Genomic DNA, 71,642 nt, shown 5'->3' with positions numbered 1-71,642 from the left:
AAAGTAATTTTGATAAACTAAAATTTGCTAGGGATGCCTACACGGTTGGTAGACACCCCTCAATTAAGGATGGACTTGGCTTCAAGAGGGAAGTCAAGAACTTAACAAGCCATAAGGCTCCCATTCCCACTAAGGAGAAAGGGAAGGCTCCTATGGCTACTAGTGCTAAAAGGAACCATGCCTTTTTATATCATGATAGGAGATATTCTAGAAATGCTTTTAGAGGTCATGATGTTTTTGGTTCACATGCTTATGACTCTTATGCTATGACTGCTTCTAGTTCTCATGTTATGCCTGGTAGAAATGTGCTTAGAAGAAATGTTGTCCATCAAATGCCTAGGAGAAATGTTATTCATAATGCTCCTAGGAAAGTAGTGAATGAACCTTCTACAATTTACTGTGCTTTAAATGCTTCCTTTGCTATTTGTAGAAAGGATAAGAAAATTGTTGCTAGGAAGTTAGGGGCAAAATGCAAGGGAGACAAAACTTGCATTTGGGTCCCTAAGGATATTTGCACTAACCTTGTAGGACCCAACATGAGTTGGGTACCTAAGTCCCAAGCCTAAATTTGCCTTGCAGGTTTATGCATCCGGGGGTTCAAGCTGGATTATCGACAGCGGATGCACAAACCATATGACGGGGGAGAAGAAGATGTTCACCTCCTATGTCAAGAATAAGGATTCCCAAGATTCAATCATATTCGGTGATGGGAATCAAGGCAAGGTAAAAGGGTTAGGTAAAAATTGCAATCTCTAATGAGCACTCAATTTCTAATGTGTTTTTAGTTGAGTCTTTGGGATATAATTTATTATCTGTAAGTCAATTATGCAACATGGGGTATAACTGTCTATTTACGAATGTAGATGTGTCTGTCTTTAGAAGAAGTGATGGTTCACTAGCTTTTAAGGGTGTATTAGACGGCAAACTTTATTTAGTTGATTTTGCAAAAGAAGAGGCCGGTCTAGATGCATGCTTAATAGCTAAGACTAGCATGGGCTGGCTGTGGCATCGCCGCTTAGCACATGTGGGGATGAAGAACCTTCACAAGCTTCTAAAGGGAGAACACGTGATAGGTCTAACTAATGTTCAATTCGAAAAAGATAGACCTTGTGCAGCTTGTCAAACAGGGAAACAAGTGGGAGGCTCTCATCACACCAAAAATGTGATGACGACATCAAGACCCTTGGAGATGCTGCATATGGACCTCTTCGGACCCGTCGCCTATCTGAGCATAGGAGGAAGTAAGTATGGTTTAGTTATTGTTGATGACTTTTCCCGCTTCACTTGGGTGTTCTTTTTACAGGAAAAGTCCGAAACCCAAGGGACCCTCAAACGCTTCCTCAGGAGAGCTCAAAACGAGTTTGAGCTCAAAGTGAAGAAGATAAGGAGCGACAACGGATCCGAGTTCAAGAACCTTCAAGCGGAGGAGTTCCTTGAAGAGGAAGGGATCAAGCACGAGTTCTCCGCTCCCTACACACCACAGCAAAATGGTGTGGTAGAGAGGAAGAACAGGACGCTCATCGACATGGCGAGGACGATGCTAGGAGAGTTCAAAACCCCCGAGTACTTTTGGACGGAAGCCATGAATACGGCTTGCCACGCCATCAACAGGGTCTTCCTTCATCGCCTCCTCAAGAAGACGTCGTATGAGCTACTAACCGGTAACAAACCCAATGTATCTTACTTTCGTGTATTTGGGAGCAAGTGCTACATTCTAGTGAAGAAAGGTAGAAATTCTAAGTTTGCTCCCAAAGCTGTAGAAGGGTTTTTGTTAGGTTATGACTCAAATACAAAGGCGTATAGAGTCTTCAACAAATCATCGGGTTTGGTTGAAGTCTCTAGCGACGTTGTATTTGATGAGACTAATGGCTCTCCAAGAGAGCAAGTTATTGATTGTGATGATGTAGATGAAGAAGATGTTCCGACGACCGCTATACGAACCATGGCGATTGGAGCCGTTCGGCCACAGGAACAATATGAACGAGATCAACCTACTTCCTCAACTGAGCTGCATCCCCCGACTCAAGACGATGAACAGGTTCATCAACAGGAGGCGTGTGATCAAGGGGGAGCACAAGTTGATCATGTGATGGAGGAAGAAGCGCAACCGGCACCTCCAACCCAAGTTCGAGCGATGATTCAAAGGGATCATCCCGTCGACCAAATTCTGGGTGACATTAGCAAGGGAGTAACTACTCGGTCTCGATTAGTTAATTTTTGTGAGCATTACTCCTTTGTCTCTTCTATTGAGCCTTTCAGGGTAGAGGAGGCCTTGCTAGATCCGGACTGGGTGTTGGCCATGCAGGAGGAACTCAATAACTTCAAGCGCAATGAAGTTTGGACACTGGTGCCTCGTCCGAAGCAAAATGTTGTGGGAACCAAGTGGGTGTTCCGCAACAAACAGGACGAGCACGGGGTGGTGACAAGAAACAAGGCTCGACTTGTGGCAAAAGGTTATGCCCAAGTCGCAGGTTTGGATTTTGAGGAGACTTTTGCTCCTGTGGCTAGGCTAGAGTCAATTCGAATCTTGCTAGCATATGCCGCTCACCATTCTTTCAGGTTGTTCCAAATGGATGTGAAGAGCGCTTTCCTCAACGGGCCAATCAAGGAGGAGGTGTACGTGGAGCAACCCCCTGGCTTCGAGGATGAACGGTACCCCGACCACGTGTGTAAGCTCTCTAAGGCGCTCTATGGACTTAAGCAAGCCCCAAGAGCATGGTATGAATGCCTTAGAGACTTTCTAATTGTTAATGCTTTCAAGGTTGGGAAAGCCGATCCAACTCTTTTTACAAAGACATGTGATGGTGATTTGTTTGTGTGCCAAATTTATGTCGATGACATAATATTTGGTTCTACTAACCAAAAGTCTTGTGAAGAGTTTAGCAGGGTAATGACGCAGAAATTCGAGATGTCGATGATGGGCGAGTTGAACTACTTCCTTGGATTCCAAGTGAAGCAACTCAAGGATGGCACCTTCATCTCCCAAACGAAGTACACGCAAGATCTGCTAAAGCGGTTTGGGATGAAGGACGCCAAGCCCGCAAAGACTCCGATGGGGACCGACGGACACACCGACCTCAACAAAGGAGGTAAGTCCGTTGATCAAAAAGCATACCGGTCAATGATAGGTTCTTTGCTTTACTTATGTGCTAGTAGACCGGATATTATGCTTAGCGTATGCATGTGTGCTAGATTTCAATCCGATCCTAAGGAGTGTCACTTAGTGGCGGTGAAGCGGATTCTTAGATATTTGGTTGCTACGCCTTGCTTCGGGCTCTGGTATCCAAAAGGGTCTACCTTTGACTTGGTTGGATACTCAGACTCCGACTATGCTGGATGTAAGGTCGATAGGAAGAGTACATCGGGGACGTGCCAATTCTTAGGAAGGTCCCTGGTGTCATGGAACTCTAAGAAACAAACATCCGTTGCCCTATCCACCGCTGAGGCCGAGTACGTTGCCGCAGGACAGTGTTGCGCGCAACTACTTTGGATGAGACAAACCCTCAGGGACTTTGGCTACAATCTGAGCAAAGTCCCACTCCTATGTGATAATGAGAGTGCTATCCGCATGGCGGAGAATCCTGTTGAGCACAGCCGCACAAAGCACATAGACATCCGGCATCACTTTTTGAGAGACCACCAGCAAAAGGGAGATATCGAAGTGTTTCATGTTAGCACCGAGAACCAGCTAGCCGATATCTTTACCAAGCCTCTAGATGAGAAGACCTTTTGCAGGCTGCGTAGTGAGCTAAATGTCTTAGATTCGCGGAACTTGGATTGAATTGTAGCATACATGTATTTATGCTTTTGATCATGTTCATTTTGCATTTTGTTGCTTATTGTGGTGCTCAAGTTGTACAAACACTCCCTGGACCTCACAAGTCCGTTGCAAAGTGATGCACATGTTTAGGGGGAGATGTGTTACAACTTGACCCTTTGAGACTAACCATTTGCTTGAGTCTGCTTGATTTAGTCTCGAAGGTGGATTGAAAGGAAAAAGGTGGACTTGGACCATGAAAGACTTCCACTGCACTCCGATGAGAGGGTAACTAATTCCAAGTTCATCTCATGACCTCTTATTGCCATTTGCTCTTAATTGAAGATTTTGGTGAGGCAATGGGGTTAAAGGGCCACAATTGATTCCGTTTTGGTGTTTGATGCCAAAGGGGGAGAAAATAAAGGCCAAAGTGATAAATGGATCAGCTACCACTTGAGAGATTTTGAAAATAGTAGAATAGAGTTTTTGTTCTGTCAAAAGCTTTCATCTCTTATTGTCTCTTTTGTGAAAAGCTGGCTTCTTGTGGGGAGAAGTATTAATTATGGGATTTAGGGGGAGTTTTTGAAATCTTTGATCAATCTCTTTTTTTGGAATGACTCTCTTTATGCCTCAACATGTGTGTTTGACATAGAAATAGAGATTTGAGTTTGATTTGCAAAAACAAACCAAGTGGTGGCAAAGGATGATCCATATATGCCAAAATTGAGTCAAAATCAATTTGAATTTTATTTGAAGTGATTTCGCACTTGTTCTAGTTGCTTTATGTTGTGTTGGCATAAATCACCAAAAAGGGGGAGATTGAAAGGGAAATGTGCCCTTGGGCCATTTCTAAGTATTTTGGTGATTGAGTGCCAACTCAAGTGCTTAAAATGTGAATTTATGCAATGGATGAACAAAGGGCAAATCAAGAGCAAAGGTATGTTTCTAAGTCTTAGTACATTGGTTTTGTGTACTAATATATTTGTCTAAGTGTTAGAAACAGAAAGAAGAAGAGAAGAGAAGACTTGGCTGTGTACAGCCAAGGGGCTGTTTCGGTCTCGGGCACCGGACTGTCCGGTGGTGCACCGGACAGTGTCCGGTGGTGCACCGGACAGTGTCCGGTGCGCCAGGCTGCCTCGGCCGAAGAGGCCGCTCTCGGGTTTTTCTCCGGCGACTTCGGCTAAAATTCACCGGACTGTCCGGTGTGCACCGGACTGTCCGGTGAGCCAACGGTCGGCCGGGCCAACGGTCGGCCGCGCGATCGGCGCGCGACACGTGGCCGAGCCAACGGTCGGAAGGAAGCACCGGACTGTCCGGTGTGCACCGGACTGTCCGGTGCGCCAGATCTGCAACGGTCTGCAACGGTCGGCTGCGCCTATTAAGGAAAGGAATCGGGCACCGGACACTGTCCGGTGTGCACCGGACTGTCCGGTGCGCCCGACGACAGAAGGCAAAGATGGCCTTCCAGATTTGTTCTCAACGGCTCCTAGCTGCCTTGGGGCTATAAAAGGGACCCCTAGGCACATGGAGGAATACACCAAGCATTCCTACAACTCTTCTAAGCACCAAGACATCAATCTGACGCATTCGTTTCATTGTGATAGCATATAGAGCTCTTGTGGAGTTGTGAACTCTTTGTGTTGCATTGCGAGCTCTTGTTGCGACCTGTGTGCGTGTTGTTGCTCTGATTTTCGAGTCTTGTGTGCGTTGCTCATTCCCACCTTACTCCGTATTTCTTTGTGAACTCAATTGTAAGGGCGAGAGACTCCAAGTTGTGGAGATTCCTCGCAAACGGGAAAAGATCAAAGGAAAGAAAAACACCGTGGTATTCAAGTTGATCATTGGATCACTTGAGAGGAGTTGAGTGCAACTCTCGTCCGTTGGGACGCCACAACGTGGAAGTAGGCAAGTTTTGTACTTGGCCGAACCACGGGATAAATCTCTGTGTCTTCTCTGTGATTGTCATTTTGTGCAAGATCTCCTCCTTAGCCACTTGGCAACTATTGTGCTAACCACTAACAAGTTTTTGTGGCTATAAGTTAAGATTTTACAGGATCACCTATTCACCCCCCCCTCTAGGTGCTCTCAATAGCTCCTACAACTAAGAGAGGAAGGAGAGCTTCTTGCTGGAAGTATTTTAAGGAGATCGAGATTGCTTCATCAAAGGAGAGAGGGGTTATGGTGACAAAGGCCAAGTGTAGGTTTTGCCATACTACTTATGCTTATACTCCAGGAGGCCCAACTTCACAGCTGAACCGCCACATAGGAAAGTGCACACCATTGCTAAACAAATTGGCAAAGCTTAAAGCTCAAGGTACACTAAACTTTGCTCCCGACAAGGTTGGTTCTCTTGTTGTCAACCCCAATGAATACAATCATGACCACACTCGTCTATTAATTGCAAAGATGATCATTGCCCATGAGTATCCATTTAGAATGGTAGAGCATACTTGGTTCAATGTCTTGATGAATTGGTTGAATCCCCATTATCAGTACATTGGTAGGAAGGGTATAAGAAAAGAATGCATGAAGGTATATGAATCTGAAAAAGAAATCTTGAAGAAGGCACTTAAAGATGTTGACTCAATAAGTTTAACTTGCGATTTGTGGACTTCAAATCAAAACATTGGTTACATGTGTCTGGTCGCACATTACATAGATCCTAATTGGGTGATGCAATGTCGTGTACTAAATTTTGTTGATTTGGATCCTCCACATACCGGGCTTGTCATAGCTCAAGCTATCTTTGACTGTTTGGTTGAGTGGAAAATAGAAGACAAGATCATGACAATAACCCTTGACAATGCTAATAACAATGATACTGCTGTTAATTCATTGGTGGCCAAGTTTGTTGCTAGGAAGAATTCACGGTTCAATCCAACATACTTTCATGTCTGTTGCTCTTCCCATATAGTGAATTTGGTTGTTCAAGATGGATTGCATGAAGTGGACTCTTTAATAGACAAGCTTAGAAATACTGTGAAATACTTCAAAAAATCTCCATCTCGTTTGCACAAGTTCATGGCAGTTTGTAATGAATATGATATCACAATTGGAAAAGGGTTATGCCTTGATTGCAAAACAAGATGGAATTCTACCTACAAAATGTTGGATTCATGCATTGCATATAGGCATGCATTCAGTTACTATGCTGATAAGGACACTAAGTATGCATGGCAACCTTCACCATCTGAGTGGATCATGTATGAAAAATTGCAGCCAATATTGAAGGCATTTGCAGAAATTACCACTGCATTTTCAGGATCCACCTACCCCACTACTAATATGTTCTATCCCTATATCGTGAATGTTAAGCTTTCACTAGTAGTAGCACAAAAATCACAAGACAGACAATTGAAGTGTATGGCTGATGCAATGATGCTAAAGTTCAGCAAGTATTGGGAGAAGAAGAACAACCTTATGGTCATTGCTACCATCCTTGACCCTAGATTCAAGATGAGGTATATTAAATGGTGTTTTGGGCAGATGTATGACTCCTTAAGGGCTGCTCGAGAGATGGAAGAGATCACTGAAGAGATGGAAGGGTTGTACAAAGTGTTTGAAAGTGACTATCGCCAAAAGAAGATGAACAATGCTGATTCATCATCATCTTCAAAAGTCACAACAAGCAGCTCGGTAGCCTCTTTTGTACCTAGTGGATTTCAAGATTATTTAGAAGAAAGTTCCACAGAATGTTCCAAATCAGAATTACTCATCTACCTAGATGAAGCTAATGTGAAATGCAATGACAAGGAGTTCAATTTAGTTAATTTCTGGAAGGTAAATTCACATAGGTTTCCGGTAGTGTCTAAGATGGCAAAGAACTTCTTGGCAGTCCCTGCTAGTAGTGTATCTTCAGAATGTACCTTCAGTACTGGAGGAAGAATTCTAGATGATTATCGTAGTTCTCTGAATCCAGAAATGGTTCAGGCACTTGTGTGTTCTTCAAGCTGGATACGAGGTGCTGCAAATGAAATGAATCCTCCTATTCATACGGTACAACTACTCAAATTTTCCCTTTGTTGTAATTGCATATGTGATATGTCTAAGTGAATAACCTTCAATTTGCATTGTATTTTCAGGAAGAAGAGAATGATGATAGTGTTGAGTTTGGGTTCATCGAATTTCCAAAATGTATTGTAGCAAGCAACTAATTCTAAGTATGTGCTTCTGCCCTACTTCTTTTATCATGGCGATGTGATGTCTGATGCCTAACACCATTTTTGTCTTACAAATATTTTTCTAAAATTACTTATCCATTGCAGGACTTCTCACTCTTTGAACAAGCTGCATGCAAGGGCCTTTGTTCACTTTTGAAACCTGAATGCTCACATCCAAGTTATGTAATATAAAAAATGCTTGTAATCTAAATTTTATTCTAGGGACATGTAATATATTATATATCTATCAATGCTTTGTGGAGTTTGATTGGACAAATTAAGCTCTGTTGCAGCTAGCTGTGAGTTGTCTAATGTTAGTTCTAGACTTCTAGTTCAGTTCTTATTTGTGGACTTGTGTTGAACTCATGACTCTGAGCCTGAGGCATTTGTATTGTGAATTTGTGATGCTGGCATGTAGTGCAGTCATCTAAAATTCGTGAATTATGAATCTGTGACTAAATATTTCATTTATAACTGTATTTTGAATGTATGGCTCATGAGCCTTACGAGCTAGCTCGAGCTCTTAACGAGCCGAGCCGAGCTGGCTTTTTTGCTCGTTTTACTAACGATCCGAGTCGAGCTAGCTCGTTAGCGAAACGAGCCAAACCGAGTCGAGCCGAGCCGAGCTGGCTCGAGATCCAGCCCTAGCTGCACTTGTGTACATGTTGGAGACACCTAGGGGTCCCTTTTATAGTCCCAAGGGGCCTAGGAGCCGTTGGAATTCCATTTGTAAAGCTGAGAGCACCTAGAGGGGGGGTGAATAGGTGATCCTGTGAAACTTGAAACTTAAGCCACAAAACTTGGTTAAGTGTTAGCACAATAATTGCCAAGTGGCTAGAGAGGAGTCTTGACAAAACACAATAACCACAAAGATATCGATCACAGAGATGGCACGGTGGTTATCCCGTGGTTCGGCCAAGACCAACGCTTGCCTAGTCCACGTTGTGGCGTCCCAACGGACGAGGGTTGCAATAAACCCCTCTCAAGCGGTCCAAAGACCCACTTGAATACCACGGTGTTTTGCTTGCTTTTCTTAATCCCGTTTGCGAGGAATCTCCGCAACTTGGAGCCTCTCGCCCTTACACTTGAAGTTCACAAAGAAACACGGAGCAAGGAAGGGATTAGCAACTCACACAAGACACAAAGATCACAGCGAACACGCACACACAAGACCCAGACTTAAGCTCAAAAGACTAGCACACTAGAACGGAGCTCAAATCACTAGAATGTCGAACAAGTGCGCAAGAATGAAGTGTGAGTGATCAAGATTGCTCAAGGAATGCTTGGGTTTTCTCCTCCATGCGCCTAGGGGTCCCTTTTATGGCCCCAAGGCAGCTAGGAGTCGTTGAGAGCAATCCTGGAAGGCAGATCTTGCCTTCTGTCGACTGGCGCACCGGACAGTCCGGTGCACCACCGGACACTGTCCGGTGCAGATCTCCTTCCTTATTTGGCGAAGCCGACCATTGGAGTTAGAGAGCCGTTTGCGCACCGGACACTGTCCGGTGCACACCGGACAGTCCGGTGCACCAATGTGACCGTTGGCTCGGCCACGCGTCACGCGCGGAATCCTCGGCCGACCGTTGCCCCGGCTGACCGTTGACTCACCGGACAGTCCGGTGCACCACCGGACAGACCGGTGAATTTTAGTCGTACGCCGTTAATCATTTCCCGAGAGCGATGAGTTCGCCTGTGAACGGCTCACCGGACAGTCCGGTGCGCCACCGGACCGACCGGTGAATTTTAGTCGTACACCGCCGTCGAAGTCCCGAGAGCAGCCTGTTCGCTAGAGCCAGCCTGGCGCACCGGACACTGTCCGGTGCACCACCGGACAGTCCGGTGCACCCAGACCGAGCAGACTTTGGCTGAACAAAGTCATCTCATTTCCAATTCAATCTTTCCTGTTTCCAGTACTTAGACACAATACATTAGTCCATAAAAACAATGTACTAAGTCTAGAAACATACCTTTTGACAAGATTTTCACTTTGTCCACCACTTTGCATAGATTAGCATAAAAGCACTTGTGTTGGCACTCAATCACCAAAATACTTAGAAATGGCCCAAGGGCACATTTCCCTTTCAATCTCCCCCTTTTTGGTGATTTATGCCAACACAACATACAGCAACTAGAACAAGTGCAATAACAATGCAAATGAACACTCAAAATTGTTTTGATTCAATTTTGACATATATGGATCACTCTTTGTCACCACTTGGTTTGTTTTTGCAAATCAAACTCAAATTCCTATCTCTAAGTCAAATCCACTTGTAGAGACATAAAGAGGGGTAATCCAAAGAAATTGATCAAGAATCTCAAAAACTCCCCCTTTTTCCCATAGTCAACACTTCTCCCCACAAGAGGCCAACTTTTGACAAAAGAGACAATAAAAGAGTTTTGACAAACCAAAAGCTCTAATCTACTATTTTCAAAAATTTCTCAAGTGGTAGTTGATCCATCTATTGCTTTGGCCTTTATTTTCTCCCCCTTTGGCATCAAGCACCAAAACGGGATCAATCTTGGCCCTTTAACCCCATTGCCTCACCAAAATCTTCAAATAAGAATACAAAGGCAATAAGAGTAGATGAACTTGGAATAACTTACCCTCTCATCAGAGTGCAGTGGAAGTCTTTCATGGTCCAAGTCCACCTTTTCTCTTTCAAATCTCCTTTGAGACTAAAACAAGCAAACTCAAGCACACGGTTAGTCTCAAAGGGTCAAGTTGTAGCACAGCTCCCCCTAAATATGTGCATCACTTGCAAAAGGACTTGTGAGGTCTAGGGAGTGTTTGTACAACTTGAGCACCATACATAAGCAACAGATGCAGAAGGAACATGATCAAAGGCATAAACACATGTATGCTATAAATCCATCCAAGTTCCGCGAATCCAGGACATTTAGCTCACTACGCAGCCTGCAAAAGGTCTTTTCATCTAAAGGCTTAGTGAAGATATCGGCTAGCTGGTTCTCGGTGCTAACATGAAAAACTTCGATATCTCCCTTTTGTTGGTGGTCTCTCAAAAAGTGATGTCGGATGTCAATGTGCTTTGTGCGGCTGTGCTCAACAGGATTTTCCGCTATTCGGATAGCACTCTCATTGTCACATAGGAGTGGGACTTTGCTCAGATTGTAGCCAAAGTCCCGGAGGGTTTGCCTCATCCAAAGTAGTTGCGCACAACACTGTCCTGCGGCAACGTACTCGGCCTCAGCGGTGGATAGGGCAACGGAAGTTTGTTTCTTAGAGTTCCACGACACCAGGGACCTTCCTAAGAATTGGCACGTCCTTGATGTACTCTTCCTATCGACCTTACATCCAGCATAGTCGGAATCTGAGTATCCAATCAAGTCAAAGTTAGACCCCTTTGGATACCAGATCCCGAAGCAAGGCATAGCGACTAAATATCGAAGAATTCGCTTCACAACCACTAAGTGACACTCCTTAGGATCAGATTGAAATCTAGCACACATGCATACACTAAGCATAATATCCGGTCTACTAGCACACAAATAAAGTAAAGACCCTATCATAGACCGGTATGCCTTTTGATCAACGGACTTACCTCCTTTGTTGAGGTCGGTGTGTCCGTCGGTTCCCATCGGAGTCTTTGCGGGCTTGGCGTCCTTCATCCCAAACCGCTTTAGCAAGTCTTGCGTGTACTTTGTTTGGGAGATGAAAGTGTCGTCCTTGAGTTGCTTCACTTGGAACCCAAGGAAGTAGTTCAACTCGCCCATCATCGACATCTCGAATTTCTGCGTCATCACCCTGCTAAACTCTTCACAAGACTTTTGGTTAGTAGAACCAAATATTATGTCATCAACATAAATTTGGCATACAAAAAGATCACCATCGCAAGTCTTAGTGAAAAGAGTTGGATCGGCTTTCCCAACCTTGAAAGCATTAGCAATTAAAAAGTCTCTAAGGCATTCATACCATGCTCTTGGGGCTTGCTTAAGTCCATAGAGCGCCTTAGAGAGCTTACACACATGGTCGGGGTACCGTTCATCCTCGAAGCCAGGGGGTTGCTCCACGTACACCTCCTCTTTGATCGGCCCGTTGAGGAAAGCGCTCTTCACATCCATTTGGTACAACCTGAAAGAATGGTGAGCGACATATGCTAGCAAAATACGAATTGATTCTAGCCTAGCCACAGGAGCGAACGTCTCCTCAAAGTCCAAACCTGCGACTTGGGCATAACCTTTTGCCATAAGTCGAGCCTTGTTCCTCGTCACCACCCCGTGCTCGTCCTGTTTGTTGCGAAACACCCATTTGGTTCCCACAACATTTTGCTTGGGACGAGGCACCAGTGTCCAAACTTCATTGCGCTTGAAGTTGTTGAGTTCCTCAAAAATTAACTAATCTTGAACGAGTAGTTACTCCCTTGCTAATATCACCCAATATTTGGTCGACGGGATGATCCCTTTGAATCGTTGCTCGAACTTGGGTTGGAGGTGCCTGAGGTGCTTCTTCTTCTTCAACTTGAACATCCTGTGCTACCCCTTGATCACGCGCCTCCTCATGATGAACCTGTTCATCGTCTTGAGTTGGGGAATGCACCGTAGTTGAGGAAGATGGTTGATCTTGCTCCAATTGTTCCTGTGGTCGCACATCGCCAATAGCCACTCATTTTGAGCTCTCCTGAGGAAGCGTTTGAGGGTCCCTTGGGTTTCAGATTTATCCTGCAAAAAGAATACCCAAGTGAAGCGGGAAAAATCATCAACTATAACAAGACCATACTTACTTCCTCCTATGCTTAGATAGGCGACGGGTCCGAAGAGGTCCATATGAAGCATCTCCAAGGGTCTTGATGTGGTCATCACATTTTTGGTGTGATGAGAGCCTCCCACCTATTTCCCTGCTTGACAAGCTGCACAAGGTCTATCTTTTTCGAAATGTACATTGGTTAGACCTATCACGTGTTCTCCCTTTAGAAGCTTGTGGATGTTCTTCATCCCCACATGTGCTAAGCGGCGATGCCACAACCAGCCCATGCAAGTCTTAGCCATTAAGCATGCATCTAGACCGGCCTCTTCTTTTGCAAAATCAACCAAATAAAGTTTGTCGTCTAGTACACCCTTAAAAGCTAGTGACCCATCACATCTTCTAAAGACAGACACATCTACATTTGTGAATAGACAATTATATCCCATATTGCAGAATTGACTAACAGATAACAAATTATATCCAAGCGACTCAACTAAAAACACATTAGAAATAGAGTGCTCGGATGAAATAGCAATTTTACCTAACCCTTTTACCTTGCCTTGGTTCCCATCACCGAATATTATTGAATCTTGGGGATCCTTATTCTTGACGTAGGAAGAGAACATCCTCTTTTCCCCCGTCATGTGGTTTGTGCATCCGCTGTCGATAATCCAGCTTGAACCCCCGGATGCATAAACCTGCAAGACAAATTTAGGCTTGGGTCTTAGGTACCCAACTCTTGTTGGGTCCTAAAAGGTTAGTTACAATTGTCTTAGGGACCCAAATGCAAGTTTTATCTCCCTTACATTTGGCCCCTAGCTTCCTAGCAATCACCTTCTTATTCTTTCTATAAATGGCAAAAGAAGCATTACAAGCATGATATATTGTAGAAGGTTCATTAACTTTCCTAGGAACATTGACAACATTTCTCCTAGGCATATTATGAACAACATTTCTCCTACCAACATTTCTATCATGCACATAGGAAGAGCTAGAAGCAAACATGGCATGAGAATCAAAAGCATCATATGCATTATAACTCCTATAGGCATTTCTAGATCGTCTCCTGTCATGATACATAAAAGCATGGTTCTTTTTAGCACTACCAGCCATAGGGGCTTTCCCTTTCTCCTTGGTGGAGATGGGAGCCTTATGGCTTGTTAAGTCCTTGGCTTCCCTCTTGAAGCCAAGTCCATCCTTAATTGAGGGGTGTCTACCAATCGTGTAGGCATCCCTTGCAAATTTTAGCTTATCGAAATCACTTTTGCTAGTCTTAAGTTGGGCATTAAGACTAGCCAATTCATCATTTAATTTAGAAATTGAAACTAGGTGTTCACTACAAGCATCAATATCAAAATCTTTACACCTAGTGCAAATCATAACATGTTCTACACGAGAATTAGGTTTATTTGCTACTTCTAATTTAGCATTTAAATCATTGTTAACACCTTTTAAAGTAGAAATGGTTTCATGACAAGTAGATAGTTCATAAGAAAGCATTTCATTTCTTTTAACTTCTAAAGCATAGGATTTTTGTGCCTCTACAAATTTATCATGTTCTTCATACAACAAATCCTCTTGCTTTTCTAAAAGTCTATCCTTTTCATTCAAGGCATCAATCAATTCATTGATTTTATCAATTTTGTTTCTATCCAATCCCTTGAACAAGCTAGAGTAATCTATTTCCTCATCGCTAGACTCATCATCACTAGAAGAATCATAAGTATTACTGTCTCGAGTACATACCTTCTTCTTCGCCATGAGGCATGTGTGATGCTCGTTGGGGAAGAGGGATGACTTGTTGAAGGCAGTGGCGGTGAGTCCTTCATTGTCTGAGTCGGAGGAGGAGCAATCCGAATCCCACTCTTTTCCGATGTGTGCCTCGCCCTTGGCCTTCTTGTAATTCTTCTTCTTCTCCCTCTTGTTCCCTTTTTCCTGGTCACTATCATTATCGGGACAGTTAGCAATAAAATGACCAAGCTTACCACATTTGAAGCATGAGCGCTTCCCCTTTGTCTTGGTCTTGCTTGGCTGTCCCTTGCGACCCTTAAGCGCCGACTTGAAGCGCTTGATGATGAAGGCCATCTCGTCATCATTTAGCCCTGCCGCCTCAACTTGCGCCGCTTTGCTAGGTAACACCTCCTTGCTTCTTGTTGCCTTAAGAGCAACGGGTTGAGGCTCATTGATTGGACCATTCAGTGCGTCGTCCACGTACCTCACCTCCTTGATCATCATTCGCCCGCTTACGAATTTTCCAAGGACTTCTTCGGGCGACATTTTGGTGTACCTAGGATTCTCACGAATATTATTCACCAAATGTGGATCAAGAACGGTAAAGGACCTTAGCATTAGGCGGACAACGTCGTGGTCCGTCCATCGCGTGCTTCCGTAGCTCCTTATTTTGTTGATAAGGGTCTTGAGCCGGTTGTATGTTTGAGTTGGCTCCTCGCCCCTTATCATTGCAAATCTTCCGAGCTCGCCTTCTACCAACTCCATCTTAGTGAGCAAGGTGACGTCATTCCCCTCATGAGAGATCTTGAGGGTGTCCCAGATTTGCTTGGCATTGTCCAAGCCGCTCACCTTATGGTACTCGTCCCTGCACAAGGAGGCTAACAACACAGTAGTAGCTTGTGCATTTCTATGAATCTGTTCATTAATAAAAATAGGACTATCCGAGCTATCAAACTTCATTCCACTTTCCACAATCTCCCATATGCTCGGATGGAGAGAGAATAGGTGACTATGCATTTTGTGGCTCCAAAATCCGTAGTCCTCTCCATCAAAGTGAGGAGGTTTGCCAAGTGGAATGGAGAGCAAATGAGTATTTGTACTTTGCGGAATACGAGAGTAGTCAAAAGAAAAGTTCGAATTAACCGATTTCCTTCTCTCGTAGTCGTTGTGGTCGTCGTCCTTTTGGGAAGAAGTAGACTCATCGCTGTTGTCGTAGTAGACGATCTCCTTGATGCGTCTCGTTTTCTTCTTCTTCCCATCTTTGCGTCTGTGACCCGAGCCCGGGTCGGTAGGCTTGTCATCCTTCGGCTTGTTGACGAAGGACTCCTTCTCTGTATCGTTGATCACGATTCCCTTCCCCTTAGGATCCATCTCTTCGGGCGATTAGTCCCTTTGCGAAGAGAACAACTCTGATACCAATTGAGAGCACCTAGAGGGGGGGTGAATAGGTGATCCTGTGAAACTTGAAACTTAAGCCACAAAACTTGGTTAAGTGTTAGCACAATAATTGCCAAGTGGCTAGAGAGGAGTCTTGACAAAACACAATAACCACAAAGATATCGATCACAGAGATGGCACAGTGGTTATCCCGTGGTTCGGCCAAGACCAACGCTTGCCTAGTCCACGTTGTGGCGTCCCAACGGACGAGGGTTGCAATCAACCCCTCTCAAGCGGTCCAAAGACCCACTTGAATACCACGGTGTTTTGCTTGCTTTTCTTAATCCCGTTTGCGAGGAATCTCCGCAACTTGGAGCCTCTCGCCCTTACACTTGAAGTTCACAAAGAAACACGGAGCAAGGGAGGGATTAACAACTCACACAAGACACAAAGATCACAACGAACACGCACACACAAGACCCAGACTTAAGCTCAAAAGACTAGCACACTAGAACGGAGCTCAAATCACTAGAATGTCGAACAAGTGCGCCAGAATGAAGTGTGAGTGATCAAGATTGCTCAAGGAATGCTTGGGTTTTCTCCTCCATGCGCCTAGGGGTCCCTTTTATAGCCCCAAGGCAGCTAGGAGCCGTTGAGAGCAATCCTGGAAGGCAGATCTTGCCTTCTGTCGACTGGCGCACCGGACACTGTCCGGTGCAGATCTCCCTCCTTATTTGGTGAAGCCGACCGTTGGAGTTAGAGAGCCGTTCGCGCACCGGACACTGTCCGGTGCACACCGGACAGTCCGGTGCACCAATGTGACCGTTGGCTCGGCCACGCGTCACGCGCGGAATCCTCGGCCGACCGTTGCCCCGGCTGACCGTTGACTCACCGGACAGTCCGGTGCACCACCGGACAGACCGGTGAATTTTAGCCGTACGCCGTTAATCATTTCCCGAGAGCGACGAGTTCGCCTGTGAACGGCTCACCGGACAGTCCGGTGCGCCACCGGACCGACCAGTGAATTTTAGCCGTACACCGCCGTCGAAGTCCCGAGAGCAGCCTCTTCGCCAGAGCCAGCCTGGCGCACCGGACACTGTCCGGTGCACCACCGGACAGTCCGGTGCACCCAGACCGAGCAGACTTTGGCTGAACAAAGCCATCTCATTTCCAATTCAATCTTTCCTGTTTCCAGTACTTAGACACAATACATTAGTCCATAAAAACAATGTACTAAGTCTAGAAACATACCTTTTGACAAGATTTTCATTTTGTCCACCACTCTGCATAGATTAGCATAAAAGCACTTGTGTTGGCACTCAATCACCAAAATACTTAGAAATGGCCCAAGGGCACATTTCCCTTTCAAAAGCTATCCTTGCATTCTGTCGGGTGGCGCATCGAACAGTCCGGTGCACCACCGGACATGAACAGTAGCTTGTCCGGTGCCCGATCTCCTTTCTTTTCTGGCGAAGTCGACCGTTGTGCCCTCGGTCCTTTTGGCGCACCAAACACTGTCCAGTGCACACCGGACAGTCCGGTGCGCCAACTGACCGTTGGCTCAGGCCACGCGTTGCCCGCTGATTGCGCTGTCGACCGTTTGCGTGGGCGTTGTTGGTTCACTGGACAGTCCGGTGCACACTGGACAGTCCGGTGAATTTTAGCCACAGCGCCCCATCGATTCACGAGAGCGGCTAATTCGCTAGTCGAGCAGTTGGGGCACCGGACACTGTCCAGTGCACACCGGACACTGTCCAGTGCACACCGGACAGTTTGGTGCACCCGCAGCAGGTACCCCACTGGTCTTTCAGCTGGGCTTCCTTTGGTCTTTTGGATTTGACTCAAATTGGTCCCTGGCACTTAAAGAAATATGTCAGCTCCAAAAACAATTCACTAGAGCTAGAGACATACCTTGATTCTTTGACTTGCATGTCTTAACCACTTAGCACATATTACAATGACATGTGTTGGACATCTAAACTATCAAGTTAACTTGACTTGATCTAGATTGACATATCTGAGCTCCAACACCCTGCAAAGGTCACATAGAATATATCCAAACATAGTAACAACCCAAACTAAATATCAAGGTGAACTTAGCTCTTTTGGGCTGCTTCCAGTTCTGGTTTTGACACTGCTTCTCCTTCTAGTGACCTTGTTCACTTCTTGAGCTTGATCTTGAGCCTTATGACTTACACCACATAACTGTAGATGTTACCTCATTGGTTGTAAGTCATGTCCTTATGTAATGATCCTTGATGCGCCATAACTTTTCTTAACTCGATCAACCTTGGCTTTGCAAGTCTTCTTCTTCACCCCTGGCTTTGGGTTCCTCAGCCTCTTTGACCTTCTCCCGTGCACTCGGTACCTCAAAGCTTTTCTTGCCTCCATACTTGGCTTGATCGGTTGTCTCTGAGTTACGCACACCGAGTCTCACTTAAGCAACGTCCATCTTACTTGTGATGTCCATTATCTATAGATAATGCAGTCTTTGGACCATCACACTTGTTCACTTGTGTTGAACCCTGTTAGCTTTGCATTAAGCACCTGTTCAACACTTAGCACACTTGTTAGTCTTTTAATTGGGTTGTCATCCAAACCACCAAAACCCACAAGAGAGCTTTCACCAACGCCCGTGTAACGCTCTCTTAGCTATTGCTATGTGGACCCTTAGCCACCACACCGCGCAAAAAATATTGAAGACCGAACACTCGAGCCCACGCCCCCTGCTTTTGAAATTTGGGGATAACCACAAGACCACACATATACCTTAGTATTTAGAAATAAACAATAATTATATTTGAATAAATATCTCAATAACCACCAGATCACACATACCGTAGCAAAACACAAACAACTGGCTAGTTATATTAATAAAGACTAAACGACATAAAAAACTTATTGATTAGTTTATGATTCGCTCATGTGATGGTACAATAAACATTTGCTAATCATAGATTAAATGAGCTTAAAAAATTTGTCTCATTATTTAGACTTTAGTTGCATAATTAATTTTATAGTGAGACTATATTTAATACTCGTGATAAGCTGTAAACATATCTGGTTTAAACTTCACTCCCTAGAACGAGTCAATTTCTAAATTGAAAATCCTATTTAAAAATATTATAATTTTATAGAGGTAAAGTTAGTTTGATATGCTTAAATAAACGATATTTATAAATAGGATATTGAAAATTTCCGTTATTCTCTAATTCACAAATGATTTTTTTTCTGATAAAATCTATTCCAAATCCCCAATTCCCCATTCGGCTATTCGGGTTCGAGGCATCCCTATCGCTGAACACTGGGACCAACGACCTCTGAAACCCTAACCAAATAAACCCACCGTTCGAAATCCCCAAAGGCCAAAACCCTCCTCCGAACCCTTCCCGCCGCCGCCACCCCCACCCCGACCGGCACCACCACCTCCTAGCTCCACCACCGTCCGCCGTCGCCGCGATGGAAGACGACCCGTCGCGCCAGGTGCGCGTGCGCTTCGTCACAAAGCTGCCACCTCCGCTGCGGACGCCGCCCGCTGCCATCGCCGTCCCCGCGGACCTCACTCGCATGGGCCTCTCCGAGATCGTCAACAGCCTCCTCGCAGCCGGTGAGCTCCCCACGACCCATCCGCAGCCTCCTTGGGGAGGAACGATCCACGGATTTCTAAACCTGTATTCGCTCTCGTTTTGCAGCCGAGCCGGACCACCAGTCGCAGCCCTTCGACTTCATCGTGCAGGGCGAGCTCGTGCGGCTGCCACTCCAAGAGTTTCTCCTAGCCAAGGGCATCTCCGCGGTACATTTTTTTCGGAGGCCTTTTTTCGGAGGTGTTGCTGCGTAGGATGTGGTTGTGATTTGCGCGAGGATTCGGTGTGGATGTGTTGCAGGAGAGGGTGCTTGAGCTCGAGTATGTGAGAGCAGTGGCGCCAAGGAAGCAGGAGGAACCTTGCCCCCATGATGACTGGGTTAGTGCTGTGGATGGATCAAACCCAGGGTATGGTTTAGCTCTTGTTTCTTATGCGCAAACCTGTTAGCTGTGGAAGTAATTAATCTAGTTTGGGACTTTTATCTTCTGTTATGTTATCTGTAGCATGTGTATTGGACCTGGGTTCGAATTTTGCGTTTGTTCGGTATGTCTTATTTTGGTAGGAGATTAGTTGATGCGCAAATTCGTTTTTTGTCTAAGGTATAGATTCCAGTGTATTGCTGGTTTGAGGATCGAATCACATGACATGAATACCTGCTTCCATGCGTACCACACTGGATACTTTAGTTGACAGTTGTTACCAAATATACCCATGTTGATAATGTTGGCATTGGTGTACTTCAACTAAGTTTTGCAGTTTTGCACACTGCATTCTGTCCCTGTTGTGTGCTTATCTGCTGCTACTTCTTCCACCTTCTTGGCTTAGGTAGTGTTGATCCCCAATACTCCACAGCACTAGTTATGAATAAAAATCGCAGGATGACGACATACCCTATTAAACATTTCTCGCTACATTAAACTAATTGCCTCCTAATTTGGCAAACTGCCTGTCTTTAATCATAGTGATCAATCACTGATCAACATAGACATTAGTTTGTAAAATGTAGAATACACCAGATAACCTAGTGACACTTTAGAAAGATGTACTCATGTGTTCTTTGGAACAATGCATGAATGCAACAAATAAAATGAGGATGACCACATACCCTATTAAACATGTCTCCTCGCTACATTGAAGTATTGAACTAATTGCCTCCTAAACTGGCAAACTGCCTGTCTTTAATCATAGTGATCAATCACTGATCAACATGGACATTAGTTTGTAAAATGTAGAATACACCAGATAACCTAGTGACACTTTAGAAAGATGTACTCATGTGTCCTTTGGAACAATGCATGAATGCAACAAATAAAATGGAACAAGTCACCTCTATATATCACATAATGCAGTGACGAATTTATCAGTTCTGTTGTTATATATGCATAAGTCGTGCATTGACATAACGATGAATATTTGATATCTTGAACCCTTATTGAAGTTTTAGTTTCATTTTGTTTGTATTGCTGCTAAACTGCTTGTCATTTGACAGTTTTATATTATCTGGATGCTATGATGGTCTTGCAAGGTGTGTATAGTTCAAAACTATATATTTTTTATCACTCTGGTACATCTGTTGCTGGTATGGACCTGTTGTATGCCTTTTACCCTTTCATTTTTCTATTAGATTATGGAAAGATGCAGCAGTATGCACACAAATTTTGGAGGGACACAATGATGCAATTACTTCTACCAGATTCATCAATAAGGGTAAGCACACTTGAAATAATAACTGTTGTATGAAGGAATCTGTTCCAAAACTGTTTCTGCTTTGTTGTCGCATTTTGATATTATTATTATTTTGTAAGTGATTGACATGAATGATGTTGTCACAGGATCTGAAACCGAGGGCAGTCTGCATGTAGTGACTGGCTCAAAGGATAGGTCACTGCGGCTATACAAGGTAGTGGTCACTTTTTACTTTTTCTCATTCCATCGTAATATTTTTCTTATATCCTATATTATGCATTGGACTCCCTGAAGTGTGATACATCAGTCATTATGGACTACCCAAAGCGGGTTGGGGCTTACAAAATTCTCCGCGGCCACACGGCATCGGTTAAAAGTATCTCCGCAGACCCTTCTGGCGATATGGTAATGATCAGTCTGTCTTCCTTTCTGCATTAATGATATTGCTATTTTTACTTATCATATCCACATTTCCTTCTGACATTTTCTTTTGGCACTTAGCTATGTTCTGGATCCTGGGATGGTACCATCAAGTTGTGGGCAGTTGAAGGATCTGATGACGATGATGCTGTTTCATTGAAGAAGAGAAGGATGAATTCTGATTCATCTGGACCTGAAGAGTCTCAGTTAGAGGTACCAGCTATGTTCTAATCCTAAATCCTGAGTCTTGTATGCAGAGCACCAAGTTAAGAGCATGTCCATCCTTTGATTGACCTATGGTGATGAAGTCTATGTGTACTCAGTTGCAAATCAATGGTTTCTATTTGTGTTCTAGCCAACTCTTGATGTTCCCCTAGTGTTGTACCTGGATTAGATGACTTAGTTCCAGTTATTTAGTTTTGTTGTTATCCTTGTATATTTTTTTTGACAGAGGGGATAACCCCCTATTTCATTACGAAATAGAAAGAGACTTAAGTTCATACAAGACCATAGAACCATCCAGAACTTAAAAGCCGACAAGATACACAACTATCAGCTACGAAGAAACATTACCTGAGCGAACCAGCCTACTAGGAGCAGCACATAGCACAGAACTGACCAAAAACATAGATCACAAAGATCAACCTAGAGCAACAAGCAACTAAACAGCTTAAGTAACGATCTAGCCCAAGGTTTTCAGCAGCCTGGAGCTACCGAGGGGGGAATTACAGCAAACATATTGTTGAAGAACCAAAATAGCCGGATCACAACAGAAGCTTCATTGAATCCGTCTGTCGACTGGCTTCCAACCACGAGTCCTGCTGTAGATCTCACACGCCATCCTTCTGATTTTGAGGCTTCCTTGTTCCACCAATTTTCTTTCCTTCTTTTTCTGACGGATAGCCGAAGTATCAAGCCAGTAGCAACAAGAGAAAATCACATTAGTCGGATCATCAATTCTGTCATTTCCAAAACAACAATCATTGCGACAACGCCAGATCGCCCAAATGACAGCACCACAACCAAAAAGGACCAGATTCTTTTCAGTTTTGTTAAAACTGTTAATCCAAGAACCAAATAGATCATTCACATTGTTGGGAATAGAAATTAAGCCAAGAGCAGAGTAGACTATTCTCCAAGTAAATCTAGCAACCGAGCACTGAAAGAACAAATGGTCTATGGATTCTAAAAATCCATTTTTTCTTGAACAAATTATCCTTGGTCAAAATCTTTTTATGCATAACAAGCCACAGAAAAGCTTTGATTTTATGTGGGAGTCTAGTCTTCCACAAGAAGCTAGAAGGAAAAGGAATCTGAGCACATTTGATTTCTTTATAAAAAGAATTAACAGAAAAACCTTTATTACCCAGAAGCCAAACTGACTTATCATCCTCCTCAGAAATAGTAGTATTCATGGTTATTAAAACGGTAAAACGTTAAAACGTTATGAACCAACTTTTTAACTTTTAAACGTTTAAACGAATGTTGAAACGTCTTTTCAGACTTGACATAGAAATTCAAATATAGAATAAGTTCACACATAAGCCTTCGTGACTGATCTTTGAGTTGGTCTTGCGAAGTGGCCGCAGAGGTGAGGCGTAGCGCAGAGGCCGACGGTCTACAACGCAGTGGGAAGTGGCTGGGACCCCTCACTCCTAGTCCGAGCCGCAGAGGTGATTCACTGTGAGGGGCAGCGAGGGCAGCGGTTGGATCTGGGCCGTCGAGGGCAGCGACAGCAAGTGGATGTGGCGACGCACTGAGCTTGGCCGGGCAACTGGATGCAGCGGCAGCAAGTGGGCACTGGAGCAGTGGAACTTGGCCGGGCAAGTGGATGCATTGGCAGCAAGTGGGTATTGGGTAGTGGCATGGCGACGCACTAGCTTGTGGGTGGACTGGTGGAGGGAAGAGGGAGGAGGGAGGAGGGAGGCGGGGGGCCAGTGGCGTACCTGGGGGCAGGAGGGCGGTCGCACTGTCGTAGGCGCGACTGGGCGGCCGACCGGGAGATCTCCAGCGCTGGCTGAGGAGTGAGGAGGCGCAATCTGCAGTCGCAAGCGCGGCTGGGCGGCCTCCAGCGCTGGTTCGAAGCGAAAGCGAGTAGCCGAGTACCTAAAGCCCAGGAAGACCCACTAGTAACTAGAACGTCCTCAGAACGTCTAAAACGACATAAAACGTGTTTCGGACGTTTAAACGACGATTAAACGTCTAAAACGGACGTTCTACGCAGATTTGTTAGAACGTTCGGACGTTTTAGTTTCTAATCACGTTTTACCGCTTAAACGACGCTTAAACGTTGTTTAAGCGACGTTTTAATAACCATGGTAGTATTATTACATTGTGTAATAAGGTTATTATAATCGTCTTCCAAAGCACCATAAATCCTTCTTCTGAAATTCACAGCTCTAAAATCAGAAGAAAAGGCTTTTTCCACTGTGATATCTTTATCATAAGCAATATCAAACAGACTAGGATATTTAGAAGACAGAGGTTCTGAATCACACCAAATATTGTGCCAGAAGCTGGTGCTATTGCCATTACCTACCTTTTTTTTACAATATTTGTAAAAATTGTCCCTAACATCCAGAATACCCTTCCAAAAGTGAGAATCACTTTGTCTTTTTTTCAATGAAATAATAGGCCTTCCTTTAACATATTTATGTCTGATAATGGTCTGCCAAAGACCATTCGTATTTTCCAACTTCCAAATCCATTTAGCAAGAAACGCCTCATTCATCTTGTGTAAATCCAAGACCCCAAGGCCACCATGACCTCTCGGAGAGCAAACCATATTCCAGTCAGCCAGATGATATTTTTTTTAATATGGCCACCTTGCCACAAAAGCCTTTTTCTGAAGAGATCCATTTTCTTCACAATATTCTTGGGAGCCTTATACATCGAGAGCATGTATAAAGGGACATTGGTAAGACTACTATTAATCAAGACTAATCGACCACCCAAACTAAGGAATTTTCCTTGCCAAGAACCCATTTTTTTTCAACTTTCTCTACTGTGGGTAACCACAGGGACTTGCAAAGTTTTTTATCATCAATCGGAACCCCCAAATATTTCATAGGAAGACAATTATGAGGACAAGTAAAAATGTCAGTATACCACATTTCCTTATCACCAGCTTCACCTAAACAGAAAATTTCACTTTTATGAAAGTTAATTTTGAGACCAGACATCTGTTCAAATAAGCAAAGAATAAACTTAAGATTTCTGGCTCCTTCCATATCATCTTGGAGTAAAAAATGGTATCATCAGCATATTGCAAAAGGCAACAACCATCAGGGATAATATGGGGAATGAGCCCTCTAATAATACCTTCATCTTTGGCTTTTTGAATCATACAAGCAAGCCCATCTGCAGCAATATTAAAAAGCACTTTGTGTGTGGTAAAATAGGGACCAACCCTGTCATTTGTTTTGATGGCCACTTTACCATCTTTAACAGTTTTCATAACCCAGTCACACCATTTGCCACTGAAGCCTTTTTTAATCATCATATGATGAAGAAAGTTCCAATTGACTTTGTCATATGCTTTCTCAAAATCCACCTTAAAAATCACCCCACTCTGCTTCTTCCTTTTTACCTCATGAATAATCTCATGAAGAGACACCACTCCATCCATGATGTATTTACCTTTGATAAAACCATACTGGAAATCACTAATCACATTATTGATACAACTGGCCAGTCTGTTGGTCAGAACTTTGGTGATAATCTTATATCACACATTGAGCAAGCAAATAGGTCTGAAAGCTTTAATGTCAGTAGCATTAGGAACTTTGGGAATAAGAGTCACCACACCAAAATTAAGTCTCTCAATGTTGAGAGCACCAACATAAAAATCTTGAAAAAGGTTAAACAGATCATTTTTAATCGTGTCCCAAAACTCCTGAAAGAATTCAGCTGGGATGCTATCAGGCCCAGGAGCTCTATTATGTTTCATAGAGAACACTTCTCTAATTTCTTCCATGTCAAACGGTCTGGTCAGGTAATCTCTGTCATTATCATCCAACATTTTCATATTCAAATGATTCAAAGAAATACTAGAATCTTGAAAGGGACCAAACAGATTTTGGTAAAAAGAAGTCGCCAAATGGTTAATTTCATCATCCTTCTGAGCAACTTTGTCATCATGAGTAAGAGTCATAATTTTAAGCTTCCTTCTCTTACATTTGGCTAACAGATGAAAATACCTTGAATCTTCATCTCCATCCAGGATGAATTTATCACGAGCTTTCTGTTTGAGCTTAGTTCCCTCCTCATCAACTAATTTTTTGAGAGTCAACTCCAGGTCAAGTTTCTCCATTCTGTCATTTTCCGAAAGACCAACCACTTCACTGATATTGTCAAAGATGTCAATTTTTGCCAACAATTCTTTTTTCATTTTTTATAATGTCCTTCAACATTGATATTCCAGCCTTTAAGCATTTGTTTCAAACGTTTAATTTTTGTTTTCCAAATGTCAATGCTACCTTTAGCCTTCACAGGGATAGACCAATTGTCTATCACTTTTTTGTGAAAATCTGGCCTATCCTTCCAACATAACTCATATTTGAAAACTCTGCTACCAATAGGGATAACATCCGTTTGGATACATAAAGGAACATGATCAGAGAAGGATCTATTCAGACCACGGACATTGATGTTGTTATAAGCAAGATCCCACTCCCGACTAGCCAGAAATCTATCCAACTTTTCAAAAGTAGGGTCAATCCGGTTATTAGACCAAGTGAACAACCTATTGTTCAAGTCAAACTCCACAAGCCCATTTTGCTCAATAATACTGTTAAAGAGGAAGCTCCACTTATTAACACCCCCAGGTTTGTTTTTCTTTTCCGCTTTTCTTATAATATTAAAATCACCACCAACGAGTAAAGGATCACGACTTCTCGAGCAAAAGGACGAAAGCTCACATAATAATCTGCCTTTATTCTCCTTTTGAGCAGCACCATACACATTGACAAAGTTCCAGATGAGATTTTGTTCTCTATGCAGAATCAAGGTGCGAATCATGAATTCACCAATTTCGTTTTCTCTCACATCAAACACATCAGTATTAAAACCCACTAATAAACCGCCAGATCTGCCATTAGGCGGGGCAGAAAACCAAGCAAAAGGTTTACTACCAGCCAGCGAAGCTAACCAAGAATAACTGAAATGACTCCTTTGGGTTTCTTGCAGACCAATAAAGTCAATTTTCTCATCTCTGATGAGTTCTTTTAGAAACTGAACTTTAGAACTATTCCCTAAACCCTGACAATTCCAAATGAGGCCTATCATCAGAAAGGGTCTGGGGGGGGGAGACAAAGAATCTCTGCTTCCCTCTTTTTATTAGGTGTACACCTAAATTTAGGGGAAGCTTTTTTTTGCTGTTTCTTTCGATGTTTAATTTTTCTCCCTTTTCTTAGGACTATAACATCCAAAAGATCATAATCGATTTCATCCTCAGAATCAGCATGGATACTACTATCCACTTCATTTAAATCATCAACAATGGGTTTCTCATTTTTCTTATTTCCACATGATTGAATAGCCAGAATCTTTCTGGACATTTCTAAATCTTTTATCAGGTCAAGATTAGCCACAGCAGAGGATTTAGAAGGACCCAAACAAACTCCAAGCTTATTGGAAATATTAAACAAATCTTCATTACTAGCATTAAGTAAAGAGAAGGAATTATTGTTCATACCTTTGTTGAGGAAGGCGTCCTTAGCTTCAGCTCTAGAAATAGCCTTGTCCGCCACCTTAATGTCTTCATTCTTCTCCAGTCTTGAGCTCTTTCTTATGCCTTCAGAGGTAGACGTCAGGATCTCACTTGACTTTTTGCCCACCGGATCCTTCTTTTCATCTTTGGCCGAGGGAATCGAAATCACTTTGCCCACTTTAGCTTGGAAGTCAGTTTGCATTTCTTCCATATCCTTTGCAAATTCCTCTAATTCTTGAGAACTCAACAGGTCATCTTCGTTGGGGTCAAAATCAACTTTCTCATCACTAAGATCTTCCAATCTCAGCCCTTCACCTGATTTATCTTTAGAACTATCCATGAAAACTTCAGATTTTTTAAAGGATTCTTTGCCTTGAGAGGAGGTCTCTCCCATCCTAAAATTAGGTATTGGGTCTTCATCTCCGATTTCATCATCATTTCTGGGCTTTTTCCCAGATTTGTCAAACATCAGATCATTTATCCCATGGATATCCACAGAAGCTCTCTTACCCAGATTGATTGTCTCATCATTCCATCCTTCATCACTAATGGATTCAATTCTAAAGTAGATGTCATATAAAAAAGGTTTCACAGCCACTTCAACAACTGGCGGGATCATAGTTACACTCTTAATGTGGACTTTAAATCCCACAATATCCTCGGAATCCAAAGACATAAGATCAACTTCTTCAACAACACCAATCATGGAACCAATTTCACAGATTGATTGGTAATTTTGTAATTCTTCAGGGACATTCTCAGCAACTATCCATGCAGTATGCAACCTAGATTTAGGTTTGGCACGAGAGCTCCACGGGACAACTGCAATTTTAGCACCAGACATCTTCATCTTAAGTTCAGGAAAGCTCATCATCTCATCAAGGCGTTCTTGAGAGGGGAATTGCATTAAAAAACCAGAGTGGCACTTTGTAGCTTTCCATGTTTTACCCCAAGGAAAATGGAAACCAAAGTCTTTCGCCAGATCTTCAGCAGATACTAAACCCTCAATCACTTTAACCAATCCAATGAAAACCCTCTTTGGTTTTTTGGATATAGGTTTAGTGAAGTGAGATAGATAGAACCCTAGACCATCAGCTGCCATACCTACTATGGGCATATTAGGTTTGCTCTGCTTTGGTAGCACACATCTTGCTGTAACATGAGTATCCTTGCGGCATATATCGCACCATAAAGCATTGAAGCAATTTCTAGCATGATGACCTTCAACCCCACATTTTTGGCAAAAAGCGGGACGAGCAAGTTCAATTTCTTTCTTCAAAGAAGTAGGGGACAAGATGGGATTACCTGATTGAGTACCATCTCCCGAAGAAGAAGACATCAATCCATCTTGGGGGTCAGCTTTTCCAGTCTGCGGTTTCAATCTCCAGCTAAGATTGCGGTTCCGATTCCAAGATTGGGAGCCTTGGGCAGAATCTTTCTGTCCCCAGCGATCCCAAGGGGGATTGGGGATGTTCTTGTTCTTCGGATCCATTCCGCCAAGATTCTTGCTATTGCGGACAACACCCGACCCCAACCGAGGCCACTCTTCTTCAGGCACGGGGGGACACAAGGATGTTACGCACCAACCGCCATGAAAACCAGATCGAGAGGAGACAGGGAGCGACCAAAGACGCGAGAGGAAAGCGGCGCAGTGGGGGAAAGAGTGCGAACCCACAAAGTCGGGAGGAAACCCTAACCTGTATTTGGAGACCGCAGCGTCAGGGGTCGCGGCAGGGAGAAGAACCCGCAGCGAATGGGCTAGGGTTGGAGCGAGCGGCAAAATCCCCTGGCTCCATCCAGACCAAGTATCCGGAGAAGCGAAATGAACAGGCGCGCGATTACCTTGGCCCGCACAGCCTACTGTAGACGACAGCCCACCGAGTCCAGCCCGCGTACCAACAGGAAGCGAACCATGCACGATAGGAGCGGGGGCACGCGGGGAAGAAGGAGCTCCGGCCCAAGGAGCTTTTTGCCTTTTCTTTTTCGCCATCGTCCGGCCGCCAAATTTAGCTTGGATCTGGATCGAGGAGCGCTCGGCCTTGCGTCGCCCCTGCAGCCCTGTGTGTCGTCATGACACCGTTATCCTTGTATATGATTGATTTAATGTGTATTGTCTACCATGATTCTGGGAGAGAAATATGTCAGTTTCTGTTAGTACATTTTTCAGCCATGAATTCATGAACTGCAACTCATCTCACAGTTTGAATTATTGTTGTAATCCAGGGTTCAGCCACTTCAACACTTCTGGGACATACACAAGGTGTAACTGCTGTTACCTGGCCTGAACGGAAAACGATATATTCAGCATCTTGGGATCATTCTGTAAGGCAGTGGGATGTTCAAACAGTGAAAGAAACATGGAATATGGTATGGACTTTATCTTTATATTTCAAATTCTGTCAATACCATATAGTCGGATTCAGTAAACGAGTCTTGACTCAGTTAATAGATTATCTTTGTATTGCAAAGGGGTTCTATGGACAATGATTTGTTTTTGGGTGAAGTATATTTTTCAAACTCCAGCTTGCACGACACAGCTCTATTTTCAACCAACTGTGAAACTGGACAAAACACAACCCTGAACTGGTGCAAAGTGGTTTCCAATGTGTTTTTTTAAAAAAATAATAAACATGTGGTTTGATCTCTCAGAAATCAAATTTTATTTAAATCAGAAAAGTATGAAACTAGTACACATTTTTTCTACATATCTTATCGATTGGTGATCAATTTAAAGTTGTTTTGAACTTATTTATTTCTGTTCCTATCATTTTATTGCAAACAGTTCTGCTCATTATTTATTTAAATTATTGTTTGCACTGTATGAGACCTGAGATCAACCAAGAAATTTTGACAGACTATGAGTACATAGAAACATGACACAGATCTCATAGATGCCATGCTGTAACACATTTATATACTCTATTTAGGCATTGCATGGATATCGATTTACTTTATATTGATTGCCTTATTAGGTAATTGGTTTGAAACAATGCATTCATAAAAAATTATGCAATCAACTAGAACTAGCTATGCAATGACCATAATGTACAGGACAAAGCAACTATTTAAATAAATGACAGGCGTTACTTCAAGCCATAAAACACTAGGAACACAAACAAATAAGATCTAAATAAGTCCATATAGAGAACCGACAGATACACTATATATATATATATATATATATATATATATATATATATATATATATATATATATATATATATATATATCAAAAAAAATGTTTCTAGTTTCATATTATTCTGACTTAAAATAAACTAGCTATGAATTTCTAGCGATTAAATTAGTTTTTATAGAAATGGAAAATCACCTTGAAAATTCCTTTGCACTGGTTTAGGTTTGTGTCTTGTCTGGTTTTGACAGTTGTAGGGTGTTCAATATCCGTTTATAGATCATGGTTGAAAATCGGACTATTGATAATTGGAGGTTTATAACAGGAAGAATGAAATAGACTTTTGTATGCTAATTCACTGGGTTATCTCATATTAGGAAACCAACTTTTCTATGCTAATTCACCTGGACATCTCAGATTAGGAAAACATTTATACGCTAATTCACTTGCTCAGATTTTCTCGTGAGTTTGCCTAAGGAGACTGCATAAAATGGAAATAGCTACTTTAGTTCTTGTCTGTTAAATGCAGCAGATTCGTAATTTAATCTGTCTTATTTCACTTTTACATGCAAACCTTTTCACAGTTTTGTGGGAAGGCCTTGAATTGCTTGGACTGTGGAGGTGAGGGTTCTTCATTGATTGCTGCTGGTGGTTCTGATCCCGTGTTGAGGGTATGGGACCCTCGCAAACCTGGTAAATATATTATAGTTGTTTAAGTTATCTTTGTTGGATCATATTTAAACTGGCTGATACGTTCTTGTCTGTGAATAGGAACATTAGCTCCTGTTTTTCAGTTCTCCTCTCATTCAAGCTGGATCACTGCTTGTAAATGGCATCCGAGTTCTTGTTTCCATTTGGTGTCATCTTCCTTTGACGGGAAAGTGATGTTGTGGGATCTAAGAACAGCAGTATGGTTCTAATAATCTCGTTATCTTCCTCGTTTGCTCCTTGCCATTGCATAATATTGTCACTGATGATATTGCTTCTGTTGCAGTGGCCGCTGGCGTCTGTGGACTCGCATGAAGATAAGGTACTTATCTGTGCATGTTTCTTTTTTCTTGTTTCAGGAGAAGGGCAAATGGATGATATGTTGGTTATTACAGGTTTTATGTGCGGACTGGTGGAAAGGGGACAGTGTGATAAGTGGCGGAGCTGATTCCAAGCTATGTATCTCATCTGGTATTCAAATCGTGTGATGAAGTTCTTCCTTATGGTTCTCGAGCCCATGTTATTGAGGTTCGAACTTTTTCTCAATGGCCATCATTTTGAATGGTTGAATTTTACTTCTTTCCTGTTGCATACTCTGCTTTGCCCATGCCGAACCATTTACGTGCTTGTTAGCCATAAGTGTTGTTCGATTGCACAGATTATATGGGTTGACAAGCCATTTCCAGAAGCCAAATAATGTCAGATATGTCTGGGAAGATACGCAACCCTTCAGTCAAGATCAAGATACGGCACAGGGCTTTACCAGATGTGTATGCAAAAGTGCATTTCTTGCATAAGTAAGATCCAAAGCAATTGATAACTACATCTTGCTCATCAACTTTTTTATGTGTTCATTGGTGCGTTTGGCACCAATATTACTCTATTATTCCAAGATCATGAATTAATAGTTGAAGTCTGGGCTGACCGGCTGACCGCCTCTGTTTATGCTCTGTTACTTGTCGCTTGGCACTTTGGCAGCCTGGTATAAACTAACCTAGCATATGGTTGTGATTGCGACTGGCATTATTTTTTTTAAACAATGGCAGGATCTCTGTCGTTTAACTAAGACGAAAGAAATTCATGTATAAGAAAGGGTAGAAGCCTAGAAGGGTAGCCAAACTAGATGCCAAAATAAGGCACCCGAAAGGCTAAACCCACCTACGATATGCCAAAACAAGGCATCTGAAAGGTTAGTTCTGTTTGGAATCATAGAGCTAATAGTTAGCCAGCTAATAAATTATTAGCTAGGTTGAGCCAGCCGATGAACTAATTGTTTGCGAGGTAGCTAACAATTAGTTGTGGTATTGTAGATGGTGTTTGGAACCTGTCAACTAATTTTTAGTGGCTAACTATTCTAACTATTAGTTTTAAAGGTTTCAAACAGAGTCTAAATCACATCCACGAGATGCGGTAGAGTACAAACATGGTTGCTTATCTGGCGGCAACTTCGGCTTTCCATGGTAGATCACAAACGACCTATAGCGAAGCAGGACAGATGGGCTCAACTGCTCAACTGCTCAAGTGTCCAGAAGATCATACATATAACGTATGCCGTACAAAACGTTTTATACAGTTTCGGTGGTCCATGATCACCATCACTATATCACCATATGCCTGCACGATCATCGATTGAGGCCCACGACAACCACTTCCGCTGATGTGAGCACGCTCACGGTAAGAGTAGAATAGAGCGGGGTAGAGTCATATGAGTGTAGAGGGGATGAGAGGAAAGAGAGGGTTCAGTCGTTTTAGTAGATTATGTTAGTTTTCTTATGGATACTTTAAGAGTCGCTCTGTTTCTCTTTTGTTAGAAATCCAAAAACTAGAAAAATATGAGTGGAACCGCTCCATTCATATATTTCTCTTTTGTTAGAAATCAAACATCTAGAAAAATATGAATGGAACCGCTCCATTCACAACCAAACGCAGTTAGTGAGCAAAATTCCTTACTTTGTATCACAATCTTCCGCACTCATATCGCTCTATATATTTCCTCTATATTAACCATCACATATTTTATTCATCTTAATCCAACCGCCACATCTGGTTTTGCTACGAACTGCACTGGTAGCGTAAATATTCGTTTGCGCCATATATAGTGCAACAGCATTCTTAGAAAAACCATGCAGGGACGTATAGCGCACACGGCTGCACAACTTCACAACTTTCTGTATAGCGTTCTCTGTATATATGTTGCGGAAGCTTTACCGCATAGCGGTGCAGATAGCCTAAGACTGTGCGGTAGCTAGATAACTGATAACATGATCGATAAGAGCTAGTTGCAACTGTATTGAGTATTGCAGTTATCTTAGCTCTGGCTAGGTCGATAAATGGGAGCTTAAACTTCATCTAGAGCTTCATCTAGAGTATGTAACTATGTAATGTGCTGGACACGACCTGATTCCTACGTGGAAGATGAAGAAAAAGGAAAGAAAAGGAACAGAGAGCAGAGCCGTTCTAGATCATATCGGATATTCCAGTCGCCAGTACCACTCTTTACTCGTGCAGAGCTGGTGGTCAGTGGCCTAACGCCAGTCTGCTCGTATCTGCACAAGACATGCTTGCTTCAGCAGTTGATCACTCACCAAAGACCGCGTCTCTTCCTCGTTCATCCTTTTTTCTCTCTCTCTCTCAACCAAGTCGAGCATAGACTCTGCACTGCAGATGACCAACCAAAAGCCCTGTCCGGCAGCCAGGCGCACAGCGTTTCTCCAAACCGATGGTCTATCGGTCTATCCTATAAATCACAGCATCGCCACTGCCACAGCGGCACAGCCACAGGCCACACAACACTGAACACCCCTGCTTACGTTACGATCAACATGGCCTCGGGAACCACCGCGTCCTCCCTCGCTCTCCTGCTGCTCCTTTCCTGCGCCGCCGTGAGCAGCGCGGCGCGAAGGCTGGAGGAGGAGGCGACGCCCAAGGAGGGGGAGCCCCACCTGACCGTGCCGGACCTGCCAGTGCCAGAGCACGACTTGCCGCCGCTGCCCAAGGTCGAACTGCCGCCGTTCCCGGAGGTCGAGCTGCCACCGCTGCCCAAGGTCGAGCTGCCGCCGTTCCCGGAGGTCGAGCTGCCGCCGAAGCCCGAGTTACCGGCCATTCCCGGATTCCATTTCCCGGAGCCTACTACGCCATGACGCGCCACCCCTGCGTGCTACTTCCTCGGTCGTACGCGCGCGCGCGCGTGAATTATATATGTGTTCGTGTTGGGATATGGATGCCCGCTCGTGTCGTGAGTGTGTGCTCTGCTTGCGTTCGTGCTTGATGTATTATATATACAAATAAACTTTGTTTTCTGACTTATATTAACCAGTAGTGGCTTGCCCCTCGTGTTTTCCAAAAAAAAAAAGACAAACAGACATCGTTCTCTCTGGAACAAAAATAATATGCTCTGACAACTTCATTCCACGTTGCATGTAATGTACTAGTGCTATCTATCGGTCTGGTTCCTCGGTCCACATAATACTGCCTCGACCGCAGAACGTGTCAGTTTCCATTCGAACTCGTCTGATATACCAGGTGATCCCTTCTTCTAAGAAGTGTGCACAAGTGGACGTTGCTTAGGTGTTTGTTTTGTGAGATGCTCACTTAGTGAACTTAACGAGTTTTATTTTAGGTTTTGTTCAATTAGGCCTAGATCTACGGGGATTGGAGGGGATAAAATCCTTAAATAGAAAGTGATTTAATCCTCTCCGATCCAGGTTTAACCGAACAGGTCTTTAGGGCTGATTTGGTGACCAGAGAATTGAAGAGGATCTATGGGGGAGAAAACTCCTTAACAATAACAACATAGCCTTTTAGTCCCAAGCAAGTTGGGGTAGGTTAGAATTGAAATCTAACAAGATGTCACCAAAAGGATAAAGAGAGAGAAAGTGGAGAAAAGCTTGTGAGAGCATAAAAGAAAAAAAGGTCTAAATCACAGTTCGGCCACATGGATAGTTTCTTTCCAATCACTTTTATTCAAACACAACCCTATACATCGGTTGAGATGGTGCATAGGGGAGAAAACTCCTTACTATTCAAAATTGAATAGGAAGGGATTTTCTTTCCCATGGATCTCCTCCAATTCCCTGATTACCAAACCAACTCTAATGGCTTGTTTGGTTAGGGATAGATTGAGAGAGATTGGAGGGGATTAAACCCCTTCCTGTTTTGTGTACTACCGAAACTTTTGGGTAATTTATTTTTGTCGGCGTTCCGAGACCGGGGGGTCCCTAGGCCGACGAGTGAATGTCGCCGCATGCCCCAGCCCAAATGGGTCGAGCGCGAGGCCGAGCGCGAAGGGGGGAGAGCGAGGCGGCCGGAGACCGGCGTGAGAGAGGTGGGAATCCCGCGGCCTTCGTGTTCGTCCCGTGCCCAGGTCGGGTGCGCTTGCAGTAGGGGGTTACAAGCGTCCACGCGGGAGAGGGAGCGAGCGCGTATCTCGTCCCCGCGCGGCCAACCCTCTCTAAGAGGGCCCTGGTCCTTCCTTTTATAGGCGTAAGGAGAGGATCCAGGTGTACAATGGGGGGTATAGCAGAGTGCTACGTGTCTAGTGGAGGAGAGCTAGCGCCCTAAGTACATGCCGTTGTGGCAGCCGGAGAGATCTTGGCACCCAGCTGGTGTGATGTCGTGGCCGTCGGAGGAGCGATGGAGCCTGGCGGAGGGACAGCTGTCGGAGCGGTTGAGTCCTTGCTGACGTCCTCTTGCTTTCGTAAGGGGGCTGAGAGCCGCCGTCGTCACAGAGTATGCGGGGCGCCATCATTGCCTATCTGGCGGAGCGAGCCAGATGGGACGCCGGTCTTGTTCCCTGCGGCCTGAGTCAGCTCGGGGTAGGGTGATGATGGCGCCTCCTGTTGACGTGGCTGATCTGCGCCCTAGGTTGGGCGATGTGGAAGCTCCTCCGAAGCCGATGTCGAGTCTGTCTTCCGTGGCCGAGGTCGAGTCCGAGCCCCCGGGTCGGGCGAGGCGGAGACCGTCGGCTGAGGCCAGGGCGTAGTCCGAGCCCTGGGGTCGGGCGAAGCGGGGTTCGTCGTCTTCCGGGACTTAGCCTGTGTCCGAGCCCTGGGTTGGGCGGAGCGGAGTTCGCCGTCTTCCGGGTCTTAGCCCGTGTCCGAGCCCTGGGTCGGGCGGAGCGGAGTTCGCCGTCTTCCGGGACTTAGCCCGTGTCCGAGCCCTGGGTCGGGCGGAGCGGAGTTCGCCGTCTTCCGGGTCTTAGCCCGTGTCCAAGACCTGGGTCGGGCGGAGCGGAGTTCGCCGTCTTCCGGGACTTAGCCCATGTCCGAGCCCTGGGTCGGGCGGAGCAGAGTTTCCTATGGAGCCTTCGGCCGGGCCTGACTGCCTGTCAGTTTCACTCTGTCAAGTGGCACCGCAGCCGGAGTGGCGCAGGCGGCGCTGTCCTTCTGTCAGGCCGGTCAGTGGAGCGACGAAGTGACGGCGGTCACTTCAGCTCTGTCGGCTGGGGGGCGCGCGTCAGGATAAAGGTGTCAGGCCACCTTTGCATTAAATGCTCCTGCGGTTTGGTCGGTCGGTGCGGCGATTTGGTTAGGGTTGCTTCTTGGCGAAGACAGGACCTCGGGCAAGCCGGAAATATGTTCGCCGCTGGAGGGGGGCCTCGGGCGAGACGGAAATCCTCCGGGGTCGGCTGCCCTTGTCCGAGGCTAGGCTCGGGCGAGGCGTGATCGAGTCCCTCGAATGGACTGATCCCTGACTTAATCGCACCCATCAGGCCTTTGCAGCTTTATGCTGATGGGGGTTACCAGCTGAGAATTAGGAGCCTTGAGGGTACCCCTAATTATGGTACCCGACAATTTTAATAGCAGAAAACACCTCCACTGTTTTAGTTAACAATAATTCACTTACCTAAGGATCAAAATTTTGGCTCGATTTAAAACTATTTCTTTTAGGCCAACATGCCCTTTAGTTTTCTCAATCTATATTCTACATCTCAAGCTTCAATTCCAAGTTTTATGGGAGCAATGTAGGACATAAGTACCATAAGTATTTATATATAAATAATCATTCAATAGGGGTAAAATCATATTTTCACATGAAAGTTAACATCATTAGTGGTTTAAACTAATTCCACGCAACAAGACCAAAATAATTGAGCTAACTTAACTGCTACTATCACGTGTATGCTAACTACTTGTTTCGCATAAGAAAAAAGTTAGCCTAACTGGACCAACGGATGAGAATTAGGACAGTGTGGCATTGTGATCCCTACCAATGTCCTCGACTCATCAGTCATCACAAGAATCACTACACTAGAGCTACACATGTACGAGAGACAGAGAGAGAGTTGACCGTCTTTTCCAGACCAAAACATGGCGTATATAGCTCGTTTGTCCGGTACGTCTCAAGCTACTTTTCCTCTACTGATTCATCGGGGCCGGTGCCAGTGGCCTAGCCTAACATTAACAAGCGTGCTCGTACCTGGAATCCAGCACACGACATCGATCCACTGTCCGTGAACTCACCGGCCGGGCAGATCGATCGTCCGGCGAACACGGCGACGCGCCTCATCTATTTCATCCTCTACCCCCTCCCTGTACGGCTACCCAAATAATTTTAAATGTTTTGTCCTCTTAATGACAGGCTGATGACCACTACACAGATTAGCTTAACAAGAAAGAGCTATCGTCGCCACCGAAAAAGTAAGTATATATCACAGAATGAAAATAGCGGAAACAACATATACCTTTTAATTTTATCGCTATAACTTATACTCTATACTGATACAACAAAGTACATACAAGATGAAGCATAGCCAAGTTGACGAAGTCCTATCAGATTCTACAAATCCTAAAATATGACGCCTGCTACATCATCATGAAATGCATGAAGGTATAACACCATCTACGCTCCTTTGTCATACAAAACATATATTTCCCTGCATACAACAATCCACATATATTACCTTTCACTCTCCTTAGTACCCATTACACAACAACAAAGTATTTGACAAAACACTGTCACTGCAACTAATCTTCTCTTCTCGTTTATATACATGCATTTGCTTTTGCGTACCTATGGTGGGCTTCATCACCAGTTGTTGAAGCCTTTCTCAAACGGTGTGTGTTGATGCAACCTCTGGAAAACACACTGTTAATTTAATGCTACTCCTACCTTAATATGTATTGTAACCGCGGTTCTGTCTACAGTTAGTTGGTCCAACTGCATCTGTGTATATACAAACCAACTGTTGGAGCCTTTCTCAATCTACATATATTAATGCAACCTCTGTAAAACACACTGTTATTAGCTCTTGACGTATGCTGTTTTAATGCTACTTAATATGTATTGCAATCTGGGTTCCCTCTACAGTTGCTCTAAGTGCTACAATTCCCGTTTCAAAATTAGTCGGAAGCTGCTGCAGCCCAATAAATCTTGTGCCGACGTACTTATGTGTGCTTCATAACGAATATCCTCCATATACATATTTCCACGCTACAATTTCCATCTAATTAAATATGCTCACACATAGGTTTTAAAATATGGCTCAACACGAAGTCATTGCAGAAAGATGTACGCTGTGCAGTCTCTCAAACGGTCGCTGAAAGACGAGCAGCAGCACACGTCACTCGGGGAAGACAACGAAGAACATGAAGTAGATGAAGCAATCTTGGTCGAATGACGGATGAACCAAGCAGTCGCGAATACGCCCCCCAAAACTTAATCGCCCGCACACCCGTGCAATTGTACCTCTACGGACGACGATTTCGGAGACCTGCTCTCCCACTCTCTGTGTGCTCGCAGAAGATGCGACGGGGACGTGCTGTTTGCAACACGTGTGAAAGATCGCGACGGTCGCGCCATTAGGACTAGAAATCGATGTCCGTTACCAGCCAGTAGACAGGAAACAGACGGTGATCATGACGGTCATCACTGCAGGTAAAATGCACGTGTGTGACAATTCTTCATTTTTTCTTATCTTCTCAATAAATGCACTAACGGTCCACCTATTTAAGTTGATTGATTTGTCCTATGTGTTATAAATAAATGCGACACAAATAGGATCAATCACAGAGTAGACACGGATTTAACGTGGAAAACCCCTCCAAAGTGAAGGGGAAAAAACCACGGGCGCCGGCCGGCAACTTCTCACTATTTTTGGGTGGTTACAGATCGCAGGAGATTTACATCATAGTATTTTAATTATTTAATGTTAAATTTGGATCACAAACTCAACACTATGAACTTCCAATACGATGCTAAATTATTAGTACATCATAGTATTTTAATTATTTAATGTTAATTGGAGCAAGCCTATATTAATCCAACATCTGTTGCTTGTTAATATGCCTTATTATGACTTATGAGTTATAATAAGGCGTCTAAATGTGTTATATTTCTGGGCAGCAGATGGAGTAAAAAGAGATCTAACAAGCCAATCACATGAAAACAAGCACTGTTCATTCAAGCAATAGCATCGTGTCATGGCGTCACCCTCCAAGCTATCGAGCGGGGATATTTTTCCCAGTAACAACTAACAACTACTAACAAGCAACAACTCCAGTCCTGATCGAGCTCTCGCCCAACGAGCCGAGCCGGCAGCGTGTTCAATCCGCGCGTCAGATCAAGTCCGCCCCACGGTCACGGCCCACCGACTACCGCGTTGCCGGCCGCGTGATCCACCTGCTCTTACTCCTCCTCTCGCACACCGATGGGGCGAGGAGCCTCTCGATCGACCCCGCACCTCATGCTAGCTACTAATCGCTGATAGAAAATGTGTTTTCCACCCTGTGTACGTGGCTGGCTTAGGGCGTAAAGTTCGGCATGCAGTGACTGTGTCTCGTTCTGTTAAGGACGTGGTCACTGTGACCGAGTATTCAGGCGTCACTAGTGCACGCTCCCCGCGATCTTATCACGATCTGTTGTACTCTGATGTAAACTTGATTGAGCTATAAATAGAACACGATCCCATCGAGGATCGGCGCGCCTTTTCATCAAACTTTTCATGGTACCAGAGCCACGATCTAGACACCGAGAAAATCGCCATGTCCACCATGTCCACCGTCGATGGCGTCGCCGCCGTGTTCAGCTCGATGCCGACGCCGGCGTTCAGCCAGATGGTGAGTATGAAGCTCAACCATGAGAACTACCTTCTCTGGGTGGCACAAGTCCTCCCATATCTGCGGAGCCAAGGCTTGAGCGGCCACATCGATGGATCGCTCCCAGCGCCAAGGCAGACTGTCGCCGTCGACCCTGCAGAAGGCTCCGGCGGACGGACGATCGCCATCAACCCCGAGTTCACGAGCTGGTACCACCAGGATCAGCTCGTCCTGAGCGTCATCAACTCATCCCTTTCCGAGGAGGTCCTGGCCACAGTGGTTGATGCCACTACTGCCCGCGGCGCATGGAGCACTCTGGAGAGGATGTACGCGTCAAGTTCTCGCGCCCGGATCATGCAGATCCGAATGCAGCTCGCCACCATACAGAAGGGCGATCTCACTGCCGCAGAATACTTCAGAAAGGTAAAAAGGCTTGCTGACACTCTGGCCGCTGTTGGCAAGCGGCTTGAAGATGAAGAGTTCATCTCATACCTCCTTCGTGGACTTCCCGCCGACTACGACTCCCTCGTCACCAGCATCACTACAAGGCCGGACACCTACACCATCAGCGACGTCTACGCTCACCTTCTCAGCTTTGAGACCAGGCAAGAATACCATACTGCTGTTGGTCAGATATCCTCTGTTAACAATGCCAACAGGGTACCAAGCCGTGGTGGAGGAGCATTTGGCCAGAATGGCCGTGGAGGGCGTGGGCGCGGTGGACGCAGCCAGCCTGGGCGAGGCAACAACAGACCACCAGCAAGGCCACCGAGCAACAACAGCAGTTCCAGTGGCACTTGCCAGATCTGTGGAAAAGGGAACCACAATGCACTTCAGTGCTGGCATCGATTTGATCAAGCCTATCAGGCAGAGAGCACTGTCAAGCAGGCTGCAGCAGCAACACATGAGTATGCAGTTGATCCTAACTGGTACATGGACAGTGGGGCAACTGACCACATTACAAGTGATTTAGAGAGGCTTACCACCAGGGAGCGCTACACTGGAGGAGACAAGATTCAAGTGGCAAATGGAGCAGGTTTGTCTATATCTCACATTGGTCATTCTTCAGTTCCTGGTTTAAGTAGGCCTCTGTATCTGGATCATGTCTTATATGCTCCCAAAATAAATAAACATCTAATCTCTGTCAGGAAATTAGCTATTGATAACAATGCTTATGTTGAACTTCACCCTAATTTTTTCCTTGTCAAGGATCAAGCCACGAAGCATCTTCTTCTCAGAGGCAAATGTAGGAATGGCTTATACACTCTACCAAATAATTGTCAAGCCTTGCTAGCAGCCAAGACTTCTCCTGATCTATGGCATCAAAGACTTGGACATCCTGCCCTTCCAGTTACTCTTAGAATTTTGCAGAACAATAATATTGCTGTAAACACAGAGGTTTTACCTTCCTTGATATGTAATGCATGTCAACTAGGAAAATCCCATCAGCTTCCTTTTAGCAGTTCTTCACATGTCTCCACTGTACCTCTTGAGCTTGTTCATACTGATGTTTGGGGCCCTGCACTTTCATCAGTAAATAATTCAAAGTACTATGTTTCTTTCATTGATGACTTTAGCAGATATGTGTGGATTTATTTTCTGAAAAATAAAGCTGATGTTGAGAAAGTGTTTATGCAATTTCAACAACATGCTGAGAGAATGCTAAACACTAAAATAAGGGCTGTCCAATCTGATTGGGGGGGAGAGTATCAAAGGCTGCACAGATATTTCCAAGCCACTGGCATAAGCCACAGAATTTCTTGCCCTCATACACATCAACAAAATGGTCTAGCTGAAAGAAAACATAGACACTTGGTAGAAACAGGTTTAGCTCTCCTTGCTCAGGCTCATCTTCCTCTCAGATTCTGGGATGAAGCCTTCAATACTGCCTGCTACCTAATAAATAGAATGCCTAGCAAAACCATTAACCATGACACTCCCATTCATAAACTGTTTGGCACAAATCCTGATTACACTCAGCTCAGAGTTTTTGGTTGTGCTTGTTGGCCCAACCTGCGTCCCTATAACACCAAAAAACTCAACTTCAGAACAAAACAATGCACTTTCATTGGTTATAGCTCTGCTCACAAGGGTTATAAGTGTTTTGATCAGTCTACAGGGAGAGTCTACATCTCTAGAGATGTGGTGTTTGATGAGCAGATCTTCCCCTTTGCTAGAAAATCATCAGAATCCACAAAATATCCCCAAACATCACACCATCCTATCATGCTACCTGTTCTGTCCAAAAACATTCAGTACACTGAAAACTCTCTTATGCAGGGCCTGTTTGGACCAGTAGCTGATAATGCTAATGTTGGGGTTAGGCACTCTGTTCCTAATGCTACTAATGATGTTTCCCATGATAGCAATCCTTTGGCAGGTGGCATTCTTAATCAATCTGAAGAAGAGGGGCAAGAATCAGAGTCTGAAGCACATTCAGGCTCACTGCAGCAAGAAACTCCAGAACCTGAGCAGATTCAGGGTGAAGTTGAGAGAAATCAACAAGAGCAAGAGGTTCAGCATCACATGAGAACAAGATTAAAAGACAACATTGTCAAAATCAAGAAACTCACTGATGGTACAGTCAGGTATGCTCAGCAAGGCAGAGGATTTGTGGTCACTGAAGAAAATCCGACAACAACTGCATTGATTGCCTCAGTCCAGAATTCAGTCAGTGAACCATATGATCTGCAGCAAGCACTAAAGGATCCAGGCTGGAAGCAAGCTATGGATGAAGAATATTCAGCATTGCAAAGAAATCAGACATGGGAACTGGTTCCTCCAAGAGCAGGAGTCAATCTGATTGACAGCAAATGGGTGTTTAAGGTTAAAAGAAAAGCTGATAGTTCAGTGGAAAGACTGAAGGCCAGATTAGTGGCAAAAGGCTTCAAACAGAGGTATGGCATTGACTACTTTGACACTTTTTGTCCAGTTGTTAAGCCGACCACCATTAGAATTATTCTATCATTAGCTGTCAGTCAGGGATGGAGTATGAGACAGATTGACATCCAAAATGCTTTTCTCCATGGACTCCTTGAAGAAGAAGTCTATATGAGGCAGCCCCCAGGGTATATTGATCCAAACAAGCCAAATTATATCTGCAAGTTGAAGAAGGCACTTTATGGGTTGAAACAGGCCCCAAGAGCCTGGCACTCAAGGCTGACCAGGAAGCTACAAGAATTGGGTTTTCAGGCTTCAGTAGCAGATGCTTCACTATTTGTGTTCAAGCAGAATGGATTGTCAATTTATATGCTTATATATGTGGATGACATAATCATAGTCAGCTCAAATGATTCAGCCACAGATAAGCTCATCAAGAATCTAGCAGATGATTTTGCTGTGAAGGATCTAGGAAATCTTGAGTACTTCCTAGGAATTGAAGTGAAGAAAACAAGAGAAGGAATTCTGTTGTCTCAAAAAGGTTATGCACTTGATCTCCTGAAGAAGGCAAATATGGAGAAATGCAAAGCAATTTCAACCCCAATGTCTGCAACTGACAAACTGTCCAAGAATCAAGGAACAACACTGAATGAGAAAGAGCATTTCAGATATAGGAGTACAGTTGGTGGACTCCAATACCTGACACTCACTCGACCTGACTTATCATTTGCAGTCAACAAGGTGAGTCAATACCTACAAAGTCCAACTGATGTGCATTGGACAGCTGTCAAAAGAATACTTCGATTTGTGAAAGGAACAATAGACTATGGACTAAAAATTCAGAAGACACCTTCAGTCATGTTGTCAAGCTTCTCTGATGCAGACTGGGCTGGCTGCCCAGATGACAGGAAATCAACTAGTGGTTTTGCCATCTTCTTGGGTGATAATCTAGTGGCATGGAGCTCAAGGAAGCAAGCCACTGTGTCCAGGTCGAGCACCGAGGCTGAGTACAAGGCAATAGCCAATGCAACAGCCGAGCTGATTTGGATCCAAGCACTACTGAAGGAGTTGGGAATTTATTTGCATAGGCCACCAAGGATGTGGTGTGATAACGTTGGAGCAACCTACCTGACTGCAAATCCCACCTTCAATGGCAGAACAAAACATGTCGAAGTTGATTTTCACTTTGTCAGAGAACAAGTTGCTAGGAAGGCAATGGAGGTCAGGATCATTTCCTCTAAAGATCAGTTAGCAGATGTCATGACTAAACCTCTGTCAAAGGCACCATTTGTCAAGAATTGCAGCAATCTCAACATAGGTACTCTGTTGTGATTGAGGGGGACTGATAGAAAATGTGTTTTCCACCCTGTGTACGTGGCTGGCTTAGGGCGTAAGGTTCGGCATGCACTGACTGTGTCTCGTTCTGTTAAGGACGTGGTCACTGTGACCGAGTATTCAGGCGTCACTAGTGCACGCTCCCCGCGATCTTATCACGATCTGTTGTACTCTGATGTAAACTTGATTGAGCTATAAATAGAACACGATCCCATCGAGGATCGGCGCGCCTTTTCATCAAACTTTTCAATCGCGACTTATGCAGCCCAGCGCCGTACGGCGGCGTCGTTTTCGTTTCCGGCGAGGGGCCCCGATCAGCTCAGCTCGGCACCGTACCCCCCTACTCGGGTGGGGCGGCCGCCACTGGCGTTGTCACGTCGATCGCGAAGCGGCGGCAGGCAAGCAACCCCGACGTACGCCCGCTATGGCGACCTCTCGCCCGATAGTACGTCTCTCGTGCAGCAGCCGGTGCCGATGCCGATCACGGAAGCGAAAATGGATCCGGAACGGGAAGCGAAAACGTCAAGGCTCTGGCCAGTGGCCATTTGGCCAACCAGGAGCGCTCGGGTGAGCCGCAAGACACCGCCACGGCCGGTACTATCAACAGCTCCGGCGAGCCTATAAATACCGCGGCTCGCCTCCCGTTCTCTGCACTGCTGCAGCGGCAGCCCATGCCCATCATCCAGCACGCACACACAGACACGTACAGAGCTGGTAGATAGGATAAAAGCAGTAATGGCTTCCACGACCACCACCATGTCCTCTCTTGCCATGGCCCTCGCGCTGCTGCTCTTGAGCGGTGGCATCGGCGGCGCCGCGCGGCAGCTACAGGAGCTCCCGAAGCCTGACCTGCCGCCGTTGCCCAAGCCTGAGGTACCACCAAGGCCGGACCTACCGCCGCTCCCCAAGCCCGAGGAGCAGCCACCGTTGCCCAAGCCGGAGCTGCCGGTGCCACCGCAGCCACTCCCCGTCCCGCCGCAGCCGTTGCCCAATCCCGAGCTGCCGGTGCCACCGGAGCCTCTCCCCGTCCCACCGCAGCCACTCCCCGTCCCGCCGCAGCCGTTGCCCAATCCCGAGCTGCCGGTGCCACCGGAGCCCCTCCCCGTCCCACCGCAGCCCCTGCCGAAGCCCGACGACATGCCGGTGCCACCCGAGCCCCTCCCCAAGCCCGAGCTCCCGGTCCCGCCGCAGCCCATGCCCAAGCCTGAGCTTCCCGTCCCACCGCAGCCCCTGCCGAAGCCCGACATGCCGGTGCCACCCGAGTCCCTCCCCAAGCCCGAGCTACCGGTCCCACCGCAGCCCCTGCCCAAGCCTGAGCTTCCCGTTCCACCAGAGCCCCTCCCAAAGCCTGAGCTGCCGGTGCCACCGGAGCCCCTCCTCAAGCCGGAGCTCCCCGTGCCACCGCAGCCCCTCCCCAAGCCGGAGCTCCCCGTTCCACCAGAGCTCCTCCCAAAGCCGGAGCTCCCGGTGCCACCGGAGCCCCTCCCCAAGCCCGAGCTCCCCGTTCCACCGGAGCCCCTCCCAAAGCCGGAGCTGCCACCCCCGGTGCTGCCTGGCGAGCTTCCACCGAAGCCAGAGTTAGTCCCGCTCCCGCCGAAGGCTGAAATAATGCCGCCGCTGCCGAAGCCATGATCGATGAGCTACGACGACTTCACGGGCGCACATATATATATATCGATCGACACTGCGCGCGCTCCACGATCCAAATATTTACGATTTGTCTACTTTCCATTCGATTTTTTGCTGATTCATCTGCGTGTTTGGTTTGGATTGGACGAGGGTGTGCATAGCTAGGTAGCGCATCTTATCAGAATTGCAGCGTGGAGTGTATATTGCCATGCCATCTGATTCGTGACCGCGATCTGTCTATGTACTCTTGCTGAGATCCATATGTATATACCTAATAAATGGATTCGTTTGTATATCTACTTACTTAACGACTTACGTGATTACGCTCAGTATTTATTGCACTTTTCAGTTCAACCTGTGGTCGTTTCTTTATATCGTCAAATTAACCAACTGCTCACGATTGTTATAGCCTGGGCAAGGATTGAGTATATGCTTCTTCTTTTTTCAAAAAAAAACTCCCTCCATTCTTTTTTATTTATCACAGTTTAGTGCAAAAATAAACAGCAAACGATAAATATTTTTGAGAACAAAGGTAATACGTCTAATCATGTGATGGTTTGGAGTCTTTCCCATGTCCCTGCAAGGAAATTATTTTTAAAAATTATTAGTAAAATCATGGTTATATATATGTGTGTGGTCGATAGAGTGACAACCATGACAAACATATTGATGCGAGACAACCTAAATATCTCATGAGCATGTTCCACTACTAAACCCTTTATCAGCCATCACAAATAGCCATACAACAACTCCATAATATACAACTCACTTTCATCATATAATCCTTCGTCAGTTGTGTATGTCATGTAAGAGCATGTAATTTTTTTGGGAGGAGCGCTAATTAGGGCATCTCAAAACATGTTATTGGCAACCTCAAACACCTTTTCCTCATTAGAAATAAACTGTTCGGGTTTTCACAATAGCAACAAACGACTCATAACTGGTAACTACAGAATCATCTTAGCATGACATCTCTTATAACGTAAAACACCCACCTAAATAAGGTAAAGTCTAATAAAAGCTCATGAAATAGGATCACTACCATCAATTTGCACCCCCTCCTTTTTTTTCTTCCGTGGCTAGAGTTTGTATATATATGTTTTACAATAGTTTAAGCATATATAGCTGTGATCAGCTCTAGAACTAGAAGATCCACTTTGGCCCGGATTGTTTATTTTCATTTTAAGGAATTAAAATCTTACTAATGGAACAATCTATTTTTTAGAATGTGACATTCCACCACTTTTCAAAGTTATCATATAAGCTTATCTCAGATTCATGGAGTGAGAGATAGAAATTGATTCTATAGATTTAGGGCTAGTTTGGGAACTACATTTTCCCATGGGATTTCTATTTTTTCATGAGAAAATGAACTAATTTCCCTTAGAAAAATGAAAATCACTTGGGAAAATGTGGTTCCCAAACTAGTCTTTATATGTTATTTTTTCGATGTACGACTTATATCACACTCTTCTAATTGCTTCTCTATAACATAAATGTAGTATATAACTATCTATCTTATATGGTTTATGATAATATACAAATATATTACATATATAAATATATGAACTTAATTAGTTTTGTCTAAATTATAATATTAAAATAAAATTCCATTATAACGAAACAAACGGGGCCTTTGTGTATTTGCATATGATTATCTCGCTCACGTAATAATATCGGCATTCACGTGTATATATGCAGCTATATCGTCGCGGCTATCTTACGTAACAAGAGTAGTAATTGATCCTGTCACGTACGTATCGTTATAGTAGGTTACATATAATGCAATAGTCACGCATATGTTTCCATGCATAATATGTCCTGTGTTAGGCGGGGCACTATATATACGAGTAAATTAAGCATGAAACTCTCACATGTATAACTATAATAATGACAGCAGAGGTCCATAAACATTTTTGTTAAAATTGCCACGGATAAATACATGAAAATTGCTAAAAGAAAGAAAACTCAAGCAATCTATATACTATACTTAAAGCAACAGTTTCAACGGTCGTCATGCGTCATTTTTTTATACAAATAACTCCTCACATCTATTTTAAATTAATTTTTTACAAATAACTCCTCACATCTATTTTAAATTAAATCGAGATGGAAGAAGAGCGAGAGACACTGGGTGAAGCTATCTAACCAGTAGAACATTATGCTCAGATGTATTTAATATTGAATATAAATTGTATATATGTATATACTTTTTTGTAAAATAAAAAATATAATCGTGTCGGGGCGGGCCAGTACTGACCGAGGCTACAGCCCAAGTACGACACGACGTTCTTGACTCTTGCAAACATTAGTTCGTTTCTGAGACCACATTGGCGTAATGGACTCAATGGTGTTTGAGGTTGCTGAATTGAATGAACCAAAAATGATTTGTCATACTAACAGTAAAATAAAAGATTATTTGTTGGTTTTAAATGTTAGTAATTGCTATAAAGTAACATAATTTATATGGAGCTCATCCAGTTTTTATTGATGCCTGACTTTACCAACCACTCCATATTTTGTATAAGTTTGAGTTCATGTGACTTATTTTATAAACTTAAGCTCACAAACTTTCTCTTATTTGGTCTCTGCATGGTGGAATTATATCATTTTATAATTTATGTTCGTTCAGTCAGTCGTTGTGAACTCTTTTCTAAATGCTCACTTCATTGGTCATGTTGTACGAAGACATATTGGATGGAGTAAACAATAACATCAGTTAGCCAAATAAAACAAAATTATACGGAGAGCGGAGATAACCAATAAAAAATCTTGAATTTTTTTAGTGGATAGTTTATATGGGTATTGTTGTAAGCCGTCGCAATGCACGGGCAACCGACTAGTAATATATATATAGCGCGGTTCAAGGCTGTGTGCAACGTACAACTACGACTCCAAATTTCCAAGATTATGACGTACGTGCCCGAAGCCTGATGCCAGGCATATATATATATACCAACCACAAGCATGCAAGAAATTAACCGAAGCAAGCGTGTCCATAGACGTGTGCTATCATTTTCGGCTGGATATGATCCTGCATCCGAACGGCTGCAATATGATGCCGAGACGATGATGCATATCTGGCATGTCCCACACGTCTGTCCTTCCATTTCCGACGTGTCATCGTCGGTGTTCCTGAGCATTAAAAAGACGAACGAGCCCACACGTCTGTACTGGCCGTATACTTTACTGACCTAAAACCCTGACGATTCTGAACGCCGCGCTACACGAAAGCGCGCTCCATCACCGACCTGAACAATCGGTCACCTAGCTTGCTAGCTTAGAGAGCTCTTGTAGGAAACGATCGAGACCATCCAACGAAAACGACCACAACCTACTACTACCGGGGCCGTACCACACGCAGCAGCTAGCTGAGCTACCGCTAATATAATAGCGATCCGTTTTAATGGCCACATGTATGTATGTTCTGCAACTGCAAGGACGACGACTCTAGCCATCGATGGAGGTGTGTACAGTGTACTTATTAGCCATCTGATCCATCTTACAGCTAACATCTTTTTCCCCTGGTTTATGTACTTACTGACGTACGTTTTCAACTCTATATATATAGTATTCAAATTTTTTGCTGTAGGCACAACGTGGTTGTAATTCTAGATTTTTAGTTGATAGCATATGCATGGTTCGTGCGGCTGTCCTATATATGGGCCGCGTGCATGGGGGCTTTGGAAATTAAGGACGAACAAGTTATATATATTTTCACGAGTCGCTATGGATGAATGGGAGAATCCTGTTACTGAAGGTAACACATATCAATGCTAGCTCCAGGACTGGAGTACTCTTTGCCCCCGAGGGAAAAATCTCTGGAACCCAATGCAAGTTCAAACTGGAGAGAGGCTAAAGTTTTTTTGCTACAAGATTCCACAGGCTGCCTGGCTAGCTAGCCCAGGTGAGCAGTGAATATTATATTGGGAGGGGTATCTCTACCCCTGGAAATCCGTATGGAGATCACAGGACTGAAGAAGTTTAACAACAGCGGAGATGCAGATGACCTACCCCCAGCTGACAGATGCTGGTCACATTAGCTTAAACATCGCACGACGATAAATACCACGCTTCTCCCACTCCATCCACACATCACACAACGATCTAGCTCGATCTACTGAGACTCGACACGATCACACGAGGCGCACAGGCAAACAACACTACAACAGGTGTCATCCATTGCTCTGCCAAGAGCCCAAGAGCACCATAAATCCATGATGCTTTCCCTTGTCCTCCTCATGGCGCTGCTGCTCTCGTGCAGCAGCATTAGCGGAGCGGCGCGGCTGCTGGAGGAGGTGGCGCCCAAGGAGGAGTACCCGCACCCTGCCACGCTGGAGCTGCCCAAGCCCGAGCTGCCGCCGCACCCCACGGTGCCGGAGCTGCCCAAGCCTCAGCCCTCAGGTACCTGAGCACTTGCCGGAGTTCCCCAAGCCGGAGCTGCCTCCTCCTCACCCAGATGCCGTGCCTGAACTGCCCATGCCTGAGGTAGAGCACCCCGCCGTTCCAGAGCTGCCAAAGCCCGACGTGCCGGCGCACCCTGCCGTGCCGGAGCTACCGAAGCCTGAGCTGCCTCCTCACCCCACGGTGCCAGAGCTGCCCTACCCGGAAGTTCCGGAGGTGCCAAAGCATGAGCTCCCACCGAAGCCGGCCGAGAACCACTACCCAGTGCCAGAGACTAAGCCATGAGCCCATATCGGACTGGATGCATCGTCGATTCGTCGCCGCTGCCCCAGTAATAAGCACGTTCTGTACTTCTGTGTATGATGGTGTAATTATTCGGGCCCATTAGTTTGTCCTTTGGTGATGACGTGATGTACGAACAGGGCCGGTTCAGGTTTCATGGACCCGGAGCGAAACAAAAAATTAGGATCCTCAAAAAATTTTGACTGATAAAAGTCTATAATATATATACTTTCTTCTAAGTACAAAAGCAAATTTTTGAATGATAAAAAACTATAATATATCAAAACAACTTCAAATCTTTGTACATATTATTTTAAAAATTTCTTTTAATGTTTCTTGATGCGAAGTAATTGATAATAATGTTGCTATCAACCTGGTCTAATAATTTTTTCTCAATGTATAATGTAGCCAATCCGTTGAAGCGATCTTGAGACATTGTTGACCTTAGTAGTTCTTCAACAATTTTAACTTTAAAAAGCTTCTCTAAGCCGATGCCACGATCACAAGCACAGTAAATAATATCCAATAAGCGATTGAAATATTTGGATACAAATCCATTTGCCAAACATACTCAAAAAATCTCCATAAAAGACATTGGTATTTCAGGCAAACTTAACTTCAAAACCTTCAACTCAGATAGTAGATCATTTAACTCAACGTCAAAACTGTCCTGCGAAGAGAGACAAGTGGAACAACCGTACTAGACACAACACCTAAGATTATATATACATGTATATTACTTGGGGCCCTTCCAAAATCAGAGGCCCGGTGCGGCGGCTCTACTTGCCCCCCTCCAGGACCGGCCCTGTGTACGAAAATACTGGCCTTTATGTATTATATATGTGCAGACTGCAGAGTATATATTTATGAAATTTCTTTTTGAGAGAGTGTTGCAAACTAGTAAAGTCCTTATACGCCTTACAGCTAGCACTTGCACATGAATAACGAAGGTTAATTTATTTGAGGTGAGCAAAACCGAAAGTACTTCTCCTGTTCTAAATTATAATTAATATTTTGAATTTTATATACGCTGCATTATAATACTCTTAAATAAAAGCTGAGAATTTTGGTTGGTACTTACTAGCTAGCAACATACGGGAAAACTTGAAACGATTGAAAAAGTCTCAAATTGTATATATCTATTTCTGTTGGTATTTATTACCCATTTTTTCACTATTAATATAAACATATATACAGGCAAGATCTATATCTCACCAGACTATGTTACAGAATATGTATATAGAGATGTTGAAATGATTGTTGTACGAGGCAAGACACCTGCATACATGGCAGACAATAATCATGTCGTAATTAGGGGCAACAAAATCAGGATGCATGTTGCTCCTTTCCTAGTGTACAGAATCATGACGCATGGTCCCTTTATTTGCTAGTGTTAGTGTATACTAGATCAATAGGCGCGCGTTGCGCGCCCTATGGTAGTGCGTTGAAACTACGAAGAAATGAAAAACATAAATATCACAACACTCTTTCTCTTTTGCAATTATAGCCTTCAAATAGTAAATATGTACCTCTATACGCTCTTAACTTAATCGTCTCATTCTTGGTAGGTTTCATGAGTTGCTTCTTTCTGTAAATGTGGACAAAGAATAGGGTTGATGGAATTTAGTTGATTATTAAATGATTTGTAAGTGCTCATAATGGGACCACTTTCACTTGCAAGAGATTAGTAAGAACCTAGCAGGATACATTTCTTTATTCTTGATTTACATTTTTAACTTGCAAATATGCTGGTGGCCTTACTACTGATACAGTCATATATTTACAGAAACATAATTTGACGAGTAAAATATTTTATTTTATATGGTTTCTACAATGCCCTAATCTTGGTAGGCCGCATAAGTTGCGACCTGCTGTAAATATGGGCAAACATTGAAATTGAAGAGATTTAGGTGAGCGCTATGTGAGTCATAGGTGCTCATAAAGGACCATCACACATTTAGGGTCGCTAGAAGCATGGTGCATGGATACAATACAATATGTTCAGGTGCATAGACAATGTTGCATAATAATGACTTGCGATCCTTTAATATTTTTATCCACAAATTTCAATGCATAATACTTGGTGCTCAGCATGATTTGCATTCAATCTAAAAGTGCACAGATAACAAATTGATGGAATTTATGTGTACTATTCATAGTACCACTATGCAGAAACAGAAATGGAAGTCTTACATGAGTGAAAAGAGCTTCAGGAGCCTACTTTAATAACTCTTCCATCTGGAAGCTGATCACAAAAACTAAGCTTACAGTAAGAAAAGGAACAGGGAAGAAATGCAAGCAGGACAACTTACAGTGTAACTTTTCACATGGATTGTGGTCTCAAGTCCTAGCTGGTATTCTCGTTTGTAATCATAACAATATATAATTTAACTATCATGACCACATAGATAGAAACAATAATAAGAAAAATAAAGCAACTTACCTTATATAGAACAGTTTCTCTTTTATTTCTCTGACAGTCTCAAAATCAGCAGATTTATTCATGGCATACCTTTTAAAGTGGGAGAATTGATTGAATTAGAAAAATAATGTACCAGCAACTGCAGAAGACAACATCTTCAGAGCAAGATAGGTATTACCCTTTCCTTGAGAGTAGGTCAACAAGATAAGATGTTATATGCCTTCCAGCTACATTCATGCTCTATGTCAGATGTGGATAAGAGTATCCATCAACTACAGGCACCTAAACACATGGAAAAAGATGATAGTACAAATTTAAATTCTAAAGTGAAATAAATTAGTTAAACTTAAAAGCTTCACATCAAAGTATTTGTTAAACGAGACACTTGTAGCACAGGGATAAAAAAGATTGCTCACTTGTCCAGACTTAATATCCTAAATGGAAACAGGTTTTGTGACATGAGTGAAGTCGCATGGTTGTAGATTTTTTAAAGCAAATAATGTAAAAAACATCAAAAAGGCACACTAAAAATAGAAAAGAGTATGAGATGCAGAGGATTCAAACATTGTTTTAAAACCAGATAATACACAATGGTCAATTAGATAGGGCATGGACCCCAACAAGACGATCAGCCTCCTCTCCCAAGGTTCGTGGCGCTGTCCTCTCCCCAGTCCCCCCATTCCCACGAATTTGTGCATGTTTAGCTGTTCATTGTAGCATGTGTTGCTGCATCTACCTGATTCAAACATTGTTTTAAAACCAGATAATATGCAATGGTCTAATTTATAAATAAATAATTGCAAGCGTTTATGTCAAGTTGTACAGAAGAAAAGTTTAAATTCCGGTGTTATGTCAAGCAAGTAGTATATGCTAAGATAATACAAGTCCTCAGGTTTGTTCATTGGTATAACCGTTTTATCTCAAGCGAAAACCTTTTCATTTTGAAGGTTGTAATTGTAAACAAGCAGTTCCAAAATCATAGTAAGTAGAGATTAAATGCATCTTTTTCACTTAGGCTTGGGCATTTCAGCATCAGTTAGGTGGATCGATTATTATGTAAGGAAGACGAACACAAACTATTCAAATGCAATAAACACTCATTGAAGACCTTGAAAATCTAATAAAAAGATTCTACAAAATTTGTGAATGCAAACTTATAATGCCCAAAATCTGTATAAGAAAAAAATAATAAAAAAATAAATACATGAAAGAATGAAATAGTAAAATCAGACATCTCAACTATTACTTGAGCAATGAATGTTGGGGACTAAATTTTGAAAACCAAGAACTATATTAGAAAAGAAGTAATAGAAAAGTTTTCTATTCGATCAGGTAATGATTATATCATTAAATGATGCAACTTAAGTATTTAGTTACATGAATAGTTAATTATGAAGTAACCTTTACTTCTTGTCCCATATTCAAAATATTTTTTTAAGAGAAAGAAATAAGAAAAGGGAAAGGAAGGAATAAGAAATAGGAAAAGAAAAGAAAAAGATAAAAGGAAAAACTGATCGTGGGCCGCGCACCCCGCTTCTGGCCCAGTTGAACATGCACTCCGCGCGGCCCAGTCTCCCTTCGCCTGCCCGCGCGCCTAAGATTACTGTCGCCGCCAACGGGGGCCCACACCCCAGTGCCTCACATCGAATCCCTGAGCCGTATGTTGTGCTGGGCGTGGCGCGTCGACTGGGGGCCCCACCCGTCAGCCAGTACCCCCTTCTTCTCCACCACGCGAGCTCCGCGGCGCACTGTGCGCAGAGTCCGCGGCAAATCCGCGATGCGAGGCCCTCGTCGCGCGGACTCCGCATGCAAATGTTCTCCGATTCCTTCGGCGCTCGTGGATCAGCCGCAGCACGCTTCCGCGCAACAGCTTCCGCGCCCTGACCCCGCGTACAGCGCTGGCGGCGTACCTGCCCCGCCGAGATCTTCGCGCGGGCTAGTTGACCGTGAACCCCGCGGAACCCACCTACCTGCACGACCTTGGGAAATAAATGGCGGACACTCGTCTCCGCCCTTCCCCTCTGTTAACCCAACATTTCATGACCAGAGCGAGGGGAGAGTAAAGGGATTGCCGCCGTGGGCTGATTTCCTATCCGCGCTAGCGCTGGTGCTTCAATTGTGGCCGGGTAGAATCGCCAGAGCGCATGGAAGGCACGGCGACCATCAATTCGTGAAGTACGACGTCAATGCTGGGGCAATTCCTCGCCGGACTTGAAAATCCACCGCCTGGCCGCTTCCCTCCGACGACTTAGTACCCTGGCACGACCAACCTAGGTAAGAAGCATACTGTTGTGTCCGTCTCCGTCTTTCCTACACGTAGCTCGCTTCTGGTGCGAAGGGGGGACTCCTGGGGCCGACCATGCGGGCTGCCGGCGATGGCACCACCGCGCTTGCTGCCAGCGCCGCCGCGCCTCGGCTCGGGGGATGCAGGGAATGTCGGTGGCCGCACATCAGAAGATAGACGCTTGAGATTAGGTCCTATCGTTCCGGTTCGAGTCTTTTGATCCAATTCGTTGATCGAACCGTGGACGACTCAGATTCGGCCCTATGAACTTGTTGGCTTGGTTGATTCTTGATCATCGGATCGGGATCCGGTGGTCAGGAAGACGGGGTCAGTTTCTGTATTAGGGTTTTTATCTCGACCGTAGATCAGTGATCCAACAGCCAGGATATAACCGTACCCCTTCGCTTGGCAAAATCTCAAAGGAGTCCCTAGGCTTACTGATAACCAACCCGCCATCCTTGTTCAACTGTTACATGAGCCTATGGAATCTTGCGAGTTAGACCCTGTACTTCCGTTTATTTAGAGCGTAGACCAGACACTTATTAAAACCGAGGAATTCGTTTGGAAAATGATTTTTAATGTTAAAATAATTCTAGGAACTCATTTAATTCATAGAAAATTCATTCTAGCCCCAAATTAATCCATTCCAATTCCTATAATTTTGTAATATTATTGTTTATCACGTAATACCACTGTCTTGACATGAATGTCACAATAAAATTTATCTCCTAATCAATCTCATATCAACCTTTAGAAATTCATAACTCCTCCGTTATAACTCCGATTTGATCCGTTCCAGTTGTGTTAGTCTCGTATAAATATTTACTACAAAATAATAGCATTTATTATACCATGCCCCATTCTTTTATAATTAGATATCTGTTTAACTTATGTTGGTTAGTCTCGATTCATTATAATCTACTAGAATATAATCTATGGTCAATCTATAACTTATATTTAAGTTGAGATAATTATTTATAATATAATCTATCATATAATTTATATTAACCCATTTATAATTTAGTTTAATATTTTAATCACACAGATTTCCTATATAATCATAACCCTTTAATGGTAACTCCGATCTTAGTGGTTCGTGAACCCGCGATCTCGTAGCGACGCGTAGATTATTATTATTCAGTTTGTACTTATGTTTGGTGTAATGTTAATTTTTTTTCTATACACTGTTTGTTTGTATTGCTACGACTAGCGTGAGGTCACGAGTCACCTGAAGATCATCCTGGTACCTGGAATCTCAAGTCCCAGGCAAGTTGTGCCCTTGTCCACTTTGTACCCAATAATGTTCTTTATAATCATTTACCATGCATAGGTTTAATTTTGATGGGACCCAATAGGTCACCCTAGTTTGTTTATCCTGAATACCTTGTTTACCCCTGAATCACTTGGGTAGTTCTGCTACTGCTTTATATGGTTTTGGGTTAATATTTCATTATATCTATGATCCAATTATGTTGTTATTTTATTTATGTTCATGACAAGATCATTAATGTTAATTGGAACATAGAGCTTAACTTGAGAACCACGTGCCACCACAAGGGTTTAATGGGACGCCCTTGGCTGATTAATGAGGAAAGCTAGTGGAGGACTACCTTACCCGAAAGGGGCAAGGGCAGTAGGAGAGTGGTCAGTGTAGGGAGGCCCTCGGGAGGATTTTGCTGCGATGGCGGTCCTGCAAGGGATTCCTGCATTGGAGCTTCCTATAAACTGTAGCGGGTTTTCTGAAGCTAGTGGAACTTTGTAAAGGCCTCGTAGTGTTACCCTGCCTCGCCTCCTCGGTAGAGGTGTATGGGAAGTCGCGATCCCTTGGCAGATGGGTAACATGACTTGTGGGTAAAGGGTACCACCTCTGCAGAGTGTAAAACTGGTATACTAGCCGAGCTCACGGTCATGAGCAGCTCAGGACTCTCTGATGATTAAATTATGGAACTTAAATTCAATTTGTCATATGCATTGCATTGCAGGTGATGTTGTTACTTTGTTCTTCTACTTAATTGGGTTGGTATTTACTTATACTTAGTAGCTGCTAATAAAATTTTGACCAACTTTAAAAGCAATGCTCAGCTCTAACCATCCTCTTTGGTAAGCCTTACACTTCACGTGAGCTCCCACCTTTGGCGAGTTCATGCACATTATTCCCCACAACTTGTTGAGCGATGAACGTATGTGAGCTCACTCTTGCTGTCTCACACCCCCCCACAGGTCAAGAGCAGGTACCGCAGGATGAGGCGCATGGAGGATGATGTGATGTGTTCGTGAGAGGTCTAGGCCGTCGTCTCCCAGTCAACTTTGGGTTGCTGGATCGTTTCCTCATATGATGTAATTATTTAATTATTTTTGTATAGAACTCCTGTTATATAGTAAAGATGTGACATTCGATCCTGTGCCATGATTCATCATATGTGTGAGACTTGGTCCCATCACACCTGGTGATTATGTTCGCGCCCGGGTCTTGGTGCCCCGAAATCCGGGTGTGACAGAAGTGGTATCAGAGGAATGTTGACTGTAGGACGAAACCTAGATTGAACTGGACAACCCATGCTTACTTACCTTTGCTACTCTGATTCTTTCTAAACTTCTCTTAATATTTCTCATCTATTTCCGCTTTACTCTGATTATTCTTACCTTTTCTTTTCTAAAGACAAATGTGGATTTCACACTTTGAAATCCTGTGCCTAAAGTGACTTTTAGGAATATGAGACCTACTCTTAGGAATAAAAACAAAATTATTTTTTAGGTACCTATGTGCTTGAATGTTTGTTCTTATGATACTTGTCTGATTTGGATCTTTGATTAAGTATGATGGGTTGTGGAGTGTTGTCCACAATTTTATCTGCATATACACCTAGACATAAGGGAAAATATTTATAAAATAGACAACACATTCCCCATTAAAAACATATCTAGTTTAATAGATTCATCTTAACTTAAAAGATTCTCTCTTATCTTAATAGATGCATCTTATCTTGAAAGATTTGTCTTACCCTAATCACTTTACTTAACTCATCCTAATGAAACAATCGGGACCTAATCCCAAAATAATGAGATCTTAACTAGTTTAATCTATTCATACCAACCTAATCTAGATTCTATCTAATCTACTATGATCTAATCTAGAGTAAGTTACTTAATGCTGGTACAAAGGATAAAGCCATACTCCAAATCCACTTAAGCTTAAATTGGTGACCTAAATCAACTTGGCCATACCCAACAACTTGACCTACATACACAGATCTATCTTAGCCTATTGTCCCAAACCCGGATGGAGACACCAAAGAGCAGGACTGGAAAAAAGACAATATCAACCTCGTCAAGGAAGGAGAGAAGTCAAACTCGATCTTCAGATGCATTACCACCCAACAAGGAGTTCTTTCTCACCCTAAACTTTCTTACACCAGGATATTATTGCCCTAACCAACCCATCTTTTGTCCTACATAATAAAATGACTATACATGTGGATGCCCATGTTTTCCTAATCACTCACTAAAAAAAATAGAGGCTTTTGATTTTTGAAATAATTAGAAACTGAAAGCTAAACTGCAAACCACTCTTCTGATATCCCTTTTCTTACAAATCTCGAGGACGAGATTTCTGTTAAGGGGGTAGGATTTATAATGCCCAAAATCTGTATAAGAAAAAAATAATAAAAAAATAAATACATGAAAGAATGAAATAGTAAAATCAGACATCTCAACTATTACTTGAGCAATGAATGTTGGGGACTAAATTTTGAAAACCAAGAACTATATTAGAAAAGAAGTAATAGAAAAGTTTTCTATTCGATCAGGTAATGATTATATCATTAAATGATGCAACTTAAGTATTTAGTTACATGAATAGTTAATTATGAAGTAACCTTTACTTCTTGTCCCATATTCAAAATATTTTTTTTAAGAGAAAGAAATAAGAAAAGGGAAAGGAAGGAATAAGAAATAGGAAAAGAAAAGAAAAAGATAAAAGGAAAAACTGATCGTGGGCCGCGCACCCCGCTTCTGGCCCAGTTGAACATGCACTCCGCGCGGCCCAGTCTCCCTTCGCCTGCCCGCGCGCCTAAGATTACTGTCGCCGCCAACGGGGGCCCACACCCCAGTGCCTCACATCGAATCCCTGAGCCGTATGTTGTGCTGGGCGTGGCGCGTCGATTGGGGGCCCCACCCGTCAGCCAGTACCCCCTTCTTCTCCACCACGCGAGCTCCGCGACGCACTGTGCGCAGAGTCCGCGACAAATCCGCGATGCGAGGCCCTCGTCGCGCGGACTCCGCATGCAAATGTTCTCCGATTCCTTCGGCGCTCGTGGATCAGCCGCAGCACGCTTCCGCGCAACAGCTTCCGCGCCCTGACCCCGTGCCCTGCCGTCGTCTCCCAGTCAACTTTGTGTTGCTGGATCGTTTCCTCATATGATGTAATTATTTAATTATTTTTGTATAGAACTCCTGTTATATAGTAAAGATGTGACATTCGATCCTGTGCCATGATTCATCATATGTGTGAGACTTGGTCCCAGCACACCTGGTGATTATGTTCGCGCCCGGGTCTTGGTGCCCCGAAATCCGGGTGTGACAAAACTTTATAAAAAAACAAACCTCTTGTCCGATATAATATCAGTACACAATGATTCTGAATTCACTGTCCTGATGTAGTCTCGGTTCTTTTTTCTGAAACAGAACCCAATCTGTTCAGCTATGCGCTGCACTAAATCCACCCGATTTGCAAGAGCAATCAACATAAATAGCAAATCAACATGACAGAGCATAGGATGACATCACTCATCAGACAATTGGATTCTGATGGCTGCACACAGCCTGCTACGACACTCTACTTAGAGCGGAACTATCCACTTTTAAGTTCTGTGTTTCCTTATCTATTCCATGATAAAATAACTTACATATCATATTCACAGTAGTCTAGGTCAATTTTCATGCATGAGTTTTCAACACTCGAGTTTGAGGGACTAATGAGAATTGTGGAACCACGTCTGATAAAGAACCATGTCCGACAATGTTCTTCCTATCAAACATAAGACAAGAAAATTTATTCTCGTGCTAGATGGTGCAAAATTAAAGTTCGCCATGATGAACAACACAATAACATTTCTTCAATAAAGGAAAGTGGCAGAAAAAAGGGTCAGGTCCTCTTAGCAACTAAACATGAGAATCCAATCAATGAAACTTTTTGAGCTAATAGACAAAACAAATATATCTGGAGATGCCTAAACATTAAAGGTAACATGAAATACCAGAAAGAGAAACTTAAAGAGCTAACCAAATTTATGAAATTGAGAGGTATCTGGTGAACGGTTTGAGGATGACATTTGTTGGCTTTCCCTTTGCTCCCACCGATATGACTGGTAAGAAAAATAATTGATCACTCATATTCTTGAAGTTTATTTCGAACATTAAGAGATTAATCATAAGCATTGGTCTCTAAACTTCATACAGTGCAGATCCATTCTCAAGAAGAGCAATGTAGTAAAAAGGCATATAGTTATAAATGGCTAAAAGCAGACTGCATGAACCATATGTTGTAATTTAAACGGCGTTGGCTAATATATTCCAAGGAATAGGGCATTTTTGCCTGCATACTCTTGTTAGATCCAAGTAACACGAAGATATAAAAATTCACTTGTCCATTTAGTCTCTTCTCTACTTCAGTTCCCATCATGCCCTCAGGTATAGGAGCCTGATCTTTGTTGCCTGGTACAAAACTGGTATCCTGTAAAGGCATTGGAAGGTAGCATTAAGTTTCAGAAAAAATAAACTTGAGGGAGACCATATTCAGAATATTAATACCTCGCAAACTAAATAGTCACCAACATCTGGAGCATATGATAGATCCAATAACCCATTTTCATAGTATAGTTCAAACACTTTCCTCAGTAGATTCTCATCAAACTCTTTGCAAGAAAAAGAAAAATATGTCTAGTACCGAAGAAGTACAAAATATATAATTAAAATACATAAATTTCATAACACACATTTACCAACCTGAAAACCCCACCACGAACATTGCAAGCAACATTCCTTGCAACACATAGACCAGGAACAACATTGGCCATCTAAAATTTATAGAAAACACATATCATTCTTTAATGGGTATAGAAAACACGTCAGCCGAAACAGAACAGTGAACATGCATACAAATATCTTCATAAATAACAATATTAGTGGATGGCCCACTTCTAGGAACCAGCAAATTGCTGGGCATTCTTGGATGTGTCACCTATCATCCATTTACCTCAAGCTAAGATAATTACCCAGAGGTCATGAATATACTGTGAATCTTCTAAATCTAGAGCTAGCAATAGACATCAACCATGAAACAAGGATATACAATATCCAATTTATCAAACAGAGATAAAAGTAAAAAGATTAAGAAAAAATAGGAAAGATTCCAATATGTCAGAACAGAACAAACTAATCACACCTCAAAGCAGCCAAACTGAATGAAACAAAATTAGTTCCCTGTTCCAAGGTTGAACAACAAGAACTCACAACCAACCAGATATAACAGTGAATATCTGAAGTACCACACGAGCCTACAAAGTATGCTGAGGCTATACCTACATTTGACCAAGCATTTTATCCTACTGCATTTTCCTAGTGACAACATGGTAATCATTCTCTGAACCTAAAATGTGAAGGGAAGAGAAGCATCAATACTCTCAGTTCAGATGGTGTCTTCCTCTTCATCCTCGGAACAACCGGTCCAAACAAAGAGTCACCATTCAGAGCAGGCTCGACAGCACCTTGTGCCATTATAGCATCCAATAAATAGTGCAAGACCCTAGCATGGAGATTAGTGTGGTCGTGAAGACTCAGAGACCAGGGCAGCAAGTACAAAGCCCATCTAGTTTAATATACCAAGTTAAGATATCTTTAAATATAATAGCATTATTTAAAAAGCATAAATATTTATAATATTAAATACATAGCATTATATTAAATGGCTAAAAGCAGACTGCATGAACCATATGTTGTAATTTAAACAGCGTTGGCTAATATATTCCAAGGAATAGAGCATTATTTGCCTGCATACTCTTGTTAGATCCAAGTAACACGAAGATATAAAAATCCACCTGTCCATTTAGTCTCTTCTCTACTTCAGTTCCCATCATGCACTCAGGTATAGGAGCCTGATCTTTGTTGCCTGGTACAAAACTTGTATCCTGTAAAGGAATTGGAAGGTAGCATTAAGTTTCAGAAAAAATAAACTTGAGGGAGACCATATTCAGAATATTAATACCTCGCAGACTAAATAGTCACCAACATCTGGAGCATATGATAGATCCAATAACCCATTTTCATAGTATAGTTCAAACACTTTCCTCAGTATATTCTCATCAAACTCTTTGCAAGAAAAAGAAAAATAGGCCTAGTACCGAAGAAGTACAAAATATATAATTAAAATACATAAATTTCATAACACACATTTACCAACCTGAAAACCCCACCACGAACATTGCAAGCAACATTCCTTGCAACACATAGACTAGGAACAACATTGGCCATCTAAAATTTATAGAAAACACATATCATTCTTTAATGGGTATAGAAAACATGTCAGCCGAAACAGAACAGTGAACATGCATAAAAATATCTTCATAAATAACAATATTAGTGGATGGTCCACTTCTAGGAACCAGCAAATTGCTGGGCATTCTTGGATGTGTCACCTATCATCCATTTACCTCAAGCTAAGATAATTACCCAGAGGTCATGAATATATTGTGAATCTTCTAAATCTAGAGCTAGCAATAGACATCAACCATGAAACAAGGATATACAATATCCAATTTCTTAAACAGAGACAAAAGTAAAAAGATTAAGAAAAAATAGGAAAGATTCCAATATGTCAGAACATAACAAACTAATCACACCTCAAAGCAGCCAAACTGAATGAAACAAAATTAGTTCCCTGTTCCAAGGTTGAACAGCAAGAACTCACAACCAACCAGATATACAGTGAATATCTGAAGTACCACACGAGCCTACAAAGTATGCTGAGGCTATACCTACATTTGACCAAGCATTTTATCCTACTGCATTTTCCTAGTGACAACATGGTAATCATTCTCTGAACCTAAAATGTGAAGGGAAGAGAAGCATCAATACTCTCAGTTCAGATGGTGTCTTCCTCTTCATCCTCGGAACAACCGGTCCAATCAAAGAGTCACCATTCAGAGCAGGCTCGATAGCACCTTGTGCCATTATAGCATCCAATAAATAGTGCAAGACCCTAGCATGGAGATTAGTGTGGTCGTGAAGACTCAGAGACCAGGGCAGCAAGTACAAACCCATCTAGTTTAATATACCAAGTTAAGATATCTTTAAATATAATAGCATCATTTAAAAAGCATAAATATTTATAATATTAAATACATACCATTATATTTGTTATTAGATATATTTTAAACTTTAATATTTACTTTTAGCATCATAAACTTAACGACTGCATGTGTGTGTGCACGTGTTATTGTGTGCCCTGTGTGGGAGACAGTGTCATCATCCATGCATGTGTGTTGTCTGCAACTCTGCATGTGTGTGTCATTGTGCACCATGGGTGCGCGTGGTGCATGTGTGTGTGTGAGAGAGAGCATCTCACGTGTCCAGATTTCCACTTTGCGGTTGTAGGAAGAAATAATTTGAAGTAGTTCTTTCCAGTTCTCTTCTTATGTTTGACTAAATTGTAGTGATAGCTAAGATGGCAGGAACATTAAAGAAAAAGCATTGCAAAAATGCCAGAATATCATGAAGATGACAGGAATAGACTAAGAAAGTAGCAAACCTTTCAATGACATTTTCAAGGTTTGTAAGATGGTACTTATTTCTTAACCTACAAGAAAAAGATGCAAAATTAAAAATTTGTTGAAGAAAATAAGATGATATATCACACTGTAATATAAAGAACAATTACCAATCTTCATCCTTATGGAGATCAAAGTATGCTTTCTTCTGAGTTGTGATGTATTCTGACTTGTACTCCTCATATCTATAAATAAATAGGATGAACTAAAACATCAAATTGCATTTTACATTAGCCATAGAAAAAGTGTACCACACACAGCAGAAATGCGCATTGCACACTGCCTTTCTTAAAAACAAATATTTGCAACTCAGAAGGCAGTATTCAACATTAGACATATAATTTGCATTCATAGTAGAGGCATTGAGCTTAAGATCATCGCTCCCACATGGTTCAGAGGGACCATAACAAATATTATGATGCCTCAAAAAATTTGAATCAAATAATAGGCTTGGCACACCCAGGACGATCACATCAGCTCATCAAGATAGCGAAAATGCATCATGTTTCCATAAATCCCGGATGCAAACACAACAACGCTGCTGCGCATAAAACATGGACTACCAAATCCATCGATCTCCAAATCCAATATCACGATCCCCTGGTAGATGGCACAGAATCTAACTGCAGCCCGCGTCGGGCGAAGGGAGGCGCGGCGGCCGGAGCGACGGCAAGAGGTGGCGGTACCCGGACGGCGCGGCGATAGAGGCCAGGTCTAGCGGGTCCGGGGCGCGCAGCACCGACGGCTACCCCACAAGATGCGGCGAGAGGCGGTGGCGCACGGTGGGGTTGGCGGAGGTGCCTGGGTCGCCCATCGCGGCGCTACCCTCTGGAAGGCCCGGAGCAGGAACTGCCGGAATGTCGACGGCGAGTGTGAGGGGGAAGCGGGACTGGAGGCAGGCAGAGGCGGCATGGGAGTGAGAGGCTGGAGGGAGCGGACTCAAGAAAGCTCAACGGGATTCAATGAAAAGTTCGGGTCCGTGAAGGGGCTGTGCACCTGTGCCTTTTTTTTGCTTCCACGCGGCAGCACCGCATAAGACAGAAATCCGATCCGCCGATTGCGTAGAGGCCAGCATTCCCGTGTATCTTTTAACTAGAAGTAATGACTTTCTATATTAACACCCCTCAATCTAGACCTAGTACGTGCAACTGTGCAACAAATCTAATCTTTTTAGAGTGTCTCGAAAATGAGTAAAAGGTGTCATAAGTAGTGCCTTTGTTATAACGTCCGCAATGCGCAATCTGATCTTTTTGTGGATATGATGCAAGCTAATTATGGAGTAGCAACACGTTTTTAGGAGAAGTGGTGGACTGGTGGTCGACCTCCACATGCTTGGATCTATGATGAAAAACTAGTTTGGCACACAAATACATGCTACACCAATGCAGTCGCATAAGGTAGTAGCACATGGTTGAGAAATTCTAAGTGGATGCACTAACCAATTCAACCAAAAGCTTAGGCCATGTTCTGTTCTTTTAGTCACTGGACTAAATTTTAGTGACTAGAGTTTAGTCGCTAAAGTACCCCGTTTGTTTCTAGTGACTAAACTGGGCTAAAGAGCATTAATTGTTATGAATAATGACTGTTTTACCCCTATTAATTAATAGATGTTTGCTATAAGAAGAAAGTGGAGAGGGCAAATAAGGTAAAAATACTACTTTAATCCCTTTTAGTCGCCCCCTTGGTGACTAAAGGACTAAAGTTTAGTCACTCACTTTAGTCAATATGTTTGCTTCTTTAGGGACTAAAAGTGACTAAACTTTAGTCACTAAACTTTAGTCACCCAAACCAAACGGGGCCTTAATCTATTAAAAAGAAATGAACAATTCAATTATATTATATTCAAACAATAGAAAGTAACAAGCATGGAGATTTCATGTCAAATGCATAGCTCCAACTAAGGTTCCATTTCGTTCCTAAAGTTTTGGAATAGTTATTTTAGTTCTAAAACATTTTCATTAGGCTTGGTTTTATCCTAATTAATACTATTAAAGTAACCTTCATAGTTCATGGATAAACTCGATCCTAAAATACGAAGTTTGAGGATTGGACTTATAACTTTAATAGTTTTAGGATGAAACGAAATTCAAAAGTAATTAAACTTTGGAGGCTGAAACTACTGTTTTAAAAGTTCAAGGATGGAATTGAGATTTAGACGATAGTTAAGGGACTAAAATGATGATTTTGCCCTTTTTTAACAACACATATGTCAAGCGCACTTTTAGGTGCAGCACAAAAAGAAAAAACTTGAGTGCGAGAAACAAAGAACCATATCAAGCGATTGGTGACTAGACAAAATTTCAAAACATCGCTACGATGAGTATTGTACGTTTCACAATATGAACAGGCAAGTGGTCATGCAAAGATAAGAACTTTTGAATATTAGACGTCACCGCGTCGTCAGCCTAGCTCATATTCATCCACATATAAAAAGTAGCAGATGGTGCTTTGAATAAATTTATGGAGTGTTAGGGTCGTTTTCAACAGGATCGCTTAAGTATTTTATTTAGAGCATAGATGTATTCATGTTGGTCTCTTTCTTAGTCGGTTCTTGGCATGCAGGACTGCAAGTCCACACCTTTGCGCAATCCGGTAGCCAAACACAACTGCTGATGGATGAGATACGTGGCACACGTGTAGGTACAGCATGCATTATCGCCGCTGCATCGACCAACCAGATCACTCAGGTCGTCTCAGTATTCCCAACTAATTAACCAAACCATACACACAAGTCCAGATCAAGAAAGCATCGCCAAGGACGAAAAGGTAAACAACCACATCGATGCAGATGACCTACTACCAGCTCTGAGCCTCTGAGACGACGAGAGCTCAAGCCTTCGCTGAAGGCTATAAATCGTAGGCTTCTGTACGTTCCTAGCCATCTCAGCTCGATCTTCAAGAAAGAAGAAGCAAATAGAGCACACAGTCGAGTGTAAACCATCCAACCAATCATGGCTTCGAGTTCCAGGAGCACCGTGTTTTCACTTCTCCTCCTGGTGGCGCTGCTGCTCAGCTGCAGCGGCATGAGCAGCGCGGCGCGGTTGCTGGAAGAGGCGCCGCCCAAGGAGGAGCACCCACATCCTGCCGTGCCGGAGCTGCCAGAACCTGAGCTGCCGCCGCACCCTACCGACGTCGTGCCGCCTGAGCTGCCCAAACCCGAGTTGCCACCGCACCCGGCCGTTGTCCCCGAGCTGCCGAAGCCTGAGGTGCCTCATCCGGTGCCGGAGCAGCCGAAGCCCGAGCTGACACCGCACCCGGCGGCCGTGCCAGAGCTCCCGAAACCGGAGGTGCCGCACCCGACAGCCGTCCCTGAGCTCCCGAAACCAGAGGTGCCGCACCCAGTGCCGGAGCTGCCCAAGCCCGAGGTGCCACCGCACCCGACAGCCGTCCCTGAGCTCCCGAAACCTGAGGTGCCGTACCCAGTGCCGGAGCTGCCCAAGCCCGAGCTGACACCGCACCCGGCGGCCGTGCCCGAGCTGCCGAAGTCTGAGGTGCCGCACCCAGTGCCGGAGCTGCCCAAGCCCGAGGTGCCACCGCAGCCGACAGCCGTCCCGGAGCTCCCGAAACCTGAGGTGCCGCACCCAGTGCCGGAGCTGCCCAAGCCCGAACTGCCTCCTCACCCGGCCGTCCCAGAGCTTCCAAAGCCTGAGGTGCCTCACCAAGTCGCGCCAGAGCTGCCAAAGCCTGAACTCCCTCCTCACCCGACCGTGCCAAAGCTGCCGCACCCAGAGGTTCCGGAGGTGCCAAACCACGAGCTGCCGCCTCTACCGAAAGCTGAGCTGCCACCGAAGCCGGAGGGCCACTACCCGGAGCCGGAGGCGAAACCATGAGCGGACGTACAGTCCGAGACTCGGTTATCTGCACATTTTCCCTCATGCACACGTACGTGTCTGTTGTATAGTAGCTATATATGATTTGTGATGTTGTGTTCTTCCGTACGAGTCATAGAGCTTACATGTGATATAAGCTAGTAGTACCTATCAATTTGGATCCATATGTTATATGTATATCTGAATGAATAAAGAATTCTAGTTGTTATATTTAAACTGTTGGGAGTTATTCGTGTGTGCATAATATATATGTTTATGATCTTTCTTATTGTTGTTTTTTTAGTAAATACTCATTTGCATTTTTCTTGTTACGACGAATCATAGTTCTGATAATTATGATTTTGTTATCTCTAGCTAGCACCTACCATAGAGCATTTCTTTGCAACAGGTCAGACCATATACCCATGACTATTATATCCCACCTATAAATAAAGCTTATATTTTTAGAATAAAACCTTATAGTGTTCAATGTATAAAAAAAATAAAATAACATGTATAAGTGACCAGAATCCATTATAGTATGGTCTCTCTGTACGGCCTTCCTCCGATGTGCTCTAATGGCGACAAATGAATAACTATTCCGATTACATCTCAACCATTCACATGTGATGGGTTAATTTTGAATAAATTATATGGTTAAATCGGTATAATTACGTGTATAAGTATAGAATTTATATAGAAAGAAGGATCGTTACCTACAAACCTATTATGAGGTTGTTGGATGACCTCATGAAATGGCATAAGATGTTTTGGATACGGCGGGAACTGAATAGGCATGTGGAATGGCTCCACAATAGTATGGGTTGCCAACGTCAATTCTAGGCTATGCCCAAAATTCCGAAATTGCCACGCCCCCCAGTTTACACATAATGTCACTTCGTATAATGTATATGTAGATCCTTGTTGGAGCAGGTGGTCGAATCGTTGGACATTTTCGTGGTACGAAATTGCTTATATTTTTTTATCCCTAGTCATTTTAAAATACAGTTCGTATGAGTAAAAGAGTGCTATTTGATGGCTACTGAATATTTTGGTTTGAATGTTTGATGAAGTGATTTACAGTTATGTCATGTAGAATGAAATGTTGTCTATCATCACGTCTAGGGAACTTAACAACTATTCTCGCTATGATACTCTTTAATTTTGGCAAGCCAATTGTCGGGTACCGTAATTAGGGGTACCCCCAATGCTCCTTAATCCGGCTGGAAAATATCTTCAGAACAAACCATACCCGGCTGATAAAGCGCGGTTTAAGTCAGGGCCACGTCTACCAAGGGACGCGACCTCATCTGAGCCTAGCCTCGGGCGGGAACAGTAGTCCCAGACGGATTCATGCCTCGCCCGAGGGTCCCCTCAGTCAGCAGACGCACCCTCGACTCGCCCGAAGCCCAGCTCGGGCAGACTTTATCGTGCAGCGACCTTGGCCAAATCGCCTTACAAGCCGACCGTATCGCATGCACATTTAATGCGGGGATCACCTGACACCTTATCCTGACACGCGTGCCTCAGTCGGCAAGGTCGAAGTGACCGCAGTCACTTTGCCCCTTTACTGACCAATCTGACAGGAAAACAGCGCTGTTCGCCCCGCTCCGGCTACTGTGCCAACCACCAGGGTAAAACTGACTCACGATCTCCCACGAGTTCGGCCTCGGGCGCAGCGGGGAGCTCCGCCTCGCCCGACCTCAGGCCTCGGCCTCAGCCTCGGCCTCGAGAGAAGGTCTCCACCTCGCCCGACCCCAGGCCTCGGCCTTAGCCTCGGCCTCGGGAGAAGGTCTCCGCCTCGCCCGACCCTAGGCCTCGACCTCAGCCTCGGCCTCGGGAGAAGTCTCCGCCTCGCCCGACCTGGGCTCAGACCGACTACGCTATAGGGGATACATCATTACCCTACTCCTAGCTAGCAGCCTCAGGCTACGAAGGAACAAGATCGGAGTCCCATCTAAGGTTACTCCGACAACAGGTAATGATGGTTCCTCGCGTGCGCCCATGACGTCGGATTGCTCTTAACCTCCTACGGAAGCAAGGAAACGTCAGCAGCATCCATGCCGCACCGAAAGCTGTGGGGGGACGTTCAGGTTCGCACTGAGATACATTCACGTCGACGCAGGACATGGACTGAGGGGGAACGCAGGGACGCGAGGCAGACGAGACAGGCAGCACGCGGAGACTCTCTCTCTCTCCCTCTCTCGCTCTCGCCCTCGCTCTCTCGCGACGCTTGTAACCCCTACTACGAGCACCCCGGTGCAAGATAATATAAGCCTCATTCCCCCCGCTTGTGTTCCATCTTGCATCAACCCATCTGGGCAGGGACACGCAGCAACAAATTTACTGGTCGGTTGACGGTCCCCGCGGGTCCGAAACGCCGACAGTTGGCGCGCCAGGTAGGGGGGCGCTGTGTGTTAATGAACGCTTTCCCGTTGAGTTCCAGATGGGTAGCCTCCAGCAGCCTCTTCAGCCAGGGATGGTGCTCCGCTTCGGGAGTCTCGAGTTCATGTCCCGCGACGGCAGCTACGACATGGTACTCTTCCCCTCGCAGCGCGACAGCAACGACGGTCGTCGGCTCGCCCAGCGGCGACGAACTCGACGACGGCTTCCCACCGTGGCAGAAGAGGAACACCCGGGTTCGCCCCGCCACCCTCCTCGCCGGAGGAGGAGGAGACGAGGCAACCGTGGCCATGCAGGAGGCGACACCTCGTCGGCTGTCGGGCCAGAGCGAGTCGACAACGCCGGCACCCCTGCGAGGGCCATGTCGGGTGTTGTCCTCGCACCTAAGACAACAACGGGTGTCACTTCCCCGCAACGTGCCAACCCCAAGCGGACTGATGACGCCAGCACCCTCGCAAAGGACTTGCTGGGCGTTAGCCTCGTACCTGAGATAACGGTGCATTCCGTCCCTGACGTGACTTCACCACCGTCCATCGACCAACAGGTACCGTCCGTTTTCCACCCTGTCCCTTTTAGATTCAGCCTCGATCCACCAAGCGACCCCGCTTCGGTGAGCGCTTTCGCAAGGGCATACCCTGACCTTCCAGGGTATCATATGTGGTCATCTTGGGACTGACTGACGGCCGTCTCAACCTCCGGACCCGCGGGTTCCGAGGAAGACGACGACTCCGACTTCGGTTGGGATTTCTCCGGACTCAGTGATCCTAGTGCCATGCGAGACTTCATGTCCGCATGTGACTACTGCCTCTCTGGCTGCTCTGACGATGGCCACAGCCTCGGCGACGAGGGTTGCGACCCAAGTCGCGAGTGTTTCCACATCAACCAGGGGATCACGGCGAAGACAATCACCTCGGCATGCTGCAACATGACACCGCCCCTGTGCCTGCGTCTCGCGTTGACATCCCGCGGGAGCTAGATGTGGTCCCAGTCCCTGCGAGGGGTCAGGACACACAGCTCGAGCAATTCCGCGAGATGCAGGCCAGACTCGATGAAGAAGCGGGGCGGCTTGCGCAGCTCCGACAAAACATCAAGCAGGAGTGGGTAGACTGAGCACTTGCCGAAGGAGCACGTCATCGGGCCCAGGACGTCCAGCGCCATATCACTAATGATGCCAGGGCAGGGCTGCCCCCGGCCTTCAGCGGGGTCGGCCAGAATCTAGCAGCAGCAGCGATGCTACTCCGAGCAATGCCGGAGCCATCCACCACCGAGGGGCGGCGTATCCAGGGCGAACTCAAGGGTCTCCTGGAAGACGCAGCGGTCCGACGAGCCGAGAGCTCTGCCTCCCAAAGGCAAGGGTGCCCCTCGGAGCATCGCG

The 71,642-nt window shown here is 44.2% G+C and overlaps 5 protein-coding genes, 1 long non-coding RNA gene and 1 other non-coding gene across 7 annotated transcripts; 6 read left to right on the top strand and 1 right to left on the bottom strand.

The window, feature by feature from the left end:
- Nucleotides 1-19,067: 19,067 nt before the first annotated feature.
- On the top strand, nt 19,068-31,892 carry LOC100192696 (uncharacterized). Its single transcript, NM_001137899.1, has 14 exons — nt 19,068-19,331; nt 19,417-19,517; nt 19,609-19,715; nt 20,798-20,833; nt 20,933-21,015; nt 21,141-21,208; nt 21,289-21,399; nt 21,496-21,627; nt 29,348-29,491; nt 30,839-30,947; nt 31,026-31,162; nt 31,249-31,284; nt 31,358-31,490; nt 31,621-31,892. The coding sequence occupies exons 1-13, from the start codon at nt 19,184-19,186 to the stop codon at nt 31,448-31,450; spliced, it is 1,305 nt and encodes a 434-aa protein (NP_001131371.1). The 5' UTR covers nt 19,068-19,183; the 3' UTR covers nt 31,451-31,490; nt 31,621-31,892.
- A 1,857-nt stretch (nt 31,893-33,749) lies between these two features.
- On the top strand, nt 33,750-34,274 carry LOC100275855 (uncharacterized). The gene has a single exon (NM_001149829.2). The coding sequence runs from the start codon at nt 33,785-33,787 to the stop codon at nt 34,100-34,102; it is 318 nt and encodes a 105-aa protein (NP_001143301.2). The 5' UTR covers nt 33,750-33,784; the 3' UTR covers nt 34,103-34,274.
- Nucleotides 34,275-44,897: 10,623 nt separating this feature from the next.
- LOC100384734 (proline-rich family protein) lies at nt 44,898-46,136 on the top strand. The gene has a single exon (NM_001177201.2). It carries the CDS (start codon nt 44,948-44,950, stop codon nt 45,842-45,844), a length of 897 nt encoding a protein of 298 aa, NP_001170672.1. The 5' UTR covers nt 44,898-44,947; the 3' UTR covers nt 45,845-46,136.
- A 3,671-nt stretch (nt 46,137-49,807) lies between these two features.
- Nucleotides 49,808-50,684, top strand: LOC103634380 (protein PELPK1). Its single transcript, XM_008655916.4, has 2 exons — nt 49,808-50,245; nt 50,334-50,684. The coding sequence occupies exons 1-2, from the start codon at nt 50,059-50,061 to the stop codon at nt 50,528-50,530; spliced, it is 384 nt and encodes a 127-aa protein (XP_008654138.2). The 5' UTR covers nt 49,808-50,058; the 3' UTR covers nt 50,531-50,684.
- Nucleotides 50,685-52,005: 1,321 nt separating this feature from the next.
- On the bottom strand, nt 52,006-62,669 carry LOC103633395 (uncharacterized). The gene is made up of 11 exons (XR_002748867.1): nt 62,495-62,669; nt 62,328-62,417; nt 61,912-62,035; nt 61,237-61,307; nt 61,042-61,145; nt 60,515-60,964; nt 53,128-53,231; nt 52,971-53,039; nt 52,840-52,878; nt 52,721-52,772; nt 52,006-52,115 (listed from the first exon to the last, which is right to left on the bottom strand). It is a non-coding gene; the product is annotated as an uncharacterized lncRNA (long non-coding RNA).
- Nucleotides 52,380-52,486, top strand: LOC111589853 (small nucleolar RNA snoR103). The gene has a single exon (XR_004851684.1). It is a non-coding gene; the product is annotated as a small nucleolar RNA snoR103 (small nucleolar RNA).
- A 4,266-nt stretch (nt 62,670-66,935) lies between the features above and the next one.
- LOC100194091 (uncharacterized) lies at nt 66,936-68,112 on the top strand. Its single transcript, NM_001139145.2, has one exon. It carries the CDS (start codon nt 67,007-67,009, stop codon nt 67,883-67,885), a length of 879 nt encoding a protein of 292 aa, NP_001132617.1. The 5' UTR covers nt 66,936-67,006; the 3' UTR covers nt 67,886-68,112.
- The last annotated feature ends 3,530 nt before the right edge of the window (nt 68,113-71,642 follow it).

Source organism: Zea mays, chromosome 7 (genome assembly GCF_902167145.1).
Source record: "Zea mays cultivar B73 chromosome 7, Zm-B73-REFERENCE-NAM-5.0, whole genome shotgun sequence".
NCBI classification, from domain to species: domain Eukaryota; kingdom Viridiplantae; phylum Streptophyta; class Magnoliopsida; order Poales; family Poaceae; genus Zea; species Zea mays.
The sequence above is the reverse complement of the archived record's forward strand: the minus strand, read 5'-3'. Positions and strand labels throughout refer to the sequence as shown.

Bases quoted from the DNA above. Each gene is read 5' to 3' on its own strand.
- LOC100192696 (NM_001137899.1), top strand. From the start codon at position 19,184: ATGGAAGACGACCCGTCGCGCCAGGTGCGCGTGCGCTTCGTCACAAAG. The intron at 21,400-21,495 runs GTAATGATCAGT...TTTGGCACTTAG, and splicing joins CAGACCCTTCTGGCGATATG to CTATGTTCTGGATCCTGGGA. The intron at 21,628-29,347 runs GTACCAGCTATG...GTTGTAATCCAG, and splicing joins CTGAAGAGTCTCAGTTAGAG to GGTTCAGCCACTTCAACACT.
- LOC100275855 (NM_001149829.2), top strand. From the start codon at position 33,785: ATGGCCTCGGGAACCACCGCGTCCTCCCTCGCTCTCCTGCTGCTCCTT.
- LOC100384734 (NM_001177201.2), top strand. From the start codon at position 44,948: ATGGCTTCCACGACCACCACCATGTCCTCTCTTGCCATGGCCCTCGCG.
- LOC103634380 (XM_008655916.4), top strand. From the start codon at position 50,059: ATGATGCTTTCCCTTGTCCTCCTCATGGCGCTGCTGCTCTCGTGCAGC. The intron at 50,246-50,333 runs GTACCTGAGCAC...TGCCTGAGGTAG, and splicing joins GCCCAAGCCTCAGCCCTCAG to AGCACCCCGCCGTTCCAGAG.
- LOC100194091 (NM_001139145.2), top strand. From the start codon at position 67,007: ATGGCTTCGAGTTCCAGGAGCACCGTGTTTTCACTTCTCCTCCTGGTG.